This window comes from Nicotiana tabacum, chromosome 8 (assembly GCF_000715075.1).
Source record: "Nicotiana tabacum cultivar K326 chromosome 8, ASM71507v2, whole genome shotgun sequence".
NCBI classification, from domain to species: Eukaryota; Viridiplantae; Streptophyta; class Magnoliopsida; order Solanales; family Solanaceae; genus Nicotiana; species Nicotiana tabacum.
In genome coordinates, this window is record NC_134087.1 from 137,555,737 (window position 1) to 137,627,825 (window position 72,089).

Below are 72,089 nucleotides of genomic sequence, written 5' to 3' on the forward strand. Positions count from 1 at the left end.
TAATCTGATTTCATAATCAATTTTGGATTTTTATATTTTATTCTTTTTCTTCTCCCTTTGTTTATTTTCTTTATTTCTAGTTCCTTTTCTATTTTTATTTTATTTTATTTTTTTCTACACAATCTAATTTCATTTACTTTTTTGGGTCCTTTTCTTTATTCTTTTCCATCCTACACAATAATAAAAAAATAACTGATATAGTAAATATTCATTCATCTTTTTTAATATAACTTATATAATATACATTTTATCTTGTTTCCTCATTTTTTTCTTCTCTAAATCAATTATTAGAATAACTTATACATTATATATGTTTTCTCTTCTCTTCTTTCCTTTTATTTTCTTTTTTGTCCTTTCTAATTTTATTTATTATTATTTTTAATTTATCTTTTTTTATTTCCTTTTTTTATAATCAAATTATGCACACTTTTTTGGCTTTTTTATTTTTGTTCTTTTTAAATCTTCTCTCTTTTTAAACTATATAAATAAATAGCTAATATAGTATATTTCTTATTTATTTGTATTTTTTCATATATTAATCATTAAAATCATAAAAAACTACCATATATATATATATATATATATATATATATATATATATATATATATATATATATATATATATATATAATATTAATTAAATAAAGAATACAATTTACACAAGTACTATCTTACTCACATGGTATATATCATATATTGATAAGAGTAATATATAGGACTGGTTTATTTCTTCAAAAAAAAATATCACCAGTTCTTAATTATACTCACATGGTATATATTATATACTGATAGGGTATCATAGAGTCTGGTTCATTCCTTCTAGAAACACACTTAGTCCCATATGATACCCATATAGTATATCATATACTGACATGGTATCATAGAGGTCCGATTCATTTCTTCTAAAAAAACTTAGTCCTCTATAATACCAACCTAGTATATATATATATATAGTAAGGCTGCTTGGTGGGCCGGGCCTGAACCGGACCAGACCGGGCTCGCGGTCCTAACGGGCCTGGTGGGCCGGGCCTGGTGGTCCTGAGAAGCCCGTGACGGGCCGATCTTGTACTATTAGCCCACGAGCCCGGGACCGTTTAGCCCGGGACCGTCAGACGGGCCTGGGCCGGGCCTGACGGGCCTGGCGGGCCTAACGGGCCCAACGGCTTTTTTTTTTAAAAAAAAAAAATTAAAATTCTCCAACGACCATATTTAAAATCTAGCCGTTTGGGCTGAAAATATGACCGTTTTTAAGTTTAAAAAATGGCTATTTGGCCCCCAAACTTTATATAATTATACTTTTCCCCATTTCTCAACTATAAATACCCCCTAATTCTTTCATTTTTATTCACCAATTCATCAATATCTCTCAATATCTCTCAATCTCTCTACTACAATTACTTAATTTATTGTTGAAATTTTGTGAAAAAATGTGAAGTTGTTGAATTGAAGTTTTCAAGTGTTCAACGATTTTCAATTTTCAAGAAGTTGTTCGGCAATCCGGTAAACTCGTTTCAACTCTTACGTTTTAAGAATATATTTTTGTGTGGTTTAGTTTGCATAATTATAATTAATATGACATTTACTTTGAAAAAAATGTTTGGTAAAGGAAAAGATAAAACCGGTGAAAGTAGTGGCCAACCAACTACCCTTCCCCTGGCTCCCCGACCTAGAAAAGATAAGCAAGTTGAAAGTAGTCGCCAACCTAGACGTCCTCCTCCTTCCGTAATTCTTGATAGTGATCACCCTTGTTTTCAATTTACCGATAGTGAATTTTACCATAATGTTGCACCAGGTGAAAGATTAGATGATGAAATTATGAATGCTCTTTATCCTAATAAAACCATCTTAGAAAATAATGAGGAAAATGAGGATGATGATGAAACCCAAGCACCGGATTTAGATGATACACCTACTAGTCCTCTTAATAACCCAACTGATGCACCGGTCGACCCACCTGTAGAAACTCCTATTTTTAATATAGAACCTGCTAAACGCCTAGAAACATCATTAGTTTGGAATTTTTTTACTCAAGTAAGAGAACAAAATAAAGCTAAGTGTAAAACTTGTGGGAAATTAATGGCGCATAAATATACTGGAGACCGTAGCGGCACAGGTAGTTTGACTAGGCACATAAAAACACACCCTAGAGATAAGGCTATATTTTTTCAAATGAAAGCGCAGCTAGAGGGGACAAGTGTAGATTCTGCGGTTAACCCTAGTACAGGTTCAAATCTAGTTCAACCAGGAATTAACACTGTCACCGGAGGTATTTTATATTACGATCCAAATAGAGATCGTGAAGAATTAGCAAAGATGATTACTGTTATGTGCTTACCTTATACTTTTGCATCTAATCCTAATTGGGTTCATTATATTAGAAGAGTTTTTAATCCTACTTATAAAGGTTGGCCTCGCGCAACAGTTAAGAGTGATATTTATAAATTCAAACATGAATATGAACAATATTTGCGGTATTTATTTACTCATATACCTAATCGGATTTCTATTACTACTGATATTGGTAGAAGTGGTAATGATTGTGATTATCTAACTGTTACAAGTCATTGGATAGATGAGGAATGGATAATGCAAAAACGCATAATTGCATATAGAATAATTAATTCACGTCACGCATGTAAGTTTATAGCTAACACTGTTGCAGATATTTGTAGATATTTTTGCTTTAGCGATAAAATAATGGCAATTTCTATGGATAATGCTTCTAGTAACACTAGTGCTATAGGCATGCTTACAACAACACTTAATCCTGCATTTACTAATATTTTCCATGTTAGATGTATTTGTCATATTTATCATTTAATTGTCGGTGATGGTATGCGAATTTTAAACATAGAAATTGAAAAGGTTAGAATGGCTCTTAATTGGCTTTTTTATTCAAACCGTAGAAGTAGACTTAGAGAGTATTTTAAAAAATGTGAAGAATATGGCCTTAGAGAAAGAAAGGTTCCTAAACCTTGCCCGACTAGATGGAATTGTATGTACGAAAGTTTAGTAGTTGCATATGAATATAGAAACCCAATTAATGCAACGTTTAATTCTCGGGTAGGTGGTGAGGATGATGATGAAATGTTTACTACTCAAGATTGGACGAATGTTAAAATTCTTTTAGATTTCTTAGAACATTTTCAAATTGCTACAAATGCATTTTCTGGGCAATATTATCCTACTATTTCAAACTGTTTAGTTTATATTGTAGCACTATCTGATTTGTTTGTTGAATTTGGTGAGGGTGGGGACATTTATGAACTTGCTATAAATGAAATGAAACAAAAGTTTAAAAAATATTTTTTTCCTATCCCTCCTATTTATGGTCTTGCTGCAATGTTAAATCCTACAATGAAATTGGGAGGTCCTCATTTTTGGTATTCAAATATTTATAAGGCTTTAGATCTTTCAAATGAGGAAGTTGCTACACTTGCAGATGCAAAAGCCTCAATTAAAATTAATGCTCAAACAGTTTATAATGCTTATCAACTTGCCTTAGAGCATGCTAGGCCAACTATTCCAACCCCTACTTCGTCTAGCTCACAATCGTCTAAAAGAGTTGCGGGCTTAAAAGCTCTTAAATCTTGGACGGAGTTCAGGGGTTCTCAAGGTGATAATTATGATGAAACTTCACATCTAAATGAGCTTCAAGTTTATTTGTCTCAGGGACTTGAAAAGGAGAATCCAGACGGCTCTTTTAATCTTTTGGAATGGTGGAAGGCAAGGGAAAAATATTTTCCGGTTCTTGCAAAGATGGCTCGGGATATTTTATCAATTCAAGCTTCAACTGTTGCATCAGAGAGCGCTTTCAGTCAAGCAAGACTGCAAATAGGTGATCATAGAGCGTCTATGAGGGATAGCTTAGAAAAATCAGTACTGTTTAGAGATTGGATCCGCTCGGAAAGAAGAAACTTTGGAATTGCAGAATCACAACCGGCGATAGATGAAGCTTATGAAGAAATGATAGCGGAACTTGCGGAGGATTCAGCTTCGCCCGGAAGTGGTGATGAACAAGCTTCTTTTCCACCACCACCAACGCAACCTCCTCCGAACCTTGAAGGATTTATGAGATTTGTTAGAGATAATACATAGACTAATATGTAACTTGTATTTTGGCACATCTTCCTTAGTTTTTTTCCTTCTAATGGTGGTATTAGTACCTTGTTGTGCTCATTCCATTGGGGGAAGGATGACTAAGAAAGATATGTCATTTTTGGTAATAAAATTTATTGCTTCTACCCTTGAATATCTTTTCGCAATATTTCTTTGTCTTTACTTAGAATTATTTATAAGCTACAATATATACATAAGATACAATATATATACTACAAGAAAATATATAAGAGAATATATATACATAAGATACAATATATATACTACAAGACAATATATTAAAGAATATATATACATAAGATACAATATATATACTACAAGAAAATATATAAGAGAATAAATATATATACTACAAGAAAATATATAAGAGAATATATATACATAAGATACAATATATATACTACAAGAAAATATATAAGAGAATATATATACATAAGATACAATATATACTACAAGAAAATATATAAGAGAATATATATACATAAGATACAATATATATACTACAAGAAAATATATAAGAGAATATATATACATAAGATACAATATATATACTACAAGAAAATATATAAGAGAATATATATACATAAGATACAATATATATACTACAAGAAAATATATAAGAGAATATATATACATAAGATACAATATATACTACAAGAAAATATATAAGAGAATATATATACATAAGATACAATATATATACTACAAGAAAATATATAAGAGAATATATATACATAAGATACAATATATATACTACAAGAAAATATATAAGAGAATATATATACATAAGATACAATATATATACTACAAGAAAATATATAAGAGAATATATATACATAAGATACAATATATATACTACAAGAAAATATATAAGAGAATATATATACATAAGATACAATATATACTACAAGAAAATATATAAGTAATAAGTTATAATATATATACATAAGATACAATATATATACTACAAGAAAATATATAAGAGAATATATATACATAAGATACAATATATACTTATTTTTCTTTTTCGTCAAGAACTTTAATAATTAGATCTACATATATACTACATATATATTTTTAATATAGCCATGATACTACAAGAAATTGCCTTAAAAAAAACGCTAGACCCGCGAAGCCCACGAGCCCGACCCGTTAAGCCCAGGACCATGTGGGCTTAGGCCCGTCACGGGCCGGTACCACCCGCTGAGCCCACGAAGCCCGGAACCGCCAGGCCCGGGACCGCCAGAGCCCAGGCCCACGAAGGCCCGACCCAGAATACAGCACTAATATAGAGAGAGAGATATTATCATAGAGAATTGGTCCATTTTTTATTAAAAAACTCATTAGTTCTCTATGAAACCTACATGGTATATATCATATACTATTAGGTATCATAAAGGACCGGTCATCTTAAGAAATTAATGCCCCGATCCCATATTAACTATTTTTTCCTAGTTTATTTCTGCTATTTTGATTTGCCGAGATGTTCGACTTTGAGTTTCGGAGAGTTTCAGGACACTTAGTCCCTAAATGAGAGCTTAAGTGTTGGAAAGTTGACCGTAGTTGGAACAGTGTGAAGACGGCATCGGAATGGAAATTCGATGGTTCCGTTAGCTCCGTTGGGTGACTTCGGGCTTAGGGGCGAGATCGGATTGTGTTTTGGAGGTCCGTAGCTAATTTAGGCTTGAAATGCCGAAAATTGAATTTTTGGAGTTTCCGGTCCGATAGTGAAATTTTGATCTGCGGGTCGGAATGGAATTCCGAAAGTTGGAGTAGCTCTGTGGTGTTGAATGTGACATGTGTGCAAAATTTCAGGTCATTCGGACGAGGTTTGATAGACTTTTTGATCGAAAGTGTATTTTGAGAATTTTGGATTTCTTAGGCGTGAATCCATAGTTAATTCAAGGTTTCGATGTTGTTTTAGGTGTTTTAAGGATTGGTACAAGTCTGGATGGTGGTTTGTGACTTGTTGGTGCCTTTGGTTGAGGTCCCGGAGGCCTCGGGATAAATTCAGATGGTTGACGGAAGGATTTGGAGTTTGAAGTTTGCTGCAACAACTGGTTTACTATCATAACCGCACTTGTGATTTGGGTCCTGCAGGTGCGGAGCCGCAGAAGCGGCAGAGCAAGCGCATATGTGGATTTGGGGAGGATCAGCAGGTTCCACAGATGCGGGTAATTCATCGCAGAAGCGGTACCGCACCTGCGGAAGGGTAACCGCAGAAGCGGAAACTGGCCTTTAAGTGAAAGTCGCAGATGCGACGAAGTCTTTGCAGAAGCGGTCTCAGGGCCGCAAATGCGAAAATCACTGGGCAGAACATATAAATTCTTGCCTTCGCAAAAATTAGCCATTTTTCATCTTTTTCAAAACGGGAAGAAGCTTGGGGAGAACTTTTCAAGAGATATTTTTAGAGGGGTTCATTGGGATAAGGTCTTTGGTCCCTAAACTCGTTATTGGAATGATTTTTATCAATTTAAGCATGAGAAATTAAGGAAATTCAGTGGTAATTGGGGGTTAGGGCTTGACTAATTGGATGCCTTTGAGTGATAATTTGAGGGATCATTTGATATCCGATTTTGATGCGTTTGGTATGACTGAACTCGTGAGAGTGTGAGGATTCTGAAAATATAAATTTTACCCGATTCCGAGATGTGGGCCCGAGGGGCATTTTGGTTATTTTATATAATTTCGCGTATTAGCCTAGAATTTAATTGTAGAATCAGTTACTTGAATGTTATTTACATTATGAAATTGAATTGAATAGATTTGGGCCATTTGGAGTTGAGTACTCGTGGCAAGAGCGTGATTTCGGGTTGATTTTGAGCCAATTCAAGGTAAGTGGCTTGTCTAACCTTGTGTGGGGGACCTTCCCCTTAGGATATGATATATTTGATAATTGAAATGCCTTGTACGTGAGGTGATGAGTGCGTACTTGAGCTAATTGTTGAAAATCCGGTTTTACTTTATGTATTTCAATTGAGTACCTTTTTCCTGTTTTATCCTACTTGCGAATTTAGCATGTTGTAGTTTAGAAAAGCATGTCTAAGTGACTTAAATTGCTTTATTTTCTCAACCTGCCTTACCTGAATTCTGTGCAGCATGTTAGGCTAGAATTAACAATTTTCTTGGTACGAAATTAGCATTTAATTGAGTATTCTTGTGTTGCTTCTGTGTGTTTTTAATTTAGGACTATGGGACGGCATCCTGGGAGATTCCCTGTACGTATTTATGATTTGGACTGAGGTGCGGGATACCAAGAGATCCCTGACACGTTTATTGAGGATACTAAGAGATTCTCGGGATACCAAGAGATCCCTAGCATGTATATTGAGGATACCAAGAGATCCCCCGGTTATCATCCTTGGTATGAGTGGTATTTCCTTGTGGTGCCTTTATCTCTGTTTTCGGTGTTGTACTCTTATTATTCTGTAGAGATTCTTACTATAAATTCTCAATTGTACTGCTTATCTTATCCTGTCATCTTATTATTTATTTAATTTCAGTAGGGACCTGACCTTCCTCGTCACTACCCGACCGAGGTTAGGCTTGACACATACTGAGTACCACTGTGGTGTACTCATGCCCCTTCTGCGCATGTTTTTCATGTGCAGATCCAGGTACCGCTACTCAGGCCTACCATCCTTAAGGGAGGCGACTGTTTTAGAGACTTCGAGGTACATCTGCTGCGTCCGCAGACCGAGGAGTCCCTTTCTATTCCTGTTTTAGTATTTAGCCCTTCTGTATTTTTCTGTTCTTATTAGACATTCCGGAGTTAGAGTTATGTAGTATTTTTCTTAGCTTGTGATTCGTGGGTTTTCGGGTCTTGGATTTATGTTTTGGTATTGAGAGTTGAATATGGTGTATGCCGAGTGACACATTTAAACACTGATATTACTTTATTACCATTTAAAGTTGTTTTACTTCCGCAAATTTTATTTTTTCTTCCACAATTTAGGCTTACCTAGTCATAGAGACTAGGTGCCGTCACGATGGTTCACGGAGGGCGAACCGGGGTCGTGACAACCGGTTCATTCCTTCAAAAAAATTAGCAGTATATTTTTGTAATTAATTATATACTCTTGAATTAATTTTTGTATACCAATATAGTATATAATATAATATTTTGGGGTACATATAAATCCGTCTTCTTTCCTAGCTTAACTCAATTTCAATCCAAATTTTAAAAAATTACTTTAAAATCTCCATCAAATTGACTAAAAATTTAGCAACAACCTGCAATCAACACATCAACCACACTCTACTCTAATCGGATCGAAATAATAAAAATTCAATTTATGAGTTTCATGCTTCAAGGTCCTTAAATGTTGGATTTATTTTTTCTTATAATAAATCTTATACTGCGGTAAACTGTATAATATAATAGTATACTTATATGGTATATTGTATACTGTTGGGTAACTATATTTCTTCTGTAATTTTTAACTGAAAAATCCGATGTTAATCAGCTTCAAATGCGAACTTTCAATATGAATTTCCCAAAGGTATTATAAGAAATATTTTATAATGCCCACTTCAAATCAAACAACAAATCTTCAAAATAAATTTTTAGATTCAAGAGCTTCAATCTCAACAATGATGGATTTTCAAACATATAAAAATTCAGATCTAAATTTTTTTAAAAAAAGACTTTGTAAGAAAAAAGGTTAATTTGGAAGAAATCTATTTGGTTGGCATAGCACATACATCTATCAGCAGTACTATCAACTGTTAGCTTTGCATAGTTCACTCATTATTGAAGTTTAAGCGATTTTTTATTTAGTAATTTAAGCTATATACATTAATAATAATATAAAAAAATATTTTACGCTATTAAAATAAAATTAGTTTGTTATATGACTTGTATTTGTTGTAATTTTATTAGGTTACAATTGATACTTATCATAAAAATTTATTTGTATAACTAATTATAAGTGTCGTGATTGTGCATATTGTAAAAATAAACTCCTTACAATTAAAAAAAAATATACAAAACAAAAAGTACACTTTACTTTCTTTTTACGGATAAGCGATTGCACTCACCTTACTCAGTAAAGATACAACATTAAAATAATAAAAGAGTAGAATAATATAGGAATTTTGCATTTAGATAGGACTCTTAGACTATTGAATCAGGGAACAAATAGGGGGAAAGGGGATGGGTAGGTAGGTAAATGAATTTGGGGCCTATAAGTAAATATTGCAATTAGTTTTAAGATATATAGAAGCGGGTAAATAATTTATTTTTTGTAGGCATATTGTCACGACACAAAATTCAGTATAGATCGTGATGGCGCTTAAAGCCGCCGTCAGACAAGCCAACGGTGATTGATCAACTTAATTACTCATCTTTATTATTTTTGAAATCATAATTTTAATTAAGGAAGGAAATTTACGCTTTTAAAACCACGGAAACGTACAAAATTAGTAGTTCATAAAAAGAAATGAAAGGCAATGATAATATACAGAACCGTAAGCATCAAATAGTATCTCATAAAATCGAGTGTCACAAGTGCATGAGCATTTACTAAGGAGTACAACAACAACAAAATATCTGTTTGAAATTTAAATAAGACATGACAAAGTGAATAACACGATGGGGACTTTGTGGACTACGATGTATAGCCTGGAATGCAGCTCACATAAAGTCTCCTCAACAATTGCGCTTACGCGCCAAGATGATCACCAAATAACCATGTCAGATCCTGCACATTTAGTGCAGAAGTGCAGTTAGTACGTAAATCAAGGCGTACCCAGTAAGTATCTAGCCTAACCCCGGAGAAGTAGTGACGAGAGATCGACATGGACACTTACTAGAGGTCCAATAAAGCAATATAATAAATCATAAGTAGATATGAAGCACACAACAATAATGGGAAAAATCTGTTAGTTACATAATCTTCCAAATATTTCTTTTAAAGTATGAATATCTCAGTCTTGTATTCTACATCAACAACTCAGATATATCAAGTGCCAGTATAAAGAGGATAAGAAATACCATACCAAAAAGCCAGGCATCAGTGGAAGGATAATCTCGTGAATATTCGGACTGCCGGCGAAATACCGCATGATTATGCCGAGGTCTTTCGGCACGATCCAGAATAATGTGTACACTGCCGAGGGTCGAGCGACACGAACTATAGATGTATCTATTATACTGTCGAGGTGTTCGGCCCGCTCCACAAGAAAGGAAGGTAGTTACTGAATTACGAGACATGTGCTTACATTACAGTACATGAGCACAAAGCGAATATAACCTTTACCGTTTCTCAATAACTTGTCAACAACTCAAGGTGTTAAGGCTCGAATATATATAGATGTATATGTGTTTCTAAATCAAGTTAAAGTATAATTTCAATTAATTAAGCCAGCAAAATGAGTTCAAATAATTCAAATATTACATGATAAAGTCCTAAGTCTACCCGGACATAAATATGCTTTAGCTACGTACAGACTCTCGTCACCTCGTGCTTACGTAGCACCCACAGCTAGTAGCACATAAGAATTGCATCACCTAGGGGGTAGTTTCCCCCTCACAAGGTTAGACATGAGATTTACCTCACTCCGAAGTTCCTTAACCAGCTCCAACACCTATTTACCTCCTCAATTCAAAGCCATGATCCGAAACTAGTCAAACAAGGTACAAATCAATCAAAATATACTCCAATGCGAATAATTTAACAATTCATAATAACTCCAACCTCCGCTCGAAAAGTCAACAAAGTCAACCCTCGGGCCCATATGCTTGGATTCTGAAAATTCTTGAGGATAATCATTATACATAATACCACAAACTCAAATATACAATTTATTCCTAATTCCATGTCCAATTCTATAGTAAAAGTCCAAAATACCAATTTCTAGGTTTCTTTCAAAATCTCACAATTTCGACATATTTCCATGTTTAAATCCTTGTATAATCCATGTAGTTATTTAACAATATGCGGGAATCACTTACCTTGCAATAGATGATGAAAATCTCCCCTTGAAACTCTCCAAAAATCGCCCAAACCAAGAGAGAAATGAACAAAATCCCGACTTAAAATAATCTGCCCAGGCCCGTCCTTCTTCGTGATTGCAGGAAACCTTCACGATTGCGGGAAACCTTCGTGATCGCGAAGTCTAAAAATCACTGCCTCCAAAAATTCCTGTCACGGCCCGGATTTTCCACCCCGGGAGTCGTGATGACGCCTATTCGTGAATGCTAGGCAAGCCGAGTGTTATAAATTTATTACCCATTTTATTAAGCATGTTCAACAGTTCAATATAATAAGTGATCAAACAGCGGAATAAACTAAATAACCAGAAATGCGGAAGACGAAAACTTAATAGTTTAACCCAAATATTGTTACATGAATCCGAAATACAACACTACCTAAAATTTAGTGTCACAAAGTCACGGACCATCTACGAATACTACAAATAAAGTCTGAATAAAAATACACGAATCTGTCTCTAAATAAGTAAAAACAGAAGATAATGATAGATGGAGACGCCAAGGCCTGGGGACGCCTGCAGGACTACCTCGGGTCGCCTGTTGGACTGAAGGCAGCAACCTCACTGCGGTCCAAAAGCTGCCGCACTGGGATCTGCACACAGTGCAGAGTGTAGTATCAGCACAACCGACCCCATGTGTTGGTAAGCCACTAGCCTAACTTCGGCGAAGTAGTGACGAGGCTAGGACCAGACTACCATATAAACATGTGCAGTTAAATCATATACAGCGGAAAAATAAAAGAAGATATTTACAGTTAAAGATGGGAGGGGGAAAGCATGCTGCGGGGAGTATCAGATAACGACAGAATACCATAAGAGGAATGTAAAAGAACCAAAATTCAATTGCTAACAAGGATAAGGAAAACAAACACAGTATTCACTTTCATATCTTCCTTGTTGCAAGCGTGCAACCCGATCCCATTTCAAATGTTACAGTGGCGGCGTGCCACCCGATCCCATTTGATATATCTTGTTACAGGCGTGCAACCCGATCCCATTTTATATATCACCGTGGCGGCGTGCCACCCGATCCCATTTCATATATCTTGTTGTAGGCGTGCAACCCGATTCCATTTCATATATCATCGTGGCGGCATGCCACCCGATCCCATTTCATATATCTTGTTGCAGGCGTGCAACCCAATCCCTTTTACAAATCAACATCAATAATAAAAGATTCCCGACAAGGGAACAAGAGTATAACAACAACATCCCGACAAGGGAGATAATATCATAAACAATAACATCCCGGCAAGGGAAACAATATCATGAACAATAACATCCCAGCAAGGGAAAACAATATCATGAACAATAACATCCCGGAAAGGGAAACAATATCATAAACAATAACATCCCGGCAAGGGAGCTAACAATGATAATTAACATGTTAAGCATAAACAAATCACAACGAAGTCATAAAATTTTAATATGAGACTCACGGGCATGATTGACACCGACGTATAGATACTCGTCACCATGCATATACGTCGTACTCCACAATTAACACATAGCAAATAAGACACAACTCCTAATCCCTCAAGCTAAGGTTAGACCAAACACTTTCCTCAAAGCCACGAACACAATTCAAGCCTCAAATGCTGCTTTACCTCTTGTTTCCACCACCAATTCACTTGTATCTAGCTACAAGTTACTTAACTATATAAATAAATGCTAAATGAATAAATTCTAATGCATGAAAATAAGTTTTCCAATGATTTCCCCAAAAAGTCAAAAATCGACTCTGGGACCACATGGTCAAAACCAGAGGTTCGAACCAAAACCCGATTACCCATTCACCCACGAACCCAAATATATAATTTGTTTTGAAATCGGACCTCAAATCGAGATCCAAATCCCCAAAATTTGAAAAAAAACTAAGTTCTACCCAAAATACCCAATTTTCCCCATTAAAACCCTTGATTTTGAGTTGAAATAATGTAAAAAGATGGATTAGATTGAAAGAAATGAGTTAGAAATGACGTACTAATGATTTGGAAGAGTAGTTGCCTTTGAAAAATCGCCCAAAGGTATTTTAGGTTTGAGAGGGTTTGAAAAATGAGAAATTTTCGGCTAAATTATGATTTAGCAGGTTGCAGATGTCGCAATTGCGATCAGACCGGCTATCATCGCATTTGCGATCAGATGTTCGCAATTGCGAACTCGCATTTGCGAAGGGAGTGTCGCATTTGCGATAGCTGGGGATTTCTCGGTTATTCACATTTGCGAAGAAATGCTCGCAATTGCGAGCAAGGCTGGCCAGGGCATACTTCGCAATTGCGAAGAGCCCCTCGCAATTCCCAAGCCTGATAGGCTCGCAATTGCGAGATCGGAGCCTGCAACACATACCAGCTGAAAATCTGCAACTTCCTAAGTTCAATTCCACTCTGTGGCCTATCCAAAACTCACGGGCTCCAACCCAAACATGCACATTAACCTAAGAATATCATACGAACTTGTTCGCGCATTCAAATCATCAAAATAATATCAACAACTATGAATTAAACCCTAAATCTATGAAATCACTCAAGAACACCAAAATTTTCAATTTCTCAACTTTAGGTCCGTTTTATACCAAACCAATTTCTATCTTTACCAAATTTTACAAATTCAACCTAATTATTATTTCAAACTTGTACCGGGCTCCGAAATTAAAATATGGGCCCGATACCATCAATTTCAAACACCTTTCATTTCCAAAAACTCTTATATATTCTAGAAAATAATTTTCTTTAAAAATTTATTTTTCGGGCTTGGGACCTCGGAATTCGATTCCGGGCATACACCCAAGTCCCAAATTTTACTACTGACCTTATGAGACCGTCGGATCACGGGTCCCGGTTCGTTTACCAAGAATGTTGACCAAAGTCAATTTAATTTCATTTTAAAAGCAAAATTTATCATTTTTCACAGATCTTCACATAATGGCTTTTCGGATACACGCTCGGGTTGTGCAAGCAAATCGAGGTGAGAGAAAAAGAGGGTTTTAAGGCCTCAAAACACAGAATCGACTTGTAAAACAAGTAAAAGGTCATCACATTCTCCACCTCTAAAACAGCCGTTCGTCCTCGAATGGACATAAGAAGGAAGTACCTGAGTCAGAGAAAAGATGGGGATATTGGCTCCGCATATCGGACTCGGACTCTCACGTCGCTACCTTAACAGGCTGACTGTGATGACCCGGCCAGTCGTCTCATGATTTACCGCTCCGTTTTCTCCATTTCTGCTTCTTATTACTTTTTTTATCAGTTCTATATGTGATCGGGTTAGTTGGCTCGGGTTCAAAAATGATTTGGTAAGGTTTGAGACACCTAGTCTCTTTTGAGGAAGCTTAACTTGGAAAAATCAACCGAATATTGACTTATGTATTAGAGGGATCGGATGTGAGTTTCGATGGTTCAGATAGCTTCGGCAGGTGATTTGGGACTTAGGAGCATGATCGGAATGTGTTTCGAAGGTCCGGAGTACATTTAGGCTTGAATTGGCGAAATTGAATTTTTGGCATTTTCCGGTTGATAGGTGAGATTTTGATATAGGAGTCGGAATGGAATTACAAGAGTTGCAGTAGTTCTGTTGTGTCATTTGGGATGTGTGTGCAAAATTTCAGGTCATTCAAACGTGGTTTGGTTGGGTTTTTGATCAAAAGCGAAATTTAGAAGATTTTGGAATTCTTACGCTTGAATCCGATGCGAATTTGGTATTTTGATGTTGTTTTGAGCATTTCAAAGGTTGGAACAAGTTTGAATGATGTTATGGGATATGTTGGAATTTTTGGTTGAGGTCCCGGGGGCCTCGGGTGAGTTTCGGGTGGTCAATCGGATCATTTCTAAATGTTGAGAGTTGCAGAAAATTGTTGTTTAGTGTTGCAGAGAAATGGCCTTCGCGTTCGCGAGTAGGCCCTCGCGTTCGCGAAGGGTTAGTTCAGGAGGCGGAGGATTTAGCCTTTGCATTCGCGAGGAAGGCTCCGCGTTAGCGAAGGACTTGAATGATGTGCATCGCGTTCGCAAGGTGGAGCCGCGTTCGCATAGAGGGAGTTGAGCAGCTGAGGTTCAGGGTGGTTTGTGCTTCGCGTTCGCAGAAGGGGAGTTGTGATCGCGATGAGTTAGGGAGCTATGCCTTCACGTTCACGAGCTGGGTGATGCGATCGCGAAGAAGGAATTTTTGTCAAAGTTGGATTTTGCTTTGTGAACACGAGGCGTTGACCGCGTTCGCGAAAAAGGAATTGAGGCCTGGGCAGAATGTTTAAATAGTCGTCTTGTCCGTGATTTTGGGGTTAACTTCCACCATTTTTGAGTGATTTTGGTGCTTTTTGAGGAGGATTGAAGAAGGATTCAAGGGGAAACACTTGGAGGTAAGATTCATGGACTTAATACTCGATTCTAATGAGAATTCTACCTAATTAATCATGGAAATTAAGCCTACAATTGAAGAACTAGGGCTTGTAATTGGAGACCTAGAATTTGGGATTTGAGGGATCGTTTGTGGTTGGATTTTGATGCTTTTGGTATGAAGGAACTCGGGGAGTGATAAGGAGTCCATTGATGTAATTTTTATCGGAATCCGAGACGTGGGCCCAGGGTCGGGTTTGGCCAATTTCGGGATTTTTGTTGTAATTTGATTTTTTTCGAGTTAGCTTTGTTCCCTTAGCATATTTTGATGGTTTTGCACTGATTTGTTTAGATTTGGAGCATCCGGAGGCCGATTCGAGGGGCAAAGGCATCACAAGCTAGAGATTTGGACCGGGTAGAGGTGAGTAATGATTGTAAATGTTGTTCTGAGGGTATGAAACCCCAGATTGCACATCGTTGTGCTATATTGAGGTGACGCACACGCTAGATGACGAGCGTGGGGTCGTGCATTGTTGGGGATTGTGACTTAGTCCATCCGAATAATTGTTTTACCGTGTATTTGATTGAAAACTGTTTGTTATCATCATGTTTTGGGCTGGAAGCCATATTTGGGCCTCGTGCCAACTATTTGAACCTTTAGGGGATTTTACTGATATTTCCTCGCTGTTTTGACTTTATACTTGTACTCAGTCATGCTATATTCTACTATTTTCATAACTCAGCCATGTTTACTCTACTTTAACACTTAAATGATATTTTGGGCTGAGCACCATGTTTTACTGTTGCCCGAGTGGCTTATGAGATTCTGACTAAGTAAGGCCGAGGACCTAACACTGATTATGATTATGAGGCTAGGGGCCTGAGATTTGAACGCCACGAGATGGCTTGTTGATATGAGGCCGAGAGCCTAGTGATTATGCCACGAGATGGCTTGATATTGCGCTTGGGCCGTAAGGGGCCCCTCCAGGAGTCTGCACACCCCTAGTAAGCGCGGGTACCCAGTGTGATGTGAGATATAGCCCGAGGGGCTGGTTATTGTTCCATGTGTTGCCCGAGGGGCTGATTCTGTTGGTATTGTGCCCGAGGGGCGTTTCTTTATGTGTTTACCATTCTCTAGTTCCTTGTCTTTTACTTGCTTAACTGTTTAAAAAGGGATTTTAAGGATCTTAAACGGAACTAAAGTGATCTTGCATATTTTCACTATTTCATTACTTTTACTGGCTTTTACTGCTTCCTTATAGCCTATGATGTGCCTTACGTGATTTCTTATTTCTCAGCCTTTATTTATGATTATTACTCACTGAGTTGGAGTACTCACTTTACTCCCTACACCCCGTGTGCAGATTCAGGCGCTTCAGGTTCTGCTGGTGAGGCTTGAGAGCTTCTAGCAGATTCCAGAGTTCACGAGGTAGCTGCTCGGGGTTCACAGCCCCGTGCTTCTCCCCTATCTCATTTATTTTCTCTTATTAGTGTTCTGTAATCATTTGAGTAGACTCTTTAGACTTGTAGTATATTGATAGATACTCATGACTGGTGACACCCCGATGTCGGGGCTGTGTTGGTTTTATTTCCACAAATTGTACTGTTCACTGCTTATTTTTGGGATTTTATCATGTTAAAGACTTGATACTTATTATTTTAAATGCTTAAAATGAAGTGGGAATGTGTCGGCTGGCCTTGTCTTCGCGAGAGGTGCCATCACGACCGGGTCCGGATTTAGGATCGTGACACTGACCTCTCCACTGAACATGAACAGAAGGGAAACTCTTCGATCTCAATTGACGAACCTGCTGGTCTAGAATAGCTACCGGCTCCTCCTCATAGGATAAATCCTTGTCCAACTGGACAATGCTGAAGTCTAACACGTGGGATGGATTGTCGTGATACTTCCGAAGCATGGACACATGAAACACTGGATGCACGACTGATAAACTCGGCGGCAACGCAAGTCTGTAAGCCACCTCTCCCACTCGATCAAAAATCTCAAACGGGCCAATGAATCTAGGGCTAAACTTGCCCCTCTTGCCAAATCTCATTATGCCATTCATAGGCGACACCCGAAGTAACACCCACTTACCTACCATGAATGTCATATCACGATCCTTATGGTCGGCATAACTCTTTTGCCTGGACTTAGCTGTATGAAGCCTATCCTGAATAATCCTGACCTTGTCCAAGGCATCCTGTACTATATTCGTACCCAACAACCGAGCCTCTCCCGGCTCAAACCATCCAACCAGTGACCGACACCGCCTACCATATAAAGCCTCATAAGGAGCCATCTAGATACTCAACTGGTGGATGTTGTTGTAGGCAAACTCCGCTAAAGGCAAGAACTGATCCCACGAGCATCCAAAGTTAATAACACAAGGTCAGAGCATATCCTCCAAAATCTAAATAGTACGCTCGGACTGCCCGTCCGTCTGAGGATGAAATGTTGTGCTCAACTCAAACCATGTGCCAACTCACACTGAACTGCTCTCCAGAAATGTGAGGTAAACTACGTACCTCGGTCCAAAATGATAGACACGGGCACACCATGAAGACGAACAATCTCCCGGATATAGATCTCAGCTAACCTCTCGTAAGAATAGGAGACTGCCACAGGAATGAAATGTGCTGACTTGGTCAGCCTATCAACAATAACCCACACTGCATTGAACTTCCTCTGAGTCTGTGGGAGTCCAACAACGAAGTCCATAGTGATACACTCCCACCTCCACTCAGGAATCTCAATCTTCTGGAACAAACCATCAGGTCTCTGATGCTCGTACTTTACCTGCTGACAATTCAAACACCGAGCCACATATGCAATAATATCCTTCTTTATCCTCCTCCACCAATAATGCTGCCGCAAATCCTGATACATCATAGTGGCGCCCAGATGAATAGAGTACCGGGAATTATGGGCCTTCTCTAAAATCAACTCTCGGAGTGCATCCACATGAGGCACACAAACTCGACCTTGCAACCTCAAAACTCCATCATCTCCTAATGTAACCTGCTTGGCACCACTGTGCTGCACCGTGTCCCTAAGGATACACAAATAGGGATCATCATACTACCGATCTCGGATACGCTCCAATAAAGAAGAATGAGTGACTGTGCAAGTTAACACACGGCTGGGCTCAAAAACATCCAACCTCACGAACTGATTGGCCAAAGCCTGAGCATCCAAAGCAAGCGGTCTCTCACCGACCGGAATATACGCAAGACTGCCTATACTAGCTGACTTCCTACTCAAAGCATTGGCCACCACGTTGGCCTTTCCCGGATGATATAAGATGGTGATATCATAGTCCTTCAATAGCTCCAACCACCTTCTCTGCCTCAAATTTAGCTCCTTTTTCTTGAACAAGTATTGCAACCTCTTGTGATCCGTGAATACCTTACATGACACACCGTACAAATAGTGCCTCCAAATCTTCAACGCGTGAACAATGGCTGCTAACTCCAAATCATGAACTGGATAGTTCTTCTCATGAATCTTCAACTGACGCGAAGCATAAGCAATGACATTGCAATCCTCCATCATATCGCACTAAGTCCAATACGAGATGCATCACAATAAACTATATATGGCCCTGAACATGTGGGCAAAACCAACATCGGCAACGTAGTCAAAGCTATCTTGAGCTTCTGAAAGCTCGCCTCACACTCGTCCGACCATCTGAACTGGGCACCCTTCTGGGTCAAACTGGTCATCGGGGCTGCAATAGATGAAAACCCCTACACAAACCGATGGTAATAGCCCGCCAAACCCAAGAAACTCCGGATCTCTGTAGCTGATGCGGGTCTAGGCCAGTTCTTGACCGCCTCTATCTTCTTCGGATCTACGTGAATACCCTCTCTGATACAACATGACCCAAGAATGCAACTGAACTCAACCAGAACTCACACTTCGAAAACTTAGCATACAACTGACTATCTCTCAAAGTCTGAAGAACCACTCTCAGATGCTGCTCATGCTCCTCCCGGCTGTGGGAATAGATCAAAATATCATCAATGAAGAATATCACGAACGAATCCAAGTAAGGCTTGAACACTCGGTTCATCAAATCCATAAAAGCTGTTGGGGCATTTGTCAACCCAAATAACATAACCAAGAACTCGTAATGCCCGTACCGAGTGCGGAAAGCTGTCTTAGGGACATCGGATGCCCTAATCCTCAACTGATGGTAGCCAGAGCTCAAGTCAATCTTCGAAAATACCTTGGCACCCTGAAGCTGATCAAACAAATCATCAATCCTCAGCAAATGGATACCTGTTCTTGATTGTAACCTTGTTCAACTGCCGGTAATCTATATACATCCTCATCGATCCGTCCTTCTTCTTAACAAACAATACCGGTGCACCCCAAGGCGAGACACTAGGTCTAATAAAGCCCTTATCAAGTAAGTCTTGCAACTGCTCCTTAAATTCTTTCAACTCGGGCAGGGCCATACGATACGATAGAATAGAAATGGGCTGAGTGCCCGGAGCCAAATCAATGCAGAAGTCAATATCCCTGTCGAGTGGCATACCCGGCAGGTCTGAAGGAAATATCTCAGCAAACTCACGTACTACAAGCACATAATCAATAGAAGGAACCTCAATACTAGAATCACAAACATATGCCAAATAGGCCAAACACTCCTTCTCGACCATACGCCGAGCCTTCATATATGAAATAACCCTACGGGTAGAATGACCAGGGGTCCCTCTCCACTCTAAACGAGGCAACCCCAGCAAGCCTAAAGTCACAGTCTTGGCGTGACAGTCCAAGATAGCGTGGTAAGGTGATAACCAGTCCATCCCCAATATCATATCAAAATCAACCATGTCCAGAAGTAACAAATCTACTCGACTGTCAAGACCCCCAATCATAACTATACATGAACGATGGACGTGATCTACCACAATAGAATCACCCGCCGGTGTAGACATATATACAGGAGCACTCAAAGAGTCACTAGGCATGACCAAATATGGTGCAAAGTAAGATGACATATAGGAGTATGTAGACCCGGATTTTCCACCCTTGGAAGTCGTGATGATGCCTATTCGTGAAAGCTAGGCAAGCCGAATGTTATAAATTCATTACCATTTTTATTAAACATGTTCAACAGTTTAATATAATAAGTGATCAAACAACAGAATAAACTAAATAACCAGAAATGCGGAAGAAAAAAACTTAATAGTTTAACCCAAACACTATTACATGAATCCAAAATACAACACTACCCAGAATTTGGTGTCACAAAGTCACGGACCATCTACGAATACTACAAATAAAGTCTGAATAAAAATACACGAATCTGTCTCTGAATAAGTAAAAAAAGAAGGAAATGATAGAAGGAGACGCCAAGGTCTGCGACGCCTGCAGGAGTACTTCGGATCGCATGTTGGACTGAAGGTAGCAACCTCACTACGGTCCAAAAGCTGCAGCACCGGGATCTACACACAGTGCAGAGTGTAGTATCAGCACAACCGACCCCATGTTCTAGTAAGTGCCTAGCCTAACCTCGGCGAAGTAGTGACGAGGCTAGGACCAGACTACCAAATAAACCTGTGCAGTTAAATCATATATAGCGTAAAAATAAAAGCAGATATTTACAGTTAAAGATGGGAGGGGGAAAGCATGCTGCGGGGAGTATCAGATAACGACAGAATACCATAAGAGGAATGTAAAGGAACCAAAATTCAATTGCTAACAAGGATAAGGAAAACAAACACAATATTCACTTTCATTTCTTCCTTGTTGCAGGCATGCAACTCGATCCCATTTCAAATGTTACTGTGGCGGCGTGCCACCCGATCCCATTTCATATATCTTGTTGCAGGTGTGCAACCCGATCCCATTTTATATATCACCGTGGCGGCGTGCCACCTGATCCCATTTCATATATCTTGTTACTGGCGTGCAACCCGATCCCATTTCACATATCACCATAGCAGCGTGCCACCCGATCCCATTTCATATATCTTGTTGCAGGCGTGCAACTCGATCCCTTTTAAAAATCAACATCAATCATAAAAGAATTCCGACAAGGGAACAAGAATATAACAACAACATCCCGACAAGGGAGACAATATCATAAACAATAATATCCCGGCAAGGGAAACAATATCATGAACAATAACATCCCGGCAAGGAAAAACAATATCATGAACAATAACATCCCGCCAAGGGAAACAATATCATAAACAATAACATCCCTGCAAGGGAACCAACAATGATAATCAACATGTTAAGCATAAACAAATCACAATGGAGTCACAACAATTTCAATACGAGATTCACGGGTATGCTTGACATCGGCGTATAGATACTCGTCACCATGCCTATATGTCGTACTTCTCAATTAACACATAGCAAATAAGACACAACTCCTAATCTCTCAAGCGAAGGTTAGACCAAATACTTATCTCAAAGCCACGAACACAATTCAAGCCTCAACTACCGCTTTACCTCTTGTTTTCACCACCAATTAGCTTGTATCTAGCCACAAGTTACTTAACTATATCAATAAATGCTAAATGAATCAATTCTAATGCATGAAAATACATTTTCCAATGATTTCCCCAAAAAGTCAAAAATCGACCCCGGGACCACATGGTCAAAACCCGAGGTTCGAACCAAAACCCGATTACCCATTCACACACGAACCTAAATATATAATTTGTTTTGAAATTGGACCTCAAATCGAGGTCGAAATCCCCAAAATTTGAAAAAAACCTAAGTTCTACCCAAAACACCCAATTTCCCACATGAAAACCCTTGATTTTGGGTTGAAATCATGTAAAAAGATGGATTAGATTGAAAGAAATGACTTAGAAATGACTTACTAATGATTTGGAAGAGTAGTTACCTTTGAAAATCGCCCAAAGGTGTTTTAGGTTTGAGAGGGTTTGAAAAATGAGAAATTTTCGGCTAAGTTATGATTTAGCAGGTTGCAGATGTCGCAATTGCGACCAGGGTTCGCAATTGCGAACCCCTTCTGGACCTGCTATCATCGCATTTGCGATCAGATGTTCACAATTGCGAACTCGCATTTGCGAAGGGAGTGTCGCATTTGCGATAGCTAGGGATTTCTCGGTTATTCGCATTTGCGAAGAAATGCTCGCAATTGCGAGCAAGGCTGGCCAGGGAATACTTCGCAATTGCGAAGAGCCCCTCGCAATACCCAAGCCTGATAGGCTCGCAATTGCGACACCTAACCTCGCAATTGCGAGATCAGAGCCTGCAGCACATACCAACTGAAAATCTGCAACTTTCTAAGTTCAATTCCACTCAGTGGCCTATCCAAAACTCTTAGGCTCCAAGAAATCACTCAAGAACACCAAAATTTCCAATTTCTCAACGTTAGGTCCGTTTTATACCAAACCAATTCCGATCTTTATCAAATTTTACAGATTCAACCTAATTATTATTTTAAACTTGTACTGGGCTCTGGAACCAAAATATGGGCCCGATACCATTAATTTCAAGCATCTTTCATTTCCAAAAACTCTTATATATTCCAGAAAATAATTTTCTTTAAAAATTCATTTTTCGGGCTTGGGACCTCCGAATTCGATTCCGGACTTACGCCAAACTCCCAATTTTACTACGGACCCTATGAGACCGTTGGATCATGGGCCCTGGTCCGTTTACCAAGAATGTTGACCAAAGTCAATTTAAATTCATTTTAAAAGCAAAATTTATCATTTTCACATATTTTCACATAATGGCTTTCCAGATACACGCCCGGATTGCGCATGCAAATCAAGGTGAGACAAAAAGAGGTTTTTAATGCCTCAGAATGCATAATCGACTTGTAAAACAAGTGATCACAATTCCTCTACGCATTCGCGTCACCTACGCCACATTCGCGATGCCTCCAGGTCCTGATGCTTCGCGTTCGCGGTCACACAGCCGCCTTCGGTGAAGGCTTAACACTTCCAGGCCCCCAACTCCCCTTCCTTCTTCATGTTCGCGACCTCCGTATCGCGTTTGCGTAGGCTGCTCAAGGTTACCTTACCCGTTCGCGACCCTTGTATTGCGTTCGCCGTGAATAAAAATCCAGCACCCCAAAATCCTTCTTCGCGAACACGATAACCACCACGCGTTCGCGATTAACGACACTAGAACCAACAGCAGCAGCAGCAGCAAAACATGGGGAAATGACCTGAAACCATCCTGAAACACACCCGAGACCCCCGAGACCCTATATAATCACACCAACAAGTCCCAAACATGCTACTAACCTGCTCAAGGCCTAAAATCACACCAAATGACATTAAAACTATGAATCGATGATCGAAACCTTTCTTTAGACTTTCAAACTTCCAAACTTCGACGAACGAGTCCGAATAATATCAAAACATTTTCGGAATGACACCAAACTTTACGCATACCTATTCTAATGCTCGTAACCCCAAATGGACATCGATAACAAAAAAATCTACTTCAAGCCAAACTTAGGAAAATCTAAAACCTTCAAAATGCCATCTTTCCATAATAAGAGCCGAAATGCTCCCAAGCCACCCGATACTCAATACGAACATATGCCCAAGTACGAAATCATCATACGAACCTATTGGAACCTTCAAATCCCGATTTTGAAGTCGTTTACTAAAAAGTCAAACTTTAGTCAATTCTTCCAAATTAAAGCTTTCGAATTTAGAATTTTCCTCCGAATCAATTCTAAACTTTCCAAAATTCAATTCCGACCACACGTACAAGTCATAAAACATGAAGTGAAGCTACTCAAGACCTCAAACCGCCGAACGACGCGCTAGAGCTCAAAACGACCGGTCGAGTCATTACATTCTCCCCCACTTAAGCATACGTTTATTCTCGAACGTGCCAAGAACTATTCCGGAATTGTTCAAAATCACTGTTTAACACCTCGCGCACCTACCCGTGCCACCATAACCCATGTGAGAACATTAGCTCGAGCCATACGGAAGATCCTCCCTATAACCTCAGCTAACAAGCTTTATAACCAAATTCCAACATCCGAAATTTTCCAAGAGACCCGATTCTAACATACGAATACCGCATCAATCACTAGAAACTGTACCCAACATGACCATGCTCCTCCGCTGAAATCATACCATGCACCACATAAGTCGCTTGACAATAATAACATCCTCCGACCATAATAGCTACAGTTTGTGAATTCGGTGCCCGCAATACACCTCATAACACATATAAACCCTATTCTAACTCTCGCAATTAACAAATCATGCAGTCTCTCCTCCTGACAAGAACCATTACTCGTTCTAAACTGAATAACGATATTTGCTCTTTAATATACCATACATAACTCTGATCGCACTGATCTCAGGTCCAATAATCTTGCTTCACCCAATACAAACTGCTCCGGCAATGAGCCACCTCAAACCTTGACCAAATCTCATATGACACCATCAATGTTCCAACAAGCTACAACTTGAATATGGCACATAAGGAAGAACAAACTTTGGAAAAGAACTACCCAGCCCGCTTAATAAATAAAACGGTCGAACAGACACTCTGAACCCTTCTCATAGAATGAAGAACAAAATACACAAGAATATATATAGGGAAACGTACTCAATATTTCACTGTTGCGGCATGCAACCCGATCCAAATATGACACTATTGCGGCGTGTCATCTGATCCAAACATCACACTATTGCGGCGTGCAAACCGGTCCAAATATGACATAGTTGCGGCATGCAACCTGATCCACATAACATATCTGTGGCGGCGTGCCACCTGATTCTCGCATAACAATTAATAAAGAAGCACCCATCAAGTCGTAATGCTTATACTTATGAAATGCCCGAATATCGATCATAAGCACGCCAAGTGCAAAAATACAACTTTGGGGAGACAGATAGCGCCATACACTGCAAAACCCAAGCACAACTAAGGTGCGATAAATGACCTGCACCTCGAGAGCCATCCTTCTCATATAACACTACAAGCTACACGGGACCACAATACATGTGCGAACAATCAAGCCATCTCACAACCCACATGGCACAATAGAGTATTACATGGAATAGTTGACGATGGGAATCATATTTTATGCCCGACGACTCCTCCATAAGCAACGCTATGCTGAATGAACACATCTGGCTTGATGTAGAGCAAACATTCACATTAGACCCATCAATAGACCCTAAGCCGATTCCGATCATTCCATACTGGGCTAATAACCTTTCAAGGATCCACAATAACCCTATCCATGACACATAAGAATAGTCGTGAAATCCAGAACAAACTCACACAGTCTATAACCAAAGGAATAGAATGCCTTTCAAGCATAAACTCTCACATTAGCGCTGGTACCAAAATCTCAATACTTGGTTCTAATTTATAACCATCAAGTGACTAATATGCCACGCTTATACAATTCTCTTGTGATCTACGCTTCCACGACCTTCCGCACTAGGTAGCAAGGTCTGCACCTCTATACCACCAGCAGTACTAATTCTGTAAAGTAATTCAAGAATCCGCAAATCAATACACAATGCTCCTTCCACAGAACACCATTCTCAGGCAACACTAGGATAATGTCAGCTTACTCTGAACATCTAAATTCTTCCCGGCTCATCCGAGCTCATTACTTTCTTATCAACACCGAGCGACAACCTTGATCCTCAACTTTTAGTTTCCATGTTGCTCACTACACCTATCATGCTGCAATGTGAGAGTACAAGAATGCATCATAACCCCTGAACCACCAGTAGAATAAAAACTTCATTGGCTAGAAACCTTTCACTTAACTCATTTCAGAAGAACCGTTGCAATACGCAACTGAATTCCCGCGACCGCAGAAAATACAGACCTCAAGTCATGGTCTTAACCACTATAACACTTCTGGGATCCATCTATACATAACATGCCATTAAAATAAAATACCTCCAAAACAATCAAATTACAGCGGTTGTCAAACCCACACGTACAACCACGAATCACCTGTATAGCTTAACATACCGAAGGACTGATCATTTCCACAATCATGTTGATTCAAATCATTACTAACCAACCTAACTCCTTCCAATTTACTCTTGACTTGCCTTAGAAATAATAATAGCTCAATTTAAAAACATAATGAACTCGATCAACACTCATCCCGAGTGACCCGAATCACGAGACCACATCATCTCAATACCCATGAACCATCTTATACCCTCCTTATGCGCGTAATAGCATCTCCAACTGATACACCCGTTTTGAAAGATCTTCTACGAATTCGAAGTAGTTTCTCTCATTTATCCAATATTGACCTGCAGATCTGATGATAACATAGAAATTTCTCCAAGTATTCCTCACACTCTGCTACCAAATCCCGGTCTTCAGTTACATAACGAACCCCAAAATCCTTAGAAGCTGCACCTTAAATTCTTGAACCCACTAGGACCGTTGTTGAGAGTCACCCACTCTGACATAGTCCCGAATATAACAAAACTCCAATGTTCTGCTAGCACATGAACACCCTTTAAAAGAAGCAACCGACTGAATTCTTTTTCCTTATACATTACATCCACAAGAAGCATAGACTCTAAGTCTTCTTAAAACCTGTACATATCTCAATAAGGAGAAATATAGCACACATTTGTCAAGTTCTTTGCTCGAATTACCCCTGGTTTTTTCTTTTCTTAGTCATAAATAATTCACCAATGCACCGATAACCAAAGACCGCACAAGCATACAACCACACAATCCCATCGTAGGCGGTGGGCTCCCCCACTTAGCTTTGAGCCACAATAAAGCCCACAAAGATTCCTCCTTCTCCATTACCATGATCTCACACCTTTAACCTGCCAAATTTCTCTAAATCTTTTATTAAGATTTTCATAAAACATTCCGAATTATCAGCCACAATCGCACACTTGATCTCTTGTTGGGTAGTAAGTACAACTCTTTGTAGAAACTTCATCAAAATCGTGCAACCGCTAACCTGCTCACAGGAGATGACCCACCTGTGAAATTCCATACAGACATCTTCCAACGATGCTACACAGGGTACAACTACCACGAAATCAGTAAACCCTCCCGTGCCCATGCTCGCTCGTCAGCTGTAAGAGTCTGTTTGTTCCCCGTTGACATCAACTAAAAGCCCGACAATATATTCCAAACTCGAAGTCACGTTGCATACGAAAATGAAAACAAGTTTTCACACCCCTTTTCGTTTCAAGCAAACTCCTCTCTGCCATATTCAATCTTCCTCAGTACAGTAGCCACCATCCCAAATAAAATTCATAAACCTACTCTCTTTCCACCATGATTCTCAAACCGCTCTAAACTTTTTCAAGGCATGTGGCTATCCTACCACTGAATCCATACGCTACTCTGTCACTCCCACTTCGGTTAAACCATGTCCTTAAGCAACTTCTCGACCTCTATTGTCCATACTTGACCTGGTAGCGATTCTATCACCGTGAGACACCTCCCACATGTCCTTCCTCATCCTTCGCTGCCCAATTGCTGTCTCAAATCAAAATCCATCTTTGTAGCACCTGAACTGATAAATTATTACTAACTCTAAACCTCCTCAAAGATCATCTTTCTCGAGCCATAAGCATTAGAAACACCGATTCGATTCTGAAACCACTACACACCGCCATCTCTGACAACCGTTTCTCAGGAACCATTTCACAATACCCTGCCTCGAAGGCAAATCAAATGAGACCCTAACACTGACAAAACTTACTACGTTTAAACATGGATGACGATATCACATCGTAAATGAGAATTCCACCATGCTCGAAAATATCAAGTCTTGTTACTCCATCAACCCAAGCCTGAACATCCATAGTCTGATTGCCTTTCCTCCGCTTGATTTAAATGCCGAACCTCTAAACCACGAACTGATAAATCCTCCTTTCGAGTCATTCACTGCCCTGACACATAAACAAGCACCCTACCATTACACTAACACTATGTGATAACAATGCATGAACATCATAGCAATCTGTGTATAGCCTCAAAACCATAGGAAATACATATACTGAGTTGAAATGACAGAACACCCTTCCGTAAGGCGACGATAATAGCATGTCTAAATACACAGGGAAAAACATACTGCACTACATCTGCAGTATCACCACAACTCCCTGAACGACCAATTGATAACAAGCGCCCGACGTCGCATAAGATTGAGTAAGAAGGAAATGAAGGCATAAACTCCAATGGAATCAAATGAAACGAAGATAAATCAAGAAGGGAAGTTCTCCTAATAGCCTTGTAGTCTCTCGAAGATAAGTACAGACGTCTCCGTACCGATCCAAAAGACTCTACTAGACTCGCTCATGACTCGTGATACCCAAGTGAACCTAGAGCTTTGATACCAAGCTGTCACGACCCAAAATCCATTATAGGTCGTAATGGCACCTAACGTCGCCGTCAGGCAAGCCAACGATGATTGATCAACTTAATTACTCATTTTTATTACTTTTGAAATCATAAATTTTATTAAGGAAGGAAATTTATGCTTTTAAAACCATGGGAACGTATAAAATTAGTTGTTCACAAAAAGAAATAAAAGGTGATGATAATATATAAAACTGTAAAAATCAACTAGTATATCCAAAAACCCGGTGTCACAAGTGCATGAGCATTTACTAAGGAGTACAACAATAATAAAATACCCGTCTAAGATGTAAATAAGACAGGACAAAGTGAATAGCACAATAGGGACTTTGTGGACTGCGATGCGTAGCCTGGAATGCAGCTCACATAAAGTTTCCTCAACAGCTGCGCCTATGCGCCAAGATGAACACCAAATAACCCTGTCAGATCCTGCACATTTAGTGCAGAAGTGCAGCATGAGTACGTAAATCAACGCATACCCAGTAAGTATCTAGCCTAACCCCGGAGAAGTAGTGACGATGGATCGACATGGACACTTACTAGAGGTCCAATAATGATATATAATAAATCATAAGTAAATATGAGGCACACAACAATAATAGGGTAAATCTGTATGTTACATAATCTTCCAAATATTTCTTTTAAAGTATGAATTTCTTAGTCTTTCTACCTCAACAGCTTAGATGTATCAAGTGCCAGTATAAAGCGGATAAGAAATACCATATAAAAATGCTAGGCATCAGTGGAAGGATAATCTTGTGAATATTCGGGCTGCCAGCGAAATACCGCACGATTATATCGAGGTCATTTGGCCCGATCCAAAATAATGTGTACACAGTCGAGGGTCGAGCGACACGAATCATAGATGCATCTACTATATTGCCGAGGCATTCGACCCCCTCCACAATAAAGGAAGGTAGTTACCGAATTACGAGACACATGCTTACATTACAGTGCATGAGCACAAAGCGAATATAACATTTACCGTTTCTCAATAACTTGCCAACAACTCAAGGTGCTAAGGCTCGGCCTAATATAGATATATATGTGTTTCTAAATAAATTTCAATTATAAATTTAAATAATTAAGCTAAAAGAATGAGTTCAAATAATTCAAATATTACATGATAAAGTCCTAAGTCTACCCGGATATAAACATGCTTTAGCTACGTGCGGACTCTTGTCACCTCATGCGTACGTAGCACCCACAACTAGTAGCACATAACAATTACATCACCTAGGTGGTAGTGTCCCCCTCTCTAACAAGGTTAGACGAGAGACTTACATCGCTCCGAAGTTCCATAACTATCTCCAACGCCTCTTTAACTCCTAAATTCAAAGCCAACGATCCGAAACTAGTAAAAAAAGGTGCAAATCAATCAAAATATACTTCAATGCGAATAATTTAATAATTTATAATAATTCCCAACTCCGTTCAAAAAGTCAACAAAGTCAACTCTCAGGCCCATGTGCCTGGATTCCAAAAATTCTTGAGGATAATCACCCATAACACCATAAACTCAAATATACAATTTATTCTTTATTTCATGTTCAATTTCGTGGTAAAAGTCCAAAAATACCAATTTCTAGGTTTCTTTCAAAATCTCACAATTTCTACATATTTCCTTGTTTAAATCCTTGTATAATCCATGTAGTTATCTAACAATATGCGGGAATCACTTACCTTGCAATAGATGATAAAAATCTCCCCTTGAAGCTCTCCGAAAATCGCCCAAACCAATAGAGAAATGAGCAAAATCCCGACTTAAAACAATCTGCCCAGGCCCGTCCTTCTTCGCGATTGCGGGAAACCTTCGCGATCGCGAAGGCTAAAAATCACTTCCTCCAAAAATTCCTCTATGCGTTCGCATCACCTACGCCACGTTCGCGATGCCTCCAGGTCCTGATGCTTCGCGTTCGCGGTCACATAACCACATTTGCATAGGCTTAACACTTCCAGGCCACCAACTACCCTTCCTTCTTCGCGTTCGCGACCTCCGTATCGCGTTTGCATAGGACGCTCAAGGTTACCTTCCACGTTAGTGAGCCTTGTATCGCGTCCGCGTTGAACAAAAATCCAGCACCCCAAACTCCTTCTTCACGAACATGATAACCACCACGCGTTCACGATGAACGACACCAGAACCAGCATCAGCAACAACAAAACATGGGGAAGTGACCAAAAACGTCCCGAAACACACCCGAGGCCATCGGGACCCCGTCCAATCACACCAATAAGTCCCAAAATATGATATGAACCTGCTCTAGGCGTCAAATCATACTAAACAACATCAAAACTATGAAGACGATCGAAACCTTTCTTTAGACTTTCAAACTTCGACGAACGCGTCCGAATCATATAAAAACATTCCGGAATGACGCCAAACTTTACGCACAAGTCACAAATTACAATATGAACTTATTCCAAGGCTCGGAACCCTAAACGGAAATCGATAACATAAAAATCCACTTCAAGCCAAACTTAGGAAATTCTAACACCTTCAAAATGCCAACTTTCCGTAATAAGCGCCGAAATGCTTTCGGGCCACCCGATACTCAACCTGAACATACGCCCAAGTCCAAAATCATCATACGACTCTATTGAAACCTTCAAATCCTGATTCCGAGGTCGGTTACTCAAAAGTCAAACCTTAGTCAATTCTTCCAACTTAAAGCTTCCGAATTTAGAATTTTCCGTTCGAATCAACTCTGAACTTCCCAAAATTCAATTCCGACCATACGTTTAAGTCATAAAACATGAAGTGAAGCCACTCAAGGCCTCAAACCGCCAAGTAATGCACTAGAGCTCAAAACGACCGATCGGGTCGTTACATTCTCCCTCACTTAAATATACGTTCATTCTCGAACGTGCCAAGAACTGTTCCGGAATTGTCCAAGATCACTGTTTAACACATCGTACACCTACCTGTGCCACCACAACCTATGTGAGCACATTAGCTCGAGCCAGACTGAAGATCCTCTCTATAACCTCAGCTAACAAGCTTTAGAAGCAAATTCCAACATCCGAAATTTCTCCATGATATCAAATTCTAACGTACGAACGCTGTATCAATCACCAAATGATGTACCAAAACATGACCATGCTCCTCTACTAAAATCACACCATGCACCACATAAGTCGGTTGACCATAATAACATCCTTCGAGCACAATAGTTGTAATTTCGCAAATTTGATGCTCGCAATACACCTCATAACAAATATAAAACATGTCCCAACTCTCTCAATATTGCTACGACGGAAGAGATGTATAAAAGCTCGTAACCACCTGCCGAATTAACAAATCATGGAGTCTCTCCTCCTGATAAGAACCATTATTCGTTCTGAACTGAATAACAATAATTGCTCTTTAATATACCCTATATAACTCCGATCGCACTGATCTCAGGTCCAATAATCTCACCTCACCCAGTACAAATTGCTCCGGCAATGAGCCACCTCAAACACTGACCAAAATCTCATATGACGCCATCAGTGCGCCAACAAGCTACAACTTGAATATGACACATAAGGAAGAATGAACTCTCGAAAAGAACTACCCAGCCCGCGTAACGAATAAAATGGTCGAACAGACGCTCTGAACCCTTCTTAGAGAAGGAGGAACAAAATACACAAGAATAGATATAGGGAACCGTACTCAATATCTCACTGTTGCGGCGTGCAACCCGATCCAAATATGACGCTGTTGTGGCGTGCAACCCGATCCAAACATCACATTGTTGCGGCGTACAACCCGATCTAAATATGACATCGTTGCGGCGTGCAACCCGATCCACACAACATATCTGTGGCGGTGTGCCACCCGATCCCCACATAACAATTACTCTCTAAGTTTAAATTTAAATGAGATAGTTTGATTCGGCACAGAATTTAAGAAAAAAAAAAAGACTTTTGAAACTTGTGATCTTAAAAGCTTAAAAGGTAAAAACTTTGTGGGGTCATGATATTTTTGTGGTTATAAAAGCTTCTCGTTAAGGGTAAAATTGATAAAATGAAGAGTTTGAAGTTGAATTATTTTTAAATTTAAAATGTGTCAATTATTTTGGAACAGATTAAAAAGAAAAGTATTTCGTCTAATTTGAGATGGAAAAAGTAATAAATATGCTATTCAGTCTCAGCCATTAAAGAAAGAGGACATGTACAAAGGGGAAATTTGATGATGCCCTTGGTGTCTAAAACCCATCGAACATATTATGCGGTGTGGGACAGTAGAAGTAGGTTCTTCACTGTTGTTTATCAATATTTTGGGAGGTAGTGAAAGAAAGTCCAAAAAGTGAAGTGTGTCAAAACGGACGATCCGATGAACCCACCTCTCTCTCTCTCCTCCTATATACTAGTGGACTATTACTACTATTTCATTTCTCTTTCCTCATATCTTCTCTCTGCAGACTCAGTAAAATAATACTCCTACTACTACACACTCCAAGAAATTTTTTTATTCCTGTCCTGTTTTTGCTACCATTTTCTGCTTTTTGATTTTTTCCTTCTCAGCTGACGATTTTAGAATTGGGACTCTAATTTCTGATCAATGGACACCATTTAGACCATCAGGTATGAATTTCCTCATTTCCCTATTATTTATTCCCGATTTAGTAATAACTTCAAAATCCCAACTTGATCTTCTTGAAAAAAGGTGTCATCTTTATTTATTGGGTTTTGACAGAACTCATATTGGGAAAAAAAGGGTACAAGAAAAAGACAAAAAACAAAAAAGGAGCATTCTTTGACAGTGTCTGTGTCGCAGAGTTGTTGAAACAAACAATCATGGCTGTGGTTGAGAATGCTGGCATTAACATTAACGTTGTTGGCTCATCGAATCCCGGCAGAATTGTACAGAAAGATGCTGCCTTCGATCATCATCAGTCAGTAACAACGAAACAGAATGGCGTGCAGAGATCAAAGGTGGGTCCCACTGATCAGAATTTCCGTATGGTGCAGCAAGAAGCTTCTGTACAGCACAGCATCAACGGCAATGGAGTATTGGTTAATCATAATATGGTTCAGCATGAGCATCAGAAAATTAACGGTATTGATTTAAGGAATGGAGATGATGGTGATGAAGGGTTTAAGAAGGAGATGAGGGATTTGGAGGAAATGTTTTCCAAATTGAATCCCATGGCTGAAGAGTTTGTGCCACTTTCACTAACTAACCACAGGATTATGCCATTTCCACCTAGTGGTGGTGGAGTGCAATTTGGCTTTGATAACCAGGGAGTTGCCAATGGAAATTCCAACCGAAGGGTATCCAGTTGATCACCCTTTTCTTCCTGATTTATCCTGTTTTTGTTAATTTAAATATATTTGTTTGTGGTCGAATATTAACACTTTCACTTTACGTCCTATGCTTTTCTAGGAGTTGTTTAGCCTTTCAGAGATCTATTAAGAACTTCTTATTCTGTATAATATTGGCCTGAGATGAGCTTATATTGGAGTAACATGGGCAGTGAAGATTCATATAGCCGACCTCAACTTGGTTGATACTGAGGCATAGTTGTTATTGTCGTTGGTGTTTGAGTTCAAATATGGATATGCTAGGTTCTCTAGTTTTGTTATTGTTTCTTTTCAGAATTACCTTTTAGTTTATGTTAGATGTAAGATGATCACTTCAAGGACATTTCTTATTTGTCCAGTTGTTATTTTGCATAAAAGTAATTAGAGGGTTTAGTTAGTCATTGTAGGGTTACAGTAGATGCTATTGTGTTTCTTTATTTCTTTCTCTACCCTATATTTAGGAAAAAGAAAATTTTCTCTGTATTGTTTCTTTTGGTAATAATTCAACGTCTGAGTCTGATCTGAGTACTTGAGTTTTATAAATGGCGCGTACAGAAGAAGAATGGCTTTGGGTATGGTAGGAGAAGGATGAATACCCGAACAGGCTTGGCCCAAAGGGAAGATGTTATAAGGAGGACGGTTTATGTGTCCGACATTGATCATCAGGTATAAGAGGTCCCGTATTGTTAATTAGGTTATTGCACCTTTATCTTTTTTTTTTTTACATAATCATGTTTCTTCTTTTGTGTAGGTAACTGAAGAGCAGCTCGCAGCACTCTTTCTTAGTTGTGGACAGGTGGATATCTTTCCATTATGTCAAGCGTCCATACTCATTCGTGGTTATTGTCTCCCTTTTTAATTATGTCGAGGAAATGTTCTGCTTCCATATCTGGCTAACCTTGATGTGCTGAAGGTTGTGGACTGTCGTATATGTGGTGACACCAATTCTGTGCTTCGTTTTGCCTTTATTGAATTTACAGATGAAGGTAGGTTGAAACATGATTATTTGCTTATATATTCTGGTTAGGGTGCCTGTTCTCGAACATCACAATTTCACCAATATGTTATGCAGAAGGTGCAAGGAATGCTCTGAGTCTTGCAGGAACTATGCTTGGATTTTATCCCGTGAGAGTGCTTCCCTCTAAAACTGCGATTGCTCCGGTTAATCCAACCTTTCTTCCAAGGGTGAGGAATTGTGGCTACATGTGATTTACCTTTTGTAACAATGTCCTAGGGGCGGCAAATGCATACCTAGTGCTGCTCAAACTAAATTTTTCACCTTTTACGCTGATGTTAGTCTGAAGATGAAAGAGAGATGTGTGCCAGAACAGTATACTGTACAAATATTGATAAGAAGGTAATTTTGGGTTTATAATTCACTTAGTTGATGGACATCAGTGAAGACAAATATTTACGACTTGTATGTTTGTATGAAAGCAGGTTACTCAAGCAGATGTCAAGCTGTTCTTTGAATCCTTTTGTGGAGAGGTTTGTAGCTGCTCATGTAACAAGTCTAGAAGTGCTGGTCATCTTTAAATCCTAACTCTATGTTTGGATTTTCTTCTCTAACATAGGTTCATCGCTTGAGGTTGCTTGGTGACTATCATCATTCGACTCGTCTAGCTTTTGTTGAGTTTGTCATGGTAACTTCCAGGAGCTTTTGACTTGTATTGCTGCTTGAAACTTCATTGAGCTGTGCATCTCTTCTCCTTACTAATCTTCCGAGATACTATAACTTCCAATAGTTGCTATCAAATCGGATCGTGTGTTGCAAATGCTTGCATTTGGCATTTTATTTTTGCTCAAAGTGTATCATCTCTTTTACTCTGTGCTTGTGGTTTTGAGAGGCTAAATAATTCTATTCATGTTGGATAACTCCCGTATACAAGATGTATACTAAAAAGTAGAGAACCTACATAGTTATATGGTTCTTTACAACCCAATCTTCTATGGAGCTATATAGGCGCACCCAAAACAAACTAATAAGAGGTTATCCCTCAAATTTACAAACTCATTTTCTGACACTTCAAAAGCTTTCCTATTTCTCTCTCTTCACCACAAGCGTGAAATCACCTGGTAATGTAACAAGAGGTGATCCATGTTTCACTGGTGATGTAACGAGATGTGATCCATGTCTTTTCCTGAACATCCACATATAAAATACCAGCTAGCATATTTTATGAAGTGGGTTAAGAACCATGAAGTCTCAGGTTCAAATCCTAGCGGAGGCAAAAACACTAGGTGATTTTCTCCATCTGTGCAAGCCTTTGTGGATAGAGTTACGCGGTACTTATGCTGGAGGAGATAGCAAGTACCCCATAAAATTAGTTGAGTTTGCGCAAGCTGGTCTGAACACAACAGTTATCCACTGTCATAGTCGCACCTCTATTTCCAACCAAGCGAAGAAGCACACTTTACTAGGTGTTCTAGGGATCCAAACAGACACATCAGAGAAACGTGACTCATCTCTAATCAAATGCTATGGTAGAGTTCACTGAAAATTCTTTGATCAGTGAATTTACTGAACATGAACCATCTTTTTGTAACCCCTACCTTCACGAGTCCTAACCAATGAGTATCATATTCTGTGTTTAGAGCATTTCTGTCAACCTTTGGAATTCTTCCACCTTCCGATCTTGTAAAGTTCCTCTAAATCTCAAGTCTTAGTGAACTCACCCCTCTTATGCCGGACGTTTGTTGCACCATCATCTCTTTCTTGCACAAAGTTGGGAATAAGTTAGATAAGGTCGTCTGCAACTTGCTGTCTCCGCCAGAGGCGGATGTAGTGTTTCATTAGCGGGTTCAACTGAATCCATAACTTCCGACGCGGAGTAAAAATTTCTATATAAAAATTCATTAAAATTGCAAAATTAGTAGATATTAACCCTTAACTTTAAAAATATAATGGGTTCAATGCTTAAAACCTTAAAAGTTGAACCCATAGGGTTTAAATCCCGGATCCGTCTCTACTCTCCGCGACCACTGTTGATCACAAAAGCTGACTCTTCATCCATTTCTTACCTTATAGGTAACAAAGCTGCCAAAATCTTCTTAACTCTTCATGATATTTCTCAGAAGACGTATCCTTAGGGTAATGTTACATTTCTAGCCTCCATTCCATTCCACAACTCCATATTTTCTTGCTATCACATCCCTTCATAATGCCTGCTATCACTTCCTTCCATAATGCCCGCTCTTCAATCCCAAATCTTCATAGCAACTTCCTTTTTTTTTATGAAATAAGTGATATATCATTAACAGGCATCAAGAAGATGCAAAGATTACAAAAGAGAGAAATTCTCAGCTCAAAAAAGACCAAAAAAACTATCACAGAACTAGTGAGCTGGTGAATTCCAGGAAAGTAGGAAAGTATCGATACTGAATAGAGGAGTGTGGTTAAACCAACTAAAAAGATTAACCAAACATCTAGCCTTGAGAGTAGGGGTGGGAGTTGTGATGCCATCAAAACACTTTTGGTCATAGCCACTTCCCTAGTAGTGCCTTGTTGAAAATTTTAAGGTCTTTCACCCAATCCCTCATATCCGAACGTGAAGAAACCTGGTGAAATTTTCAAGTTTCAATGGCTGAGTCCCACAAGAAGTTCCTCCTATTTCAACTTTTTGTCACATCAATCGGAACTCTGTGCTTGTCTTTGAACATTATTTTGATGTTAGGTGATTCATTTGCAGTCAAAAAAGTGTAGAAGCACCAGCTCTGGTTCCTATTTGGATACTGCATTAACTCAAGATGTTGCTTATGGCATGGTCACCCCGTGAATTCTGAAATAAATTCTGATAAACTGAACTTTGGCTTAAATCTTTTTCCTTTTCTCCTCAAATACCAGTATAAGCATATACTGCTGTCTTTCTTTGCCATCGCTAACTGATCCTAATTTGTTAGCTATCTAAGCTTTACTGTGTTCACTGGGTAAGTTTCTCTATAATTAAACCTTCTTTGGCTTGAGATCTGTCATCTGCAGGTTAACTGGTACAGTAGGTCTATTGATAGCCAGTTGCAGTTTAGTTTTCCTACTTTAGCTATTTACTAGTGCTTGTAGAGTTATTTTTGGAAGGAGAATTCCTTTAGTTCTGCATCTAGCGGATGAAATAAAAGAGGTGAGTGCAGTCTGATAAAATTTTGTCCAACTCCCAAGAGAATTTATTTGAAGATTAATTTTACGGCTATTTGCTTTTCAAAAAGTTTTATCGGTTTATTATGACTATGTTGATTATTTTCTCTGTACAAAACGTGGGAGATGAAAGAGATTAATATGCTTCATTCAGAAGAAGAGATTAAAGAGATTAAACTGGTAGTTTCTCCTTTTATGTTTCATTCATAAGGACTGGTTGATTCGGGTTGAGTCATGTTCACCCACATCTCGTACATACTTCTTGATGCTGCTTGGTTTCCTATAAATGAAATTGTTGGTCTTATGAGGGGAAAAAAGAACAGAAAGCTGCATCCTTTGCAAATAAAGAAATGGAAGGTCTCGGTACCATAAGGAATTTGAAAGAGTAGGAGCTTGTTTTACATAGTTCAAGATGGATCACACATGGAAGGAGTCCAACAGTAGAAGCAAATTAGAAACTAAAAGACCTTGCTGAAAGGGTTAACGACAGCTGGAAAAATTTGCTTCTCTTTTTGTCTATTTGATCAGTTGAAGAGGCATCTGACAATATTCAGTTGCTATCTATGCATGTTAAGTCTTGATGTAGCTCATCTGCAGCAACTAGAGATATCAGAAGCCTTAGAATTTAGAAAAGTACGGACAAAGAAAAGTGCAATCGTGGTGTTTTTGATGCCTGAGCAACTTGAGTGGACTTGTTGGTGAGGAATCAATTTGAATTTATAGAATGTGGAAACGGGATGCCCCATGGGCAGTCCCCAGAACTATTGGTCTTCAATACATGTTCTGATTGTCTGGCAGAATTGGTGTTTACTTTGCTTCTGTCAGTGATCAACTTTTAATCTCTTGCCGTGAGTTAGGGCCTCTCGGTCTACAATGTATGGCTGTTGCTTTCATGGGAATCTATTACAATGTGATTATTCATCACTTAAATGAAAGCTGGAGATAAGGGCTATATACTTCGTCTCTTTATTCAAGAAAATAGATATTATTTGCTTCCACCAAACCATCTTCAATTCCGCTTGATATATCTTAACAATTGCAAGTACTCTCATTTAACCTACATTTTTATTGATTTATATTTTCTCAGTACATGAGTTACTTTCAACTAGTATATTTCTTCTTTTTCCACCGCCTCCTATCCAAGGGGTTAAGAATTGGTAGGGATATATGAAAAGTTCCTCTATGATTTTCATCGTTCACTGGATTCTTTATCTGCATTTGAGGTTTTCATCTGATGAATTCAGGAAACTTTTTTCTGTTACTTGTGGGAATTGTTTATTTCATAAGTGAGGTCATGAACTGTAGAGTATGTGCTAATTTTCTTGAGAGACACTTTCTGTTAACGTTTTGCTTGTATTAGTTGGAGGTGAAACTTGTATAAAGGGTAACACTTCTATGTTTGGAAATCACATACCTGTTCCTATTCTTCTTGTCTATTATTTGTCTTCTATTTTTTTCCAGACTCTGCAGCTTATTTTCATGGCAGACAACACCTACATGATCGTGCCTATTGTTAGAATTTCATTTTATATTAGTGTGCATGATGTGGCATTTCTGTGATCTCAACAGCTGGTCCTCACTTTTTGAAGATTTTCTATTGTCTTTGTTAGTATATTCAAGGGATTTGAGAATAACAAATTTTGATCTCTTCCATTTTACTGATTCTTTTCATCTCCTTCATGGAATTTGGTAAGACTTTCCATTGCTGCATTTTATGCATGGTTTCATGTTAATTTTTTGTATGTTTCAGGCGGAGAGTGCAATTGCAGCACTGAACTGCAGTGGTGCAATCTTGGGATCACTTCCCATAAGGTTGTTTTCTGATTCCTTAAAACTTTTCCTAAAGCTTCCTCTCTTGACATTCCTGTTTTATCTATAATCTTTATATTATGGTCTATGCAGGGTAAGCCCATCGAAGACTCCTGTGCGACCTCGTGCTCCTCGCTCACCAGTGCTATGATCAATCACTTTTGCGTTGCATTTTCAGTTGATCTTTTGCTTATAAGCATCTCAAAATATTTACATAGATACATATATTATTAGAGTAGTTTTTTCGTACTTAATATCAGTTGGGAATCTCTCACCCACGGGTTACTTATCAGGTTTATTAAGCTTATAGAGTTGCTGGTTTATGAGGGCGTAAGTAGACTTAATTTAAGTTGGTATGCCTCGAAGTACTAATACTAGATGGATTTTTTTTACAGTTACATTCATCAGTAACTTTCTCAAAATTCCTTTGTTTTGTTCTTTTATGTTAGCTTTCTGCTATGCCATTGGGGTTGCGTATAACTGACTTGCTTGCACATTTGTTATGTGACACTCTTTCCTTGGATAGATGATAGTATTAAAAAGTTATAGAATGTGACACTGCCAAATTTGGGGCTCTGTTGAGATAATATTGGGGCAGTCAAAGGAAGAAGTGTCACGTCCTTGAGAACAGAATTCAGTTTCAACTTTGAAATCTTGAAAATATGTTTTCCTTGGGAATTTATAAAGCTCAAGTCCCATAATAGGTTGTCTAGTTGTCTTTTATTCTTTGCGTGGCTACTCAGTTCAGTTGTGACCCCCATGCATTTTCATTCTTTATTTGATGTATAAACTGTGTAGTTGTTGTAACCTCCCCGTAAAATGAAGGTTTAGGTACTGGACATAGTGACATTTGACGAGGTTTAGGACTTATTAACTGCTTTTTTAAATCTTCACATAGAAAGCCTTTTATCTTTACTTCCTGCTTGGCTTCAGAGAATAATTGAATGGTCAATATTGATTTTGATTAACGTACTCCGTTTTGCCAGTATTACATTGGAATCTCCACTTAGTGAACACAATGTATAGTCGGGGGGTCGTTTGGTACAATAGTGGATATCCCATCGGAGTAGTTTTATATGAGATAACTAATCCCACCATTTTAGTATAAAAGTTATTCTGAGATTAATTAACACTCCAAACCAAATATGGAAAAAAGTTAATTTCAAACTTTATCCTGAAATTATGATTCTTATCCCATGCACCAAATGACCCCTTACTCTCTAATCTAATTGTCACAAGTCGTCTTGTTTAGATTTTCAAGTATTGAACTTGAGGGTGAATTAAACTTTTTTGCCTTTTCAAAATGGAAAGGGTCTCGCAAGAAAGTGTATATCTTTTGCGCATTCTTTTAAAAGAGAATGGCAGATCATGAGCAACAAGGATTAGCTACCCTTGTGAGTTGTGCCCTCGAAAATAATAAAGTTCTGTCCTTAGCTGCATCACATCAGGTGATGACTGCGAGACCACTAAAAAGAGAATGTTTAGAGTGGGATTAGAACCCACGCCCTTTCGGACCAGAACCTTCATCTGGCGCCTTAAGACCAACTCGGCCATCTCAACATGTTGCTTAACTCGTGTTTCAAAACTAAAATGAATTATACTTTCCCGCTAGTCCACTAACCATCGTTCAAACGCTGCTTAGTACTCGACGGCCAACGCAGCATGCTTGTGGTAACAACCTTTACCTGTGCAATCATTGATCTATTGGCCCTTATATATAAGCACTTAAAGTACACCATTAAGACAGTGCAATCATTTATATTTGCTCCTACGAAAAGCTTGTGTCACAGCACATTAACTAGAAAGCTGACACTAATATCTTGAATTTGACAATATCCACAAGCAAGAAAATCTGCTTCCATGTATACGGACTTTCGCCAAACGGGCTAGTTTCATCAAACATAACTTGTCCTACGTACATTAGCCACAACATGCAACGGAATAATAACCATCAAAATCTTCTTTTCTTTATCTTGCAAGTAAGGCTTCAAAAAATGACCCAACCAGATCCAATCATATAAAATATATAAAACATTCGTTCCCATTCTTGATATACGATTTGTCCTCAGCTTCACATAACAAATTCAATGCCTTCAATATCAACATGGCAAGCATAAAGAAATGAAATTTATAAAAAAGATAGTCTTTTTTCTGTAATTAAAGGGTGTAAATCTAAACTGTCCCTAGCAACACTTGAACTATGAAAAACAAGAAAAATATCATAGGAAAGAGCATCGCATATATAGAAAATCAAGCTGCCCAGTTTTGGGTTGAAAAACTGAAATTGTACATAACAGAGAAAGCGTTATTCTAATGTACTTGAAAACCTAATTTAAATGTGACATTTTTCCTTATTTTAAATACTTGAAACATAGACATGTATTTGTAAAAAGTTATGGTTCATTAAATTATTTGAACATGTAGGGCTTTTCATGTCATTCCCATTTAGGTCCGATTCGAATCCCTCCGTTATTTCCTTTTCCTTCCACACCTTTTTCTTGAAATGAGAAAGAAGATGGTACATGGAAACGGATGTAGCTTATATGAAATTCCTTTAATTTGTTGACATCTAATCATAATTAAATTTTCAGTTTCAATAACAAGTTATAGTTTACACTTGAAATTTGTAAAATATTTAATATGATATATTACTAATACACGCAGCATAAGATTTCAGTCGGTTTGTGTTTCCTTGTTTAGACCAGTAACACAAAAGCAATGGCCAATGAGCGAAAAGGGAATGAAGATAAGGGATGCAAAATGCTTCTTAACAAGTAATATATAGAATCTCATCATCAGTTCTAACTCTTTTAGTCAGATAATCAAGTATTTTAATCACGTTATCATTGTATAGGTCAAAATTTGGACGATCACGACCACTACCGAGTACGGCGAAAAACGAGAGCCTTACGATGTCGCGTCTTTTGGTCGTTATAGAGGGTGACGACCGACAGTGGTTAGCGAACGTACGACGTCTACAGTAGTGTAAGCGTAGTAGGAGACATTAGGAATATGCTTTTCGAATATTCTTCATTTTATACCTTTTAGGGTTTAAAAGGACATTGTCCCTTATAAATAGGGGAAGATATTTTGTAGAAGGGGATCGGAAAGTGAATACAAAAAAGCAACTTTGCTTACTACAGTTCTGAGATCCATACATCATCTTTTATCTTGGCTAATTGCATTCATTGCAATATTTTTCTGCATTTGAAGTTATCACATTTATGCTTAATCATTTGGTTCTGACATACTAGGAAGCATTATTCACCCTGTTCATCTATTGCATTATTTAATCTAGATTTTATTATATTTGGCTGAGATTTACCTCTTCATTAATTCATTTAATAAAAAAAAATTCAATATCTTTTGGTCAAACAATTTGGCGCCGTCTGTAGGGATTTCTTTAGCTAAGATCTTAGTCTCATCTAGACCCTTGAAAGGGATAATCACCTCTTCCTAGCTTTGCACAAATTAACAATGGCAGGGAAAGGAGATGTAAGGCAAAAAGCAATAGTGGGCGTCACAACCAACCTCCTGAACACCATCAACGAAGACAGGGGGAAGATAACGAAAACGGGATACCAAACACCACACCCAGGAGAGACGCTTCACCTCCCCCGCACAAAAGCGTAACTGCTTCGCGCGAGAAGGAAGCCTCCACATATGCAACAGGAGAGGCACCACCGACAGTGAGAAGGTTCCTAGAAGAATGGCTAACAAGTACTCTGAACAATATACTTGATAAACCCGCTCAAAGGGATAACAAGAATATGGCACATGCAGATATCACGACAAATGCTGATGAGCAAGGTGCCCCCATACAGGTAACACTCATGTTGCTGATGGCACATGTAACGATACGCTTGCAGCCGTTTTAAAGAAAATGGAGGAGAAGGAAAACGAGAATAAGGCACTCCGTGACCAAAGAAAGGAACACAAAGAGAGGGTTGACAAATACCAGGCGCCCCAAAGTTGTTGCCAAAAGGGCACGTTGGCCGATTCATCGAGCAACCATACAATAAAGAAGCGGCCCTCTACGCCATTCCAAAGACCTTCAAAATGCCGCCTTACCTAAATATATATGATGGTACTACCGATCCAGAAGATCATATCATCTACTACGTCACAGCCGTAAAAGGTAACGATCTTTCAAAAGAGCAGGTACCATCGGTGCTATTGAAAAAGTTTGGCGAAACCCTAATAGGGGGAGGCCTGACATGGTACTCTCAACTACCGGCACGTTTGATAGCAACGTTTGAGGAAATGGCAGACAAATTTATCACCACCCATGTAGGAGCCAAAAAGGCAGAAGCCAGGGTAAACGACATATTTGCCGTAAGACAGATGCACGACGAGGGACTCAGGGACTTCTTAGCTCGGTTCAACAGGGTGAGAATGAGCTTGCCGAATGTGTCAGAGGGAATGTCAGAAGTAGCCTTCCAGAACGGATTAAACAGGAACGGGTCGAGAACGACTAGGAAATTGCTAAGCAGGCTCATGAAATACCCTCCAACCACTTGGGAAGAAATCCAAAACGCCTACTGCGCCGAGGTAAGAGCCGACGAGGACGACCTCAACGGTCCGACCCAATGGTTGATGTCAGTTCAAACTGAAGCAAGGAAATATCATCGCAACAATGGTCGAAGAGATCAATCAGGGACCCGTCTCGGCCAAGAAAGGCATCAACCCTACGTCAGGACGTCTGTCCTACCTCCACTACGGCACACAGATGCTCCTTCTCGATATACAACGCCATATCAACATGAGAAAGGTATGCCTCCACTCCTATCTATTCACAACTTTTGTGTTTCTCCTTCAGAAATAGTGTACGCACTAGAGAAACTCGGTACAAAGGTGCAATGACCGCAAAAGATGAGGTCTGACCCCAGTCCTCGGAAGTCAAACGCTTTCTACGAATTTCACCAAGAAAGGGGTCACAAAACCGAAAATTGCATAGGATTGCGACAAGAGGTAGTGTGAATGATAAATCAGGGACACCTGAAAGAATTGCTGAGCGATCGAGGACGGGCTAACTTCGCCCGCGGACGCGAACAACCCCAAGGACCTCCAAAATTGCCCTCTCCCGCTCGCACTATACAGATGATCATCGGCGGGGGCGATGGCGCAACAATCAATCATGTCAAGTTCACCACCACACATAAACTCAAACGGTCGATCTCCCATGAACGGTATAATGACCTTGAAGATAGTATCGTCTTCGATAAGTCAGATGCCGACAGTTTGTCTTCCCCTCATTACAATGCTCTTGTTATCACTTTACGTATTGCAGATACTGATGTAAAAAGAATAATGGTAGATGACGGGAGCGGCGCGTGTATTATCCATCCTCGAGTCCTCGTACAGATGAGACTCAAAGACAAAATAATATTGTGTTGCATAACGCTAACATGTTTTAATAATGAAGTCGAGCGGACTTCTGGAGAGATAGTGCTACCCGTCCTAGCTGGAGGAGTCACCCTGGAAATGATGTTTCACGTCATGAACCAAGAAATAACCTACAACGCCATCATAGGGCATCCGTGGATACATGCCATGCGAGCAGTCCCGTCCAGTCTCTATCAAGTGATCAAGTTTCCTACTCTATGGGGGGTATTCAACATCCGAGGCGAGCAATGTACTGCATAAGAATATTATTGCATCGCCCAGGATTGCGCCCACACCCAACAACTAAAAAGGGCAAATGCGAAGGCATGACAATGAGTGGTGTTAGGTGCCAAACTTGACGTACGAACAGAAGTTATCAAGGACCCTGACATCGTGGAAACATTTGAGTTGACAATAGAGGATCTTGATCTTGCTAGACAGCAATGACAACACAAAAAGGCTTATATCGGGCACAACCTCTCGGAACCAGGTAAGTTTCATAAATTCTTGACTGACAATGCCGATCTGTTTGCCTTCTCCCATGCAGACATGCCAGGTATTCCAAAGGATATCGCCATACACAAGCTAAATGTCGACCCCCTATACCCGCTAGTACGACAAATAAGAAGGAAGTTCAATGCCGCAAACAACGAAGCCGTCAGCGAAGAAGTCGATAAGTTGCTAGCAAATGGCTCCGTCCGAGAGTCAAAATATCCCTAGTGGGTTGCCAATGTGGTCATGGTAAAGAAGAAAAATAGAAAGTGGCGGATGTGTGTAGATTGCACAGACCTAAACAAGGCATGCCCAAAAGACTCTTTTCTATTGCCACACAATGACCAACTCACCAACACAACAGCAGGACACGAGTTGCTAAGATTCTTATATGCCTACTCGAGTTACAACCAGATCCTCATGGAAGAAGAATACCAAGAGAAAACTACTTTCATCACTCACCAAGGAACATACTGCTATAAGGTCATGCCGTTCGGACTAAAGAATGTAGGGGCAACGTACCAGAGTTGGTCACCAAGATGTCCAAAGACCAACTCATAGAACAATGAAAGTCTACATCGATGACATGCTGGTTAAGTCGAAAAGGAAAGAAGATCATATCGATCATCTGAAGGAAGCCTTCGACATATTGAGACGATACAACATGAAACTAAACCCCGAAAAATGTGCCTTCGGCATGACCTCGGGTAAGTTCCTCGGTTTCTTAGTATCATAAAGAGGCATCGAGGTCAACCCAGATCAGATTAAGGCCATCGAAGGAATACCCAAAACATTGACTAGCAAAAAGTAGGTTAAAAAATTGACAGGACAGATAGCCGCCCCTATCGAGGTTCATCTTACGGTCATCGGATATATGTCATAAGTTTTTTAATGTATTAAGGAAGGACAACAGACTTCAATGGAATTCAGAATGTGTTGACGCTCTAAGAAAACTGAAAGCATACTTTTCCTCACCACCCTTACTTGCCAAGGCAGATGCGGGCGAGTGCCTCCTAGTCTACCTAGCTGTATCCAAAGTCGCGGTAAGTGTAGTTCTAGTCCGAGAAAATAAAGTTACGCAATCTCCAATTTACTATATCAGCAAAACCTTAATCGACGTCGAAACAAGGTACCCCCACCTTGAAAAACTAGCTTTACCATTGGTCATAGCTTCACGAAAGCTTAGACCATATTTTCAGTGCCACCCCATAAAGGTGGTGACAACCTTTCCTCTCAGGAGCATCCTGCACGAACCCGAACTATCAGGTAGGTTGGCCAAATGGGCCATAGAAATGAGCGAGCATGATATAACATATCAACTGCGAACTGCAATAAAGTCGCAAGTGCTCGCCGATTTTGTCACCGACTTTAGTGCAGAAATATTGCTCGAAGTCGAGCAAGAAGCACTTCGCACTTCACCTGAACGACCTGACCTTTGTGTCCTCTACACCGACGGCGTGTCCAATGCGTCGGGATCTGGACTGGGGCTCGTACTCAAAGTCCCAATGGGCAAAGTAATTCGCCAATCTATACGATGCCCTAAAATGACTAACAATGAGGCCGAGTATGAGGCCGTAATTGTAGGACTAAAATTGGCCCTCAAGTATGGTGCTCGACGAGTCATCCTCCGCTGAGACTCTCAACTTTTCGTAAACCAAGTTACTGGGACTTTCCAGGTTAAGGAGCAGAGGTTGTAGAAATACTAGATCAAAATCCACAAGCTGCTGCCAGAATTCAACGAATGCCGACTCGACCAAATACCACGAGCACAAAACATCGAAGCAGACGGTCTCGCCAAGCTGACAGCAGCAACCAAAAATATCACCAAGGAGAACGTGGTCACCCTCCTCCACTCATCAATAGACCAAGTTGAGGTACATTCTATAAATTTAACTTGGGACTAGTGAAATCGCGTCATATCATATCTGTAGGAGGAAGCACTCTCACAAGATAAAAAAGAAGACAAAAAGCTCCGAATACAAGCAGCCAGGTACAGCCTCATAAACCACGACCTTTACAAAAGGACGTTCGGCGTTCCTTTGGCCAAATGCCTTGGACCAAATCAGACAAGGCGTGTGCTCGAAGAGGTACACGAAGGCCACTACGGTGCCCATACAGGCAACCAAGCCCTCGTTAGATGTCTTATTCGTGCAGGATACTACTGGCCACTATGAAAAAAGAGGTGGATTACGTCAAGAAATGTGAGCAACGCCAGAAATACGCCCCTATGATACACCATGCGGAGGAACTCCTACATTCCGTCATTTCTCCATGGCCGTTTATAAAATGGGGGATGGATATCGTCGGACCCCTCCCAGCAGAGCGAAGTAAGATACGCTTCCTTTTGGTTTTAAGTGATTACTTTTCTAAATGGGTGGAAGCAAGTGCGTTCGTTCAAATACGCGAAGAAGAAGTCATCGCGTTCATTTGGAAAAACATCATATGCCACTTTAGCTTCCCCAAAGAAATCAGCTGTGACAACGGACCCCAGTTCATCGGGAAAAAGACGATTGAGTTCTTCGAAAAATGGCACATCAAGCGGATACTCTCCACGCCATATCACCCTACCGGTAACGGTCAAGCGAAATCCTCCAATAAAATAATATTGAACATATTAAAGAAAAAGCTCGAGGATGCCAAAGGGCTATGGCCGGAACTGCTACCAGAGGTGTTATCGGCCTACCGCACAACGCCGAAAACTAGCACGGGTGTGACGCTGTATTCACTGGTCTACGGCACTGACACAGTTATACCCATCGAAGTCGGGGAACCTAGACTGAGATACTCCAATGAGAGTGGACCAAACAATGATGAAAGCAGATTACAAGACCTGGATGAGGTCGAAGAACGAAGGGATACGACATACATAAGGATGATAGCCCAAAAGCAACAAGCAGAAAGGTATTATAACAAGAAGGCCAAAGTACGACCACTCAGAGTCGGGGACTACATTCTAAAAGCCAAAACACAAGCAGTGAAAGACCCAAATGGAGGGAAATTGGGAACAAACTGGGATGGGCCATATAAAATCACAGCAGCAGCAAGCAAAGGAGCGTTCCAATGAGAAACAATGGAAGGAAAACTACTACAAAATAACTGGAATGTCGCCCACCTCAAGTACTTCCACTTCTGAAAAAAGATGCCGCCCAAGTCGTACTCTTTTTCCCTCACCCGGATTTTGTCCCAATCGGATTTTCTCGAGGAGGATTTTAATGAGGTGGCGAGGGGGATGTCTTGAGGTTCGAAGTATTGTTCATTGCCCCACCTATTGATTACATCTCTAGGCCGAGCAATGAAGGGACTAGATATAAAGAATCTCCATTGTATGTACGAAATCGACATGTACCGCCATTGTACAGCGAAGTCGACATGTATCTCCGACATATGAATAAAATCACTCCATTTTGTATACGAAATCAACACGCATCTCCAATGTATGAAAAAATTTGGCATATACGACACTCCAGCGAATAAACTCGAACCACGGCGGGATACTACTTCGGCACCAGCTCGAAAGTAACATCCCAATGGCTAAGGCCATCGTCAAAGAAATGAGTTCGACTTCCCTCGAACCACGACGGGATACTACTTCGGCACCAGCTCGAAAGTAAAATCCCAATGGCTAAGGCCATCGTAAAAGAAAAGAGTTCGACTTCACTCGAACCACGACGGGATACTACTTCGGCACCAGCTCAAAAGTAGAATCCCAATGGCTAAGGCTATCGTCAAAGAAAAGAGTTCGACTTCACTCGAACCACAACGGGATACTACTTCGGCACCAGCTCGAAAGTAACATCCCAATTGCTAAGGCCATCGTCAAAGAAAAGAGTTCGACTTCACTCGAACCACGACGGGATACTACTTCAGCACCAGCTCGAAAGTAACATCCTGATAGCTAAGGCCATCGTCGAAAAAAAGAGTTTGACTTCTCTCAAACCACGACGGGATACTACTTTGGCACCAGCTTGAAAGTAATACCCCTACGACCAAGGCCGTTGATAACGAAAAGAGTTCAATTAAACTCAACACAACGGGTTTAAAATTTCAACAAAGATTCGGAATAACATGACTGCGGCAAAAGTCATCATTGAACAAACCGGAGAAAGGAAACAACAACTCAGAGGTACACGACCAAAACAATTTTCATTACAACAAATATATTACAAGTATTTGTTTTTACAAATGGCTCAAAGATGCCCTCACAAAAATGGTGAAGCAAAAGTAAATACAACCAAATACTATGCCTCATCATTCCCTGTGGCATACACCTCCTCGTACCAAGAATCGGAGGCAAGTTTGTCCACATCGCCAGAATCAATATCATCCCCGCTAGGCATGATAGGGTCATACCCGCATGCCTCACAAGCTGCATGGGCCTTGGCATGCACACCCCGAATCTCTGTCTCGGATGCCCTCCCGTCAGCATAAAGAGCCTTATACACATTGAGCTGGGCTTCAGCATGAACCCACAGCTCTTACAAATGGAGAGGCACGATAGGATCATCCGAAGCATGCGATGTAGAGGGTTGTGACTGACGTCGCACGTCCTCCATTTTCAAAGAAGCTACCTACTCATTTAACGCAGACAATTCAGCTTCCAAACCTTGAATACGCCCCTAGTCCTGCTACCTTATGCACAGACGCCTCCAACTCCTAGTCTTGCTCCAATCTACAAACATGGAGGGCATCTTCTAAAGCCGCTGCCTCAGAGACGGCAGTTTCCCTATCCCTTTCGGCGTGGGCCAATCCATCAGCAGTTGTGCTCAATTCACTCTTAAGGCCAACGACCTCCGCTGCCTTCGTGTTCAGTTCGGCAGTTAAATTGGCCGCCTTTGCTTGGAGGTCGGCATTTTCGGCCATCACTCTCTTATTTAGCTCAAGCTCACTACAACGGGCAATGGCCTTCATAAGGTCCTCGTCTCGCTCTTTCAGTTCTTCGACCTTACGCGCCAATTGATCCTCCCTCTGTTTAAGCCCATCGCGGAACAACTGAAAGTTGCGATCCTGAGTGAAGATGTCGGCCATCGCACGATCTTGGTGCAGTATTCTTGATACTTGGAGGACATTTTCCCATAGACGGTCGTCCTTCTCCTTTCCCGAAGCTCACACTCGATCTCCATAATGAGGGTCTAATATGAAAAACAAAGTTAAAACAAAAGAATGTGCCAAGAATAGTAAAATAGATCCAACGACGAAAAGAAAAGAGAGGCATTGACACATAGATCCATGCCGGAAATGCTCTATAACAACTCCGCATCACTCATTGCTCTAAGTGCCTTGTTCTCAGGAGCAGCACACAAAGGGGCAAAAACGAACGCCACCTGATCACAGTTCAACAACAAGTTGTAGTCCCTAGGGACGACTATGTGTCGATCAGAACCCTCCATTTTGACCTCTACATGAGTGTGACGCTAAAAAAATGTGCGAACATCCCCTGGGTCGATGTCCGAACCCGAGCTATTGCCATCGACGCATAAGCCCCCTCTGACATTAGATGATGTGCCACCCTCAGCGGAGCGCACAGACCCCCCTCCTTGGTATACTCCTTCTGTTTGGGGAGACATCCCCACCAAGATGGAATTCAACATAAATGGGGGCACAAGTGCCATCTCCGACGCACCCGTCCTACTCTTACCAGTATCAACGACCATATCTTTCCCGAGCTCTACTCACCTCTTTTTTCTCTACGAAGGTTCGTCTCCATTAGAGGACTCATCCGTAAGGTTATAAACTGGTAAAGAGGATATCTCTTCCCTCACGACCATATCTCGAGAGGGGTCTCTCACCTGTACTGGCTGAGCACGACCCTCTCGGACGGACTCCTCCTAAGTAAACTACATTCCCGCTGAGGCGATGGCCTGGCAAAATACAGGGACTGGGGCCCTCCTCCTAGAAGCTCCACGACCTGTCATTACAAAGAGTCGTATCAATAGACAATGGCAAACAACCGAAGAGTTGTACAGAGGCAAACACTTACCAGATAAGACCATCGGCCTAAAATGTTTCACAAAAGTGGGCCAGTCTCGAGTCTCCACTGCGTGATGCAGTAAATGGGCTATCCAGTCCCTTATACCGGCAATGGGATGGGGTGTACACCCCGCAGCTGCAAAAGAAAGCCGCAGATAAATACTAAGTTGAACAAAAAAAAAGAGTAAACAAGTTATGACACCTACGATTATCATTCCACCGCTCCGGGAATCCAGCGGGGTCCAACACGATGTGTTCAGTTTTGACAAAGAAATACTTGTGCCAAAATTTACGGCTCGCCCGGTCATTAGTTCTGTTAGTTTGTATGAGTCCACCAAATAGTAGAATACCTGGTCCTCTATGAGGTTAAGCTGAGAATGCTAATAAAATTGTAAGTAAATAAGACACGGGATATTTACGTGGAAAAATCCCACACAAGGGGATCAAAAAACCACGACCTACACTTGTAGGCTTTTAACTTCACTAACTTGCAATCTCACTATTACAAGCCACTTTGTAATAACCCTATTACAAAGACTTCAACTAACTTGTGATGCTCTCACCACAAGCCACTTTGTGACTTTTCTAGTTACAAAGACTTTAAACTTATGACTAATCCTAGTCATAACATAAACTCGGAAGTTTACGGATTTTTGGTTTTCCTAAGACAAAGCTTCTAAGAAAGCAAGATAGGAGATACAATGAAGAACAAATAAGAAGATTACAACTCAACTACGGATATACATAAACTCATTATGAAACTGATCCTTAGTGGAGTTGTCTTCTTGTTCTTGACACACCAGTTACTTCAATGCCGGATGAACACTGTTATGCTTGAGAGAATATCACTGAATGCACAAGTAAATTTATTGTGCCTTGCACTAGGTTGTTATACTACAAAAGACATCACAATGGATGGTGATGTCAATTCTTGGTACACGCTTCTTCCTAATGAGAAGTGACTGTTGCACTGTCTGCTGCACAGTCACTATTGTGCAGTTGCATTCCAGCTGTAAAGTTGACTTGTACTTATGTCAGAGAACACTAAGGGACCAGGTCCCAGTTGTGATTCTCTTTGTAGTAGTTGCGGACAGTCACCGACTTGTACTTCTGTTAGAGAACCCTAAGGGACCAGGTGACCAAGTCCCTGTTGTGTCCCTCCCTGTGGTTGTTCATTTATTTGTTGGAGATCTGACTAGACATTATTCATTTGAAATATATACCATGTGGGTCAGGTTCTCTATCTGATTCTTCACAATAAGTTTGTTAGATCATCAAAACATAAGAAGCATAAGGCAAAGATATTGAAAACCCATCAATTTCCCCCTTTTTGATGATGGCAAACTTAGGCATTAATAGTATTTGTTTAGAGCAGAAATAACCAGATAAGATACCAGAAACTACACAAGTTCCCCAAACTACACAAGTTCCCCCTGACCGTTAGCTTTTGATTCCCCCTTAAGTCAACTCATGACCATTGACCATTGATTGATTCCCCCTTAATCTCAGATCCCTTAGACATTGATTGATTCCCCCTTAATCTTAGATCCCTTATGACCTTTTCCCCCTTTTGGCATCATTAAAAAAAGACACAAGCAGGTAATTAGCATAAAGAAGTCTAACACAACTAAGTCATGCCATATATATACACACAACATGACAGAAAAGAGAAGCCAGAGGAACACATCACTTTACAGGCAAAAAGAAGAGTTGTTTTAATAATATTAACAATGGACTGAGCAATACAGGAGCAGTAATGGTGAATTCTAGCATGCCATCACAAAAAAAAAACCAAACAAAAAGAAAACAACAGCCACAAAATATTAGAGCAAAAATAGCTGGCCACTGAGAGGATCCTAGGGGACACTAGAAGAAGGAGGCTTGGAAGAAAAGGTAGCAATGGTTTTGAGAACCAAGTCCAGTCTGGTATTTTCAGATAGTTGCTCTTCAGGAAATTTTGCCCGAAGCTTATCGTTTTCCTTTGTTAGTCGGGCAACTTCTGCAGTAACAGAATCAGGTCCTTCAACTGCTTGACTGAGCTGAGTTTCCAGTATATGGCATTTTGAGCTCTCAACCTTCTGATTTCTTTAGAAGCTATATTTTGAGCGTTGATCAACTGAGAGATGGTCAAGATGCTTCCACCAACTCTTTCTATACATTTACATTCTTCTAAAGTGGTTTTAGAAAAGGTTTACTTGCGTGTTCCCACTCTGGGATTCCCCAAGGGAACCTTGTAGAATCTGAACACCTGAGTGAGGAGAAAGCCATATGGTAGCCCATGATTCCCACCTTTAAAGTTTGCCACCTTTTGCATATGATCTATCATGATTGCTGGCAAATTGATTGGGACAAACTCATCAAGCGCTTCCATTAAGACCATATTCGATTTTGTGGCAATGGACCGTCTCTCAGAATGAGGTAAGAGCACCTTATTGACCAGTTCAAAAAGAAGCTGATACTCAGGAAGTACTACCTTCTTATGAACATGTTCCCCCTCCTAAATAGCTTGCTCTTTCATGATAGCTCTCCTAAAGTTGACACCAAAGACACCTTTGACTGAGGACATTCCTTCACATGGAATTCTGAGAACCTTTCCCAATGCTGAAGCGTCGAGTACAATATCTACTCTATTTACTAGCGCACAAATGTGATCCCCCTCAATAGTGAAGAGAGATGCGTAGAAAGTTTGTACCGCATATTCGTACATCAGAGGCATGCTCCCTTCAAACAAGTGCTCCCATTGCTGAAATTCCACTATCTCCAGAATTTGTCTCATACCGGCCATCTCTAAAATTACTGGGTCAAATGTACGACCCCACAAGACGTTTTGAGTTCTTAATCTCTGGTGCCAAAGACCACTATCACTGGGCATGGTCCTCAGAGCACCAGGTTCTCTAACAGTTTCTCATTTTCATATGCTAGATCCTTTAACAGACTTTCCTTTCCAACTTACTAGCCCCACAGTATCATCTTCAGACATGGCTTGCTCAACTGGACTTTTTTTAGACTTGTTGCTGCCTTTCATGGATGCACCATTTTGTTTCTCAATAGTTTCATTGGAAGCTTTATCCACAGACTTTTGAGCTTTCATAGATTATTGCACTAAGGAACCAGGTTCCTTTGGAGCATTTTTGTCAATCCCACTTACTGGAACACTCTTGTCAGTAACAAATTCCCCTTGATTCATCAACCTCTTTTTCCTTGTCTTGACACTCCTCCTACTTTTTTGCAATGTAGACTCAAAACCCTCTTTCTGCTATGGCCTGATAGGGAGTGACTTGGAGGAGGATTCTAAGAGCTTAGGATGATTAGGAGGTGCAAAATTGGGTTTGCCTGGAAGAAGATCAGGTTCTTCAGTAGGTTTTTCTAGGAACGTCTCATGAGCCAAAGACTTGAGGAGTACTAAGGTTCTTACATCGCCTAGGAATGGAGTTTCTTCCCCCTAATACTTAGACGAGAGATATGCTCCTTCATTCATTAAACTCTCAGCAGCGATAACCATGATATTATGCGTTGTTTCCTTTTCTGGTGACTCTGTGAGAGTCACTAAGTCTAAAATGGAGGAGTTTAGATACTGATCAAGATCATTCTCGGTGACCTCTAACACTTGAGAGGTGAAACCCCCTGAGTGTTCTTTGATGAGATCATAGGAGTGACGAGACATAGAGTTCTCAATATATGGGAGAAAAATAGGGTTTGTCAGAAAAGGAAAGACTATAGGAAAAGAGGAGGAGCCAGGTGTGGGTATAGTAGTATTGGAAGGAGTGAAATAGTGAATCTTTGGGGATGATTTTAACGATAATAGGGAAGTAGGAATGGTGTTAATGGTGGGGGAAGGAGGCGATCGTTCAATTGCCATTATAGGAGTATTTGGAAGATAAGTAGAGTGAGAGAGAGAGATAAAGAGAGGATCACAACTATACAGAACAGATGAAGGTTCATGACTTGCTGTGAGGGAGAAAAAAAGTTTTATTGGAAGAAGGACTAATAATGAAAGGAGAGAGAAACGGGTTCTAAATAGTTCTGAAAATGGCGGTAGGTTTGTGGGAAAACATTATCGTGCAAAGAGGATGAACGGATTTGAAATACAAGACATGACATGCAAATTTTGAAAAGTCGGATGATGTGGCAGTTGAGTTGATTTTGTTAAACAATTTTGAGAAGGCATGCAGAATAAGCACCTTACTACTAGCTTGTGGTAAAAGAACCTGATGCCCGAACAATTTTTTGAAAAAGATTTTAGCAGCTCTTCTTTCGCAGTTCATAACTATACCTTTAGCTTCTATGATCGTCATGCGTGTTTACCTGCAACAGTATTGATGTGAGTTAGGCTTGGCCAGAAAACACTTTAGCTAATTTTACCTGAAGGTGTTTTTCATAGCCAACTGATAGGGAATCAGGTTCTCCATTAGATCTTAATACCCCCGCTTCACCTTGTTTCTTCCAAAATGTTCCCTACTCAAAGCTTTGGTGAAGGTATCTGGAATTTGGTCTTCTGTACTACAGGATTTTCCACATATCAACCCTTTCTCCATATTAACCCTCAGAAGATAATGCTACCCCTCAATGTGCTTGGTCGTCTTGTTTTGAACTGGATAGAGAAGATATACCATCAGAAGATACCCTAAGATCTTCCAGTTGCTGCTCAATTCATAGGGTTTGAGCACAGTAGGATGCTCCTGCTACACATTCTTTCTCAGTTGTTTACGAGGCCATTGAGTTTTTCTTCCTTGTGCCCCAAGGGATGAGACATGAACATGGCAAGTGAACCATTCCAGAAATGCTTTTCCTGTCCACAAGAAAACCTGCATAGTTAACATCATCATATCCAACAGGATTAAAACTTTCACCCGAGAGGTAATACAGGACCAGGCCCTGAGTTCCCTTAAGGTATCTCAAACTTCTTTTGGCAATTTTCAAGTAGGATTCCTAAGGACTTGACTTTGGATTCTATTCTGGAGTGGAGATACATAAAGGACTAAGAAAAATGTTTTTTTTAAGTTTTTAATACTTATCTAACTCTAGAATAAAAGGGAGTGATTAAGTTGTCACATAGATGGGAGCTTTTGTGTTTCTAGTTTGGGACTGAGGTTTGATTGGTAGGGGAACTTGGGAGGTTAATTTGATTTCTCTACACTTTTTGTTCTGTTGCTTGTGGAGTGCCATGAGCTGCATCTCCACTCTTTCTTTAGCTTCAGTTGTAGTAAGTGAAGAACCAGGTTCCTTGTGAGAAGTGGAAGATGATATTGCATTGTCTTTCACCTGTCTCCTTCGTCTTTCTCATCATATCTGCCTCCCTATTTGAAACCTCAGATATTTCCCTGGGACCAGAAATGGTTCATTATATTGATCATCACTATTTCTTCCTTGGTTTGAGGAAGGTGTCTTGTTGAATACCCTATGAGAACTTCCTTCCACTTAGTGTGCCCTTTGTTGTAGACTTTGTGGCCTTTGCTTTGTGGAGAGTATCCCAGAAGGATTCCTTCATCACCTTTTGCATTGAATTTCCCAAGCTAGTCCTTCCCGCTGTTGAGAACATGGCATTTTCAGTCAAGAATGTTCTTAGATGAGTTGTTTTTGGTTTTCTTCCATTTGACAGCTCATAGTGGGTTTTGATTCAGGAGGGACCTGATCATTCACCTGTTCACCAAGTAGAAAGCAATATTTACTACTTTTTCCTAGAAATTCTTGTCGTTTCCATTGTCGATGAGCATTGTCCATGCCATGTCTTCCAGAGTTCTGTTCTTTCTTTCAGTAATACCATTTTGCTGTGGAGTCCTTGGTGCTGAGAAATTGTGTGTGATTCCATTTTTGTTACAAGCTCATCAAATTTGGCGTTGTCACATTCTGTCTCGTGGTCAGATCTGATGCATACTACCTTTAATTTTATCTTCACTTGGATCTTCTTGACAAAGGTCCTAAACACTTCAAAAGTCTCATTCTTTGTTCTGAGAACCAGTGTCCAGGTGAATCTTGAATTTGACATACCATGAACCAGGTCCTTCTCAAGCATCTCATATCACCAGCTTGTAAAGATTCAAAGTCAGCAACGTAGATGTTCTTGTTTCTTTTGGCTACTAAGACCACTTTGCCAGTCATCAAATTGGTAACTGTGCACTCTTTTGACAAGAACTCTACTTTGTTCCCTTTATCGCAGATTTGAGAGACACTTAGGAGACTGTACTTCAGGTCATCCACATAGTACATGTTCTCAATTGAGTGATAGAGAGATTTTCCAACTTTTCAGCATTGAGAATGTACCCTTTCCTTTTTCAATGGATACATTCCTTTCCTGTAGGGCTTTCAGTGAGAATAAATCTATGGTGCTTCTAGTCACGTGCTTTGAGCATCCACTGTCCTTGGTTCATTGCAGTCCGCTTCCTCTCACTGTTCCCTGCACATGCAAATTATGGGTTAGATTTAGGAACCTAAACTAGTTTGGGTCCCTTGTTATGATAAAAGAGATGGATAAGTGCTTTTCTAGTCCATGCAGGCAATATTCATTTCTTACGACCGGTACCTGGTCCTTTAATAGTAGTCACTTTGTCAGTAAACACTTTATTTTTCTAAATATATTGAACCCTGGCCTGGCAAGTTTCTTTGAAGTGCCCATTGTTCCCACAATGGGTACACAACCAGTTATCAGGAACAATGACGTACTTGCTGTGAGGTTTGTAAGGAGTTTTCTCCCTTTGGAACCCGATTCCCTGCCTGTTTCCACCGTTATTGAAATACATGGCAGTCATAGCATCTGAGGACCAGGTCCGTTTTAGAGATTTCTCAAGATCAATTTTGACTTTCTCCAATTCAGCTTGAAGTTACCGATTTTTCTCAAGTTCACCACATAGACTAGTTTTCGCATTATTTAATTCATGTTCAAGCTTGATGTGTGTCTCACTAGCTACTTCCTTCCTTTCCCAAGACTCATAGTCATATGTTCTTTATTGAGTCCCTCAATGGTTTCCTCTAGGTTAGTGATTATCACTAAAAAATCATTCATTTCTTGCTCAGTAGCAGCAAATTTTTCTTCTAGAGTGTGTTTCTCATTGCTAAGACCTTCTATTATTCCTTCAAGTCAACAACTACTACCATCAGGTCATCTCTCTCATTTTCTACACTAGTTATTATTCCATTTAGAGCTTCCTTTTCTTCTTCAAGGTTAGCTATGGTCTCATTTAGGTCCACTATATAGACCACCAGATCATCTCTAGATTGCTCAGCTTCTCCTTGTTCTATGGTCAGGGTCTCCTTATTATTGTTAAGGCTATAATAAGCATCAATTAGAGCATTTGCTAATGCCCTTAACTTCTTAGAAGAGTAGGATTTCAGATTTCTCTGAACATCCTTGAAATTTACCTCATCGTCTTCATCTTCATCATCATCATCATCAGACTGAGCCATTAGCGCGAACAATGAATCATACTTCGTTGCTTCAGTTTCCACTGCCATCATGGAACTGTTTTCTGCATCTGGTTCCCTTTCTGATTCACTGAAGGAGTCTTCCCAAGCAGCAAGAGCCTGTTTCACAATATTGTCAGTTGCACTTTTTCGACTGAATTATTTGTCCAGAACTAGGTTCCTTTTTCCTGCTTTGTCAGGGTTTTGTTTGTATTGCACCTGTTTCGCAAGTGGATAGTCTTTGATGAAATGCGCTGGCTTTCCACACCTCTGACAAAGATCATTGCTCCTTGCTTTACTTGAACTGCCCCTCTTTGGTATACTACTATTCCTTCGAATCATCTTTTGAAATCTTTTAGTAAGATAGGCCATATCACTATTTTCTTCACTCGAGTCACTGCTTTTAGCCTTGAGTACCAGGTTATTTTCCTTCTTTGGCTCTCTTCTTTCACTGTCTTTCTTTCTTTTCATCTCGTATGTCTTCAGATTGCTAATCAGCTCATCCATGGTTAAAGTTTGTAGATCTTTAGCTTTAGTGATGGCATTTACCTTACTTTCCCAAGAACTAGGTAGAACACTGAGGATTTTTCTTACAAGCTTATTTCTGGGAATAACATCTCCAAGTGAATGAAGCTCATTTATGATGGATGTGAATCTGGTATACATATCCTGTATAGACTCATCATCCTTCATCCTGAAGAGCTCATCCTTTGTGGTGAGCATGCCAATCTTGGATTTTTTAACCTGAGTAGTTCCTTCGTGTGCGGTTTATAACTCTTCCTATATTTCTTTGGCAGTATCACAAGCTGAGACTTTGTTGTACTTATCGGGTCCTATACCACTTACCAAGATTTTCTTAGCATGATAGTTCTTTTCTACAGTTTTTTTGTCAATATCACTGTACTCCTTTCTGTCTTTTGGCACCATTTGTCCAGTTTCTTCAAGCTTCTTCATAGGAACATGGGGACCATCACAAATGATGTCCCACAGTTCTGAATCTTCAGCCATTATAAAATCATGCATGCGAGTCTTCCATCAGCCGTAGTACTGACCATTGAATCTAGGAGGTCTCTAGGTTGATTGTCCTTCCTCAAAGTTGGGTGGAGCAGCCATTGAGATCCTTTCTAGGTGCTAACCTTTTAGAAAGAACCCGCTCTAATACCAATTACTAGTTTGTATGAGTCCACCAAATAGTAGAATACCTGGTCCTCTATGAGGTTAAGCTGAGAATGCTAATAAAACTGTAAGTAAAGAAGACAAGGGATTTTTACGTAGAAAAATCCCACACAAGGGGATCAAAAAACCACGACCTACACTTGTAGGCTTTTAACTTCACTAACTTGCAATCTCACTATTACAAGCCACTTTGTAATAACCCTATTACAAAGACTTCAACTAACTTGTGATACTCTCACCACAAGCCACTTTGTGACTCTTCTAGTTACAAAGACTTTAAACTTATGACTAATACTAGTCACAACATAAACTCGGAAGCTAACGGATTTTTGGTTTTCCTAAGACAAAGCTTCTAAGAAAGCAAGATAGGAGATACAATAAAGAACAAATAACAAGATTACAACTCAACTACGGATATATATAAACTCATTATGAAACTGATCCTTAGTGGAGTTGTCTTCTTGTTCTTGACATACCAGTGACTTCAATGCCGGATGAACACTGTTATGCTTGAGAGAATAATACTAAATGCACAAGTAAATTTCTTGTGCCTTGCACTAGGTTTTTATGCTACGAAAGACATCACAATGGATGGTGATGTCAATTCTTGGTACACGCTTCTTCCCAATGAGAAGTGACTGCTGCACAGTCACTTTTGTGCAGTTGTGTTCCAGCTGTAAAGTTGACTTGTACTTCTATCAGAGAACACTAAGGGACCAGGTCCCAGTTGTGTTCCTCTTTGTAGTAGTTGCGGACAATCACTGATTTGTACTTTTGTCGGAGAACCCTAAGGGACCAGGTGACCAGGTCCATGTTGTGTCCCTCCATGTGGTTGTTCATTCATTTTCTAGAGATCAGACTAGACATTATTCATTTGAAATGTATACCATGTGGGTCAGGTTCTCTATCTGGTTCTTCACAATAAGTTTGTTAGATCATCAAAACATAAAAAACATAAGGAAAAGATATTGAAAACCCATCAAGTTCCAACCACCATCCCTTTGGTCCTACGGTGCCTCAAATGCACCATAGTACCCCTATGAAAACTAAGGGAAAACAAGTGAAAAAGGCGGTGAATGTCAACTTCGCACCCCACCAACTCCGTGTATGTTGTCAACACCAAAAATATTTTGTACGTGTACGGTGAAAGCTGCGCTGGACAAACCTGATAAAATCGACAGAATTATTCTACTAATGGGAGAAGGGGGATGGAATGACCAATCACAAAGGGGTATTCATAAAAAGCACAATACCTCGGTATTTGGACCTCCACGAAGTCCCTCCCCTCCGGAACCATCTCAACATGAGGGGGAATGTTGTACTTAGTACGGAGGGCATCTATATGGGCCTACTCAGTTTCAGATACTACCAGAGCAGGAGTAGGAGCAGATTCTTTAAGAAAGTCACTTAGAGACATGGGGTGTCTCGGCAGTAGCTCATCCACGGTAGGAAAACTGTCCCCTTCCTCCACTGTCATGTCCTCTCCACCAAAAGGTAACGCCATGGATACCGAGGATGCATCAGAAATCTCCTCATGTGACCAATGTGTTCTAGGCATATCTATGGTAGAAGGTGTGTTAATACAACAGAAAAAAAAAGCAAGAACGGTGAACGAAAGAGAGGAAGCAAAGAAATCGCAAGAACAAAAGCTGAAGATATGAGAAGGAATAACCAAAGAAGAAATGGCCAAATTTTTTTGAAAAAACAAACCTTTCACCTATTTATAAGGCTGGGTAGCGCCAAAATCGAAGCGGAAGGCTGCCAATGGCACCAATATCGAAGCGACAAACCATCAGTCTCTATCTCGGAAAGACGCGTAATGATGACGCACGTGGAAGTGACGTCATTTCCCAGTAGGACACACCACCCAGGGTATCGTGAAGCGCACTACTCTTCCGTTGTTGGCCAAACCGTTACGATTCACAAGCCAAATTTCTCCGCAGGTATAGGCGATGTATACTTATCAAGGATGCACCGGGACGCAACCTCGACAAGAGGAGGGACTAACTGTATAGGTCCAAATTTGGATGACCACGATCACTACCGAGTATGGCGAGGAACGAGAGCCTTACGATGTCGCGTCTTTTGGTCGTTATAAAGGGTGACGACCGACAGTGGTTAGCGAACATACGACGTGTGCAGTAGTGTAAGCGTAGTAGGAGACATTAGGAATATGCTTTTCGAATATTCTTCATTTTATACCTTTTAGGGTTTAAAAGGGGATTGTCCCTTATAAATTGGGGAAGACATTTTGTAGAAGGGGTCGGAAAGTGAATACAAAAAAGACAACTTTGCTTACTACAGTTTTGAGATCCATACATCATCTTTTATCTTAGCTAATCGCATTCATTGCAATATTTTTCTACATTTGAAGTTATCACATTTACGCTTAATCATTTGGTTCTGACATACTAGGAAGCATTATTCACCTTGTTCATCTCTTGCATTATTTAATCTAGATTTTATTATACTTGGCTGAGCTTTACCTCTTCATCTTTATTAATTGATTTAATCAAAAAGGTTTCAATATCTTTTGGTCAAACAATCATCAATTAATATAATTAATGCATTAATTAGGCCTCTATTAAAAACTTTAGAAAGACACTTTTGGATATAAACATATATATATATATATATATATATATATATATATATATATATATATATATATATATATATGCATGAATATAATGTTGGTTTACCAAAATATCCTTAAAATATTAATTGACAAATAATACCAAGTAGGGTAAAACTGATATTTTAAACTTTGCTTAATACTATGATTTTCATGGACTTCTAATATTAATCAAATTCAGTTTCTCGGCTATTTAAGATACTTTATGTATACCGACTTTTGCACCCTTTAACCAAACATATTAGGGTTCTTTCAAATATCTACAAGAACAAAATATAACTAACATTATGATGTAGTATTTTACAAGACGAGGGAAACAGAAGAGAATCTTTTCTTCTAAAGATTAAAACATGACACGCATTATGATGCTCTTGGAATTTTTATATTTAGCTTAAATTTTTTCTCTAAAATTAAGTTGATTCTTTAATTAGCTTAATTATATTCTTATGCAAAATATTATTATGAATATTGAAATAAAAAATTTTAGTTTTACTTTGAATTTTTGCCAATGCCAAGAATATTGTTTGTTGTTTATTACACAGTAAATTTCCTCAAGAAGAGTGCCAAAAACTTTAAGTTTGTACCATATAATATGTCTGTGTCTATCGGTTTTACATGCAAAAATATTTTTTATTTTTAAGTTGGAGATTTGAAGCGTGAAAGTCGATAATATGGTAGCGAATTCTAAATCTATCAAAATTCTCACTACAGAAGGATACGAAAACCCGATTATAAAATAGCACGAAGGCTAAATGTTACTTACACTATTCTTAACATAAATCTATACGATATTTTGGTAAACAGAAAAAATAGATTTCTAGATAAATTCTACTTTCGAATTTAAAGAAATAAATCGATCAAATTTAAATAAATTTAATGCAGTTTAAATTTGAATTCAATTTAGTCCCGCTTTCTCTAAATCTGATGGAGTATCTTCTCCTGTTGAATAATAAAATGCTTACAGGTTATATTATAGAATATTTTGTTTCTTTCTTTTTTCTGTTGATATCGATTTGGATTATATCTTTGGACAACTGATTTGGGCGGTACTTATATCATTGATATAAATTAAATTGTGTGATATTTATGTGTTACTTCAACTTCTTCCACCATCATATGAAAAAATTTCTGTGTCTATAAGGTAGAATATTTTCCAACATTTATAATTATAATTTTTTGCACCATGAATGGTCTCATGTTTTGGTTTAAATTACTTTCAGGTGTACATAGTTACTTGGTATAATTTTTATTAGCACATTTATACATACCCCAAGATTCAAGTAGGATAATAACATATAGATATATGAGAATTCATATTATTTTCTTTCCCTTTAAATATTTAACTATTTTTCTAAACATATTGGATAAAAATTATAATATTTATAACTTTTCAAACATTTAGGAATTTGAATTCAATTAGAATTTTATATTCATGGAAACTACTATCATTTAGCTACTCAAACAAATTTCATAAGGATTAAAAAAGCAAAGAACGTGACTTTAATTCGTTGGGGGGAAAAACTTTAATTTTATTAATTTTAAGAGACTTTTTTTTTATTGAGACTAACGTCATGTACTAATACACAAAATAGAAAAATAAGTATTAAAAAACTTTTTAGTTCTATATATAGTTTATGAAAACATGATTTCCTTAACGCAAGCAAGTTCTAATTACAATTGTAGTCAAGTCTAGAAAAATAAATGGCCTAAAAAGGCAAAGTCATGGGACTTATTAATAGCCTTTGGCCAAAAATATTTTTTTATCTAAAGATAAGATGTTAAAAGACAGTTTTTAAGAAACACAAAAAGTAACTTCTCCCTAAAAGTATTTTTTTGAAAAATACTTTTGAGAAAAAAATACATTTGGAATCACTTTTTAAATAACTGAGTCAAACATCAATTGCTGCTCAAAATTGTTATTCAAATTAATTAGCTAAACACAAACTGTTTCTCACCAAAATTAATTTTTTTTAGAACTTTTCAAAATAAATTGATTTTAGAAGCTTGGTCAAACAGACTATTGTTAATGATTTTTTACCTTAAGGATTTTGAATAGGATTTAAGTCATATATATTGGTAGTGTATTTTTTAAATCTATTCTGAATAACCAGCTAATACCATATAAATTTTAAATTAAAAAATAAACAAAGTCATGAGATTCCAAATGCTTAAAGTTGCTGGACTTACGGAACATCAAGTGCTATGACCATAAGAATAACATCTATATAATTTCTCAAAGTAAAATAAATTTTTAAGGTGAATTTATTAATCGAGGCAAACCATTGAGCACCGATTTCATTGAGAACATAATATAGTAATATAACATGCCAAAATTCAAATCTTAAGTATCACATAATTAAAGGAGAAAAAGTACAAAAAAAAGAGTGACGATCAATTAATAAGAAGAATATTAAAAGTAACACATGTAGATAATCCAAAAAAACTTCTTTCTCCTTTGTGTAGTAAGAAGTCACAACATGAAGCAAGTATGAGAACAAATTTAAATAAAAATCGTCACATTTCAGGATCTTTCAGCAAGTTCTTATTATGGTTTGATATCAAGTCTTCTCATATGCTTCTAGAAATCGTGTCCATTTTGTTATTACCTAAATATTTGTCTATGATAATTGACGGGTAATAACGTGCGAAGCACGCTCACATATATATATGTATATATATATATATATATATATATATATATATATATATATATATATAGCAGAGATCCCAAAAAAATACTAGTTCTCACACTATTACTCGGATTATCAAGTGTCTTTAATCATCAATCAATTATCATCAATTAAAGCATTAGGTCCCTGCGAAAACAGTAGAAAGACACTTCTTTTGGCTTCATATAGCAGAGGTGGCTATAGTGCCACTTTGAATAGCTACTCTCTAATATTTTTTATTTCTTCCAGCGTCAATAATAATCAGCAGTAACAATGTGAATATGTGATATGCACTCTAGTTGATTATGGTATTCAAGTCAACAAAGAAGGAAGTAATCTAGCTAGGAAATTTCAGATCCAAAGTTCCAGCAACCTATATGACAAATGATTCCCCAACGTCTACCATCTAAATAATAGTAATGTAGTCTAATCTTTACGTACTCTAGCTAGTAGTAGAAACGATGAAGAGGTGGAGCATACATACAAAACAATCCTGTTTTTATGCATTATACTTTAGGGGTGAGCTGGTCAAAGATTGCATGCGGCGAAATCAGAGGGTCCAATTTCTTGCTACTAACTCATTTCAGAAGAACACCTCGAGGCCTCGAGGACACAGAGCTATGACCGAGTTCCCTCTCTCGAAGCTCGTCGGGGCCCGACCTAAAGGGAATGTCGCTCGAAGCTAGAGCAAAAATGGGGAGTTCCTAGGGCACACGGCTAAGTCTAACAAAGCCGGCCTGCCCAGTATCTGTATCAGGATGTCGCGTCTGGCCGTCTCATCTCCATATCTTTGTAATTAATGCTTTTTGTACTGTCTTGGAACTCCCCTCCTATATAAAGGAGATCCTTACCATTTTGTGTGTGAGGGGGGGGGGCTGTTGCTCCAACTATTCTACACGAAATATACAAGAACTCTTTCTTTTCTCTCTAACATATTCTCCCGGCACTATTGCTATTGCTTATCACTTTCATACTTGTTCTTCATTTATTGCTTGTTATTGGCCATAAAGAGCCTCCTTTAATTATATTCTAACTGTTAACCCTCTCCCGATTATCCCCGATAGCTCGAGCTCGAGTCCAGGCATCGATCTCGAGGCCCCTCATCGGTCAGTCCGAGGCCAGAATAGCTAACCCCTTGGTTTGATTATAATTCCATTTTAGCTCGCATTTCATCTTTTATCTTCACATAGCTAGCATCAACTGCTTTAACAACTAGCATAAAAATAGATCACGTATTTTTAGAGTCCTATCAACAAATTTAATTGTTATTACCATTTTTACGGTAAACAGTTTGGCGCCCACTGTGGGGCTAAAAATAATAGTGATTATTTTCTTGCTAGTTTCGTTACACAACGCAAGTTATCTTTCAAACTTTTTCTTGTCCAAGATCTTCGATTTCAGGTCAAAATGTCTGGCTCAGTAAACAGAGTTGGGAATGACAACCTCGAGAACCATGGAGAAAACAGTGTGGTTGTTCCAATTGTTGGGGCGCCACCACAGAACCCCGATAACGCACCTGGACCGATTTCAGCGGACGCGGGTTTGCAAGATGCATAGTAGGTCGACGAAACCTCACACTCCGGCTGGAGCATACAATATGGTGACCAACAGGAAGCCCAAAAACCCCTAGCTCGGGTAGAACGGGAAGTTAGCCTTCATGTTATTTTTGAAATGTTACAGGCACAACAGCTGGCTATCGCTTAACTGCAAAGCCACCCAAAGACTCCTAGCACAGTAGCACCGGAAACTACTCCCCGGCTGAACAGGTACCGGAGAGATCGAGCAACAACGGATCGGTAGCCGATCCTGCCATCATAAAAATGCTCGAGGACCTCACCAAAAGGATCGAGTTGGGTGAGAAAATGATAGCAGCCAACGACAAGAAGGTCGAAACCTATAACTTCAGAGTCGACCAAATCCCGGGCGCACCCCCGGTCCTGAAGGGTGTAAATTCGAAGAAGTTCGTACAACGGCCATTCCCAGAGGAAGCGGCTCCAAAACCCATTCCAAATAAGTTCAGAATGCCAGAACTCCCAAAATACAACAGGACCTCAGATCCCAACGAACATGTAACTGCCTATACGTGTGCAGTAAAGGGCAACGACATAAAAGAAGACGAGATCGAGTTCGTCTTACTGAAGAAGTTCGGAGAAACACTCTCGAAGGGGGCCATGATTTGGTATCAGCACCTAGCTCCCAACTCCATAGATTCATTTCCATGCTAGCAGACTCCTTCATAAAGGCACACGCCGATGCCATCAAAGTAGCAACAAGGAAGTCCGATGTATTCAAGATTAAGCAGAGGGAGAATGAAATGTTGCGAGAATTCGTATCTCGCTTCCAAACGGAACGAATGGAACTACCCCTGGTCTCCGACGACTGGGTAGTGTAGGCCTTCACTCAAGGCCTGAATGAACGAAGCTCAGTGGTCTCAAGGCAGCTGAAAGAGAATCTGATCGAGTATCCCGCCGTAACCTGGTCGGATGTCCACAACCGGTACCGTCAAAGATCAGGGTCGAGGATGACCAGTTGGGAGCCCCCTCAGGCTTAGTATATCCGAGCAGACTCCCGGTAAAGGAGTCGAAACTGAACAAAGAGAGGTATCAGCCGTACCCCGAAGATAGGAGGAATGCCCCGAGACGCAATCCGCCTCACAACGATCGATTGGTGAACCGAGGATAGAACCATGGGACACTCATCAACAGAGGCAGATTCGACGGGGACACGGGGCCAACGGGGCCACCTCGCCTATCAGAATACAACGCCAAATGGCCCAGGCCTACTCAGTCGGATCCTTCCCCGAGGAATCACAACTTAGTATGTAAACTTCATAATGCACACGGCCATAGGATCGAAGATTGCCACCAGCTCCGAGAGGAAATAGCTAGCTACTCAATAAAAGTCACCTCCAAGAATTTTTGAGCGATCGGGCTAAAATTCAGTTTCGAGAAAGAAAGGCAGCCAAAAAGAACGAAGTAAATGAACCACGACATGTTATCCACATGATATTGGGGGGCGTCGACACTCCCCAAGAACCCGTGATAAGGAAGACAAAAATATCCATCACCAGAGAAAAGCGAACCCGGAGATATGTACCCGAAGATGCCCTCACATTCAGCGAGGAGGACTCCGGAACCTCGTCCCAACCTCATAACGACGCACTGGTAACCTCTTTCCTCGTTTATTCGTTTCGAATAAAACATGTGCTCGAGGATCCAGGTAGCTCGACCAACATTATCAGGTCGAGGGTAGTAGAGCAACTCGTATTGCTAGACCAAATCGAGCCCGCCTCTCGAGTCCTTAACGGATTCAACACGGCGATCGAAATAACGAAAGGAAAGATTACTCTCCCAGTCAACGTGGCCGGCACGACCCAAAATGTCAAATTCCATGAAGGAGACATGAGATACAACGCTTTATTGGGGATACCAAGGATACACTGCATGAGAACGGCACCATCCACCCTCCACCAAATGATGAAATTTCCGACAGAGGATGGGGTTAAAACCATCTACGAGGAACAACACACGGCAAGGGATGTTCGCGGTACGTAATGTAGCGCCGACACCAATATCTCCACTCTCAAAAAAGCCAAAGGATAACCAAACTACGCCTTCGGCTAAGCTCGATTAAACACTGCAGAGGACCATACCGAGTCCTCGTTCCAAACAATAGGGTCACATCAGACCTCAAAACATCGCCGACGTCCCACGATAAGGTAATACCACCCCCTTTTTTCATTATTTTACACTAACCCATATGCAGGCACTCGGTCAGGGCAGTCGAAAGTGCTAACCCAACCCAAAGATCTCAAGGCCTTAAAGGCATCCATTGCACTCTTTTCCTTCGGCCGAGCTTTTGTCCCGAAGAGGGTTTCACCGGCAAGGTTTTTAACGAGGCAACGTCCACACGCCACCTAAGGAGGATCTAACAAGTGTACAAGTCTTTTCCAATCAACCCCGAACACTGGAGGGCACCCCTTAGAGAGGTCATCCACTCGGAAGAACCAGGGAACGACGAACAAGGTTCTAATAGGAAAAGATGTACCGGGTCAAACGGTCAAATGAACCGTGTCCACACAAGTCAGACTCAACATATTCATAGCAAGGATCCCTCCACCAAGAACGCCCCGAAATACTCGGAGACTAGCGTCAATAACTCGGCACCTGCATGTCCTCAAGGTCGGAATCTCCAAACTCATAAGCCCTCAACGAGGCAGCACGAAAATCACGAAACATCTTCAAAAGGAAAAATGTCCCGAACACTCGGAGACTGGCACCACAAACTCAGAAAGTGCATGACCCCAGGGTCAAAATCTCCAAAATCATAAGCTCTCAATGAGGCAATTTCGATCTCACGAGCAACGGCCCCCCAGCCTAAGCAAACTCAATGACTCAGAAACTGTCTCCAATTACCATTCATTTAAAACCCAAGGCCATAAGACCCCGAGCGGGAAGACTCGGTCTAGTAAGACCTACTGAAGGCATGAATCATACTTGTACCAAGTATCAACAAAAACTATAAGACCCCATCGGCATGAAAAAACTGTAATACCTCAACGACATAAAAAAAGCTGTAAGACCTCAACGGCATGAAAACACTGTAAGACCTCAATGGCATGAAAAAACTGTAAGACCTCAACGACATGAAAAAACTATAAGACCTCGACGGCATGAAAACTTTGTAAGACCTTACTACAAGCATAAACTCGATCCCGAAGTTTAGGCTATATATTGAATTTGTAAGACCTCTAAAAAGGCATATCCTCGATATAGACGCCCAAACAACTACACTCAGGACCAAAATGGCTCCGTCCAAACACAAATGACTACGGTCATATGGCTGTACCAGCCGAATTAACGCGATTCGGGGATGCCCGACCGTCGCTAGAAAATCATAGGTCATTACTTCGAATCTACTTCGAAAAGAATCGGTTAAATAAGATACCCTCAACAGGCAAAAGAGCTTCGACCATGTCAGCTCCAAATCACAAGGCTTCGAGCTACTCAGCCTACGAGCTAAACCTTTCGAGGTGCTCGAACATCACCGCAAACGACTTGAAATCGAGGTTCTTCCCGAACCGACGACAGTTCAGGCAAAATTATTTCGAAAAGTCCTTAACAAGAGGAATATAAAGCCTACATATGCCTAAGGGCAAAGCGTAAGAGCCATTGTCGCCAGCCTAATAATCCCCAGGGCCACACACACTAAAAACCGATTCAGAGACCGGACCCAAAATAGTTAACTATACATGCCTAAGGGCAAAGCGTAAGAGCCATTGTCGCTAGCTAAATGAGCCTCAAGGTCGTACATATAAAAGGTCACTTCAACCCAAGGCGTAAGAGCCGTTATCGCCAACCCACAAAAATACCGAACTTGAGGGTCAATTGTGCTCGAGTCGAAACCCGACTCGGAGAATGAACCCAAAATAGTTAAAATACAAATGCCCAAGGGCAAAGCGTAAGAGCCACTGTCACCTGCCCATGCAAACATAAATCTTGAGGGTCGAATGAGCTCGAGTCGAAGCCCGACTCGAAGACTAAACCCAAAACAGTTGAGCAAAAGCATAAGATCTCTAACGCCAACTTACACTAAAGGTCACACCAACCAAGCGTGTAAGAGCCCTCGGGCTAGCCTAATGAGCCCCAGGTCCATATCACGAATCTAAGGATTCTCACCAACTCTGAAACCAGTCCGCCTGGTCAGAAGCAAAGCAGAAAGGGGTAGAGAAGAAATAAAACCTCAAGTTTTCTTTTATTTACAAATGTGAAAAAATGCATTCTCCGTCTACAAGTGCGCTCTAAAGATATCGCATACAAGATGGCAAAGTCTACGCCCTGCCCCTTAGGGCTATAGCCTATCAGCCTCATCTTCACTCTCCTCGGCGCCAGACATGAGTGACCGAGCACCACACTCGTCCGCTCTTGCTCGTGCCAACTCTTCAGGGAAAACAAAACCCCTGGCACTGATCTCCTCGAGAACCCTTCTTCAGGATCTGCAACGAGCATATTCTTTGATCCGCTCTTCATGATCGAGGACCCTCTTCAACTCGGCTTGGGCATCGGTAGCATCCTTCAAATAAATTGACATCTCTTGATCAGCCTTAGTCCAACTCAGTACTGCTTCAGTCCAAGCATCAACGATCTCAGCCCTGATCTTCGAAAGTTTGGATTCGAGCCTCGTGATCATATCCGCTTGAACTGAAGCGTTGTCACGAGCTAAGCGGAGTTGGACCTCGAAGGCAGGAACTTTAGCCAAGGAACCTTTCTCATTTGAAGCTTGAGCCTACACTTGAGCTCTTAGCTCACCACAGTCATTCCTGACTCGGTAGGCTTCACTCCTAAGGTGC

At 39.9% G+C, this 72,089-nt stretch overlaps 1 protein-coding gene across 1 annotated transcript; it reads left to right on the forward strand.

Moving 5' to 3' along the window:
• The first annotated feature begins 32,935 nt into the window (after positions 1–32,935).
• On the forward strand, positions 32,936–40,440 carry LOC107785476 (polyadenylate-binding protein-interacting protein 12-like). Its single transcript, XM_016606793.2, has 11 exons — positions 32,936–33,360; positions 33,473–34,050; positions 34,636–34,746; positions 34,832–34,876; positions 34,994–35,066; positions 35,153–35,265; positions 35,378–35,437; positions 35,521–35,568; positions 35,655–35,723; positions 39,960–40,021; positions 40,112–40,440. Exons 2-11 carry the CDS (start codon positions 33,574–33,576, stop codon positions 40,167–40,169), a joined length of 1,116 nt encoding a protein of 371 aa, XP_016462279.1. The 5' UTR covers positions 32,936–33,360; positions 33,473–33,573; the 3' UTR covers positions 40,170–40,440.
• Positions 40,441–72,089: the final 31,649 nt, after the last annotated feature.

Bases quoted from the DNA above. Each gene is read 5' to 3' on its own strand.
- LOC107785476 (XM_016606793.2), top strand. From the start codon at position 33,574: ATGGCTGTGGTTGAGAATGCTGGCATTAACATTAACGTTGTTGGCTCA. The intron at 34,051-34,635 runs GTATCCAGTTGA...TGGCGCGTACAG, and splicing joins ATGGAAATTCCAACCGAAGG to AAGAAGAATGGCTTTGGGTA. The intron at 35,266-35,377 runs GTGAGGAATTGT...CGCTGATGTTAG, and splicing joins ATCCAACCTTTCTTCCAAGG to TCTGAAGATGAAAGAGAGAT.